This window comes from Nelumbo lutea, chromosome 1, assembly GCF_056320005.1.
Source record: "Nelumbo lutea isolate HS-2025 chromosome 1, American lotus-T2T, whole genome shotgun sequence".
Taxonomy (NCBI): Eukaryota; Viridiplantae; Streptophyta; class Magnoliopsida; order Proteales; family Nelumbonaceae; genus Nelumbo; species Nelumbo lutea.
In genome coordinates, this window is record NC_142684.1 from 40,843,467 (window position 1) to 40,915,555 (window position 72,089).

Sequence of the window (72,089 nt, forward strand, 5' to 3'; positions counted from 1 at the left end):
CAACTCATTACAGAACAAACTCACTACGGCGCGAGCTCAAACACGTCGGTATGACAAAGGGGACACTCCAAGCTAAGTCTATCCCAGCTCGTGAGCTAGGACAATCAACTCATTCCAATCCTTAGGCAAATGGGCCATCTCGAAGACCTCAGACGGAATCACCTTGGGACGCCTCTAGTAGCTTGCTACAAGGCAACTCGCTATGGGATAGCTCGCTACAAGGCAGCTCGCTATTAAGCAATGTGGCGTTTTCAGGAAGCTTCTTATCTAGCAAGACTGTACCTGCCAGACTGCACCCATGTCTCCTGACTGATGGCACAGTCTCTGCCAGCACCAGCGACCTGCACCCACGTCTCTCGACAGGTGGCAGCGTGTCTGTCCTTTCCGGGTCGTGCCTTTCACTTGATTGGGTAGTACCCTACAACGGTTACCTGTGCAGCCCTGGCGAATAACAGCTGTGACAGAGGGCTAGAGATGGTTACATCCGATTTGACAGGGCATCAGTATTAAAAGGACCCCGATCCCCAAGGAGCAAAGGTATTGAACTTGCGCCATCTGCACTCTTAGCTCTCTCTTTGCATTTTCTACAGTTCTCTCAGTTCTCTCAGAGTTCTAACTTAAGCATCGGAGTCTTCCCGCCGGGTGAGCTCCCCGGGAATTCTTCACTTCCCTCTTCTTCTTAGGTATTGTTCGTCGCCAGCTAGGAGCCAGGTCTCTATCAGTTAGGAGTGTCTGGATCACGCAGCATCAGCCATCACTGCTAGAAAACTTATGACCGAGAGAGTGAATGATCAATGAGAAAAATAGAGAGCACACGGAGCTTGAGCCTGAATAGTGGCGGTAGAGAGAACGAGAGGGAAGAAGGGGTTTTGGTAGGAGACAGATGGAGCTTCGCAGTTCGCACCTAAAGCAGATCTGCATTGTTTGAGAGCCTCCATCTTTGTATGAACATCCTCAATGAGTCCTGGGAAGTCGAGTGCAAGGATGCGCTTCGATGGTATGACGTCACTGTCTTTTCAAACAATGTTGAAGTAGGTCTACGTTGGTGGCTTTCTATGCATGTGGTGTTGAAGCAGACCGATGTTGTTTGAAATGCATATTGATGAGGGGTGATTTGGCCCAACCTCGTAGTACGGGTACACGTGGGCGTGACCTTGCTCAAACAGTGACTCAGCATGACAGCGCAATGGACGTGACCACAACTTGGAGGGAAGGTCCCACCGAGTTTAGCTTGGCAACTGGGCGGATAAACCACTCATCGGAGGCCGCCTCACTTGCACCTCCTCTCCTGAGTTAAGGGACTTCGGGGAGCCTCGAGTTCGGGGCATTCTGACCTCTCTTGAGGCCTGAGCTCCTCCCAATGGACCTCGGGCCACTCCCAGACGGGAATGCAACGATCCATCTCTAGACACCCCAAGGCATAGACACCTCGGGTTAGCTAGATCGGCATAACTTGCTACAGGCATCTCGTCACTCAAGAGACAGCCCGACTCAGGGTAATTTGCGGAAGGGTAGCTCGGCATACCATAGGAAGGCTTCCTGCTCGACCATCGTACCCGACAAGTTTGTGGACAGTAGACATGTCCCTTGTCAGATAGTGTCGCACCTGTCATCTTTAGAAAGGTGTCTCACACCTGACAGGCACGTACCCTACAACGACGGCCCCGCGCATGCCACCTCAGCCTTGCCTGTAATGGCTATGACAGACTGACAATGGCGGTTATACTTGCCCTGTTAGAAGCAGAGGGCTTGAAGCAATGAAATTCAGTTATAGGGGGCTTATTCTCAAGGAACAAGGTATCTTCGAATCATCTGCGCAATCTTCACTCTTAGCCTTCGTTTTCCCTTTGCTTCTCGCACAAGATACTGACTTAATCATCGGAGTGTTCCCACCGGGCAAACCCCCAGGAGTTCTTCTTCTTCCCTCTCATCCCAGGTACCTCTTAGGAGCCACGCGAGTGCCAACTAGGAGTGACCGGATCGCGCTACATCACATATCTTATATGAACCTCAAATGGTAGAGCATAAAAAGTCTTCTTGTACATGTGCAACTTCCACTCCTGAAACAACTAGTTCTAATATTGCAAAAGATGGAGTTTGGTTTTTAATAAGAGGTAGAAATCTACAGCCACATTATCAACAAGTTGATTTTTTATTGAACTTAATTTTTATTTACAAACAAATTTTTTAGTTTAAGTGATTCATTTGATTCGGAATGAATAAATAATTTTTATATTTTAGCTTGGTGGATTGGACATGAAAATAAATATCGATTTTTAGCCGCCATGGCACATGATCCACTAACCCTCTAGTGTCTATAGTTCTATCGGAGTCTTGTTTTTCAGGACAAAGGAGGACATGACACTACACTTGATGATTCACTTAATGCAAATGATCAAAATGGAACTTGAAAAAAAGATACAGACAATATATTTTTTTGTATACTCAATAATTTTCTAGCATTTTTTAAAATTATTGTAAATTTCGCTATTCAGATTTATTTAAATTATTTGTTATTTTTTTGAACAATGTAATTTTTTATTTTCAATTTGTAATTGTATTATATTTTTTTATATTTTGTTAAGTATTTTTTGACCATTGTATTGTTCAAATTTCAAATTTAAATAAAATAAAATTTATATTTTTTTCAATTCATTTTTCATTTTGTATTTTGTTAAATATTTTTTCATTTCTTATTAAAGTTTTTTTTCAATTTATTCTTAAAGGAGAATTAAATATTTTAATTTCACTTAGTGAAAAAAAAAAACAGTTTGGTCGATTTGGCCCAAACCCTGTCAGGTAGACCTAGTCTCACAGTTCGGTTTGGCTCTGCCCGCGTGCCGACACGTGCCTAAAAACGACCCATATCCCATCCTAACCGTGTATTGGGAATATCTTGGACGCTGAGATGCGCACGCATCGCTTCGATATCCTGAAACTTGCACCGAAGCCGACACGTCCAAAATCAACCCTGAAACCGACTTTGAGGTTCTGTACCATATCACAAAATGAGGCAGTTCTTATCGTCTCAACCGAGCTGCAGCCTTCAAACGGTCACAACGCCATCGTCTCCGTCGTCGTTTCCGGCGAATGTATGTTATCCTATCACTCTCTCTCTCTTTATTGTTCTCTTTTTCTTAATTATTTTACTCCCTTGAAATTGAAAACAACAGCTGACATGAATTTAAGAGATGCGAAAAAAGTAGCAGCGACTTTTTCAATATGTCTAAGTAATTTTATCGGATATGTTCGAAGAGACATATATCCTGAAGTAATTAACCCTTAGGTTTCTTTCTCTTTCCCTCGTCGATAAGGTGAAGCAGAGCGAAGAATCGGCCCTTGTCCACTCCAATAATTTCCTTCATAGAAGTCCATAAGAAGGTTTGTAAATCTTGCAAAAGCTTTGATTGCCTCTACACTTCATGGATTTTAATATTTGATTCTTCTTCTTTTAGGAACCTTCCAGATGGATGCGTTTATAGTTAAGTCTTGTGCCTTTCATTGCAATTTGTTTCTTTCATGATAGAATTAATGCGATCGAAGAAAACTTAGATGCTGTATTTCTGTCTTTCACCTGCAACCAATTGTTATTCTAAAGACAAATTGGGTTTTTTCTGGGAAATTTATTCTGGGCTCATGGATATTCTGATTTCATATTAGTTTATAGTTTTTTTTTTTTTTTTTTTTTGTGCAATTTGTAGCGTGAAAACTTAAAAGGGTGTGGCTCTTAAAAGGATGGAATGGGAGTTTCTTTATATATGTTCTGCCAATATATGTGAGAATTCTTAATCTTAATCACATCATTTCCTCTTCTTGGGTTATTGTTGATGTTTGTTTTTGGAATCTTATTATTTTAATTTTAAAGAACAATAGGCTGATAGGTGGGGAAGGATTTTAATATTTCACCGTACATAGCAATTCTTTTGTAACGTTGTTATTATCTTCCACTCGATTTTCTCTTGCATAGTTTGGCTACAGGGCCAAAAATAGATAAAAACGGTTGATCATTTGAATTTTTTTCACTATCAGTCCTTTGGTTGGATTCCAAAGATTCCTAGGGTTATTGGAATTCTAAAAGGAGTGTGATTTCTATTCTCATTATGTTAAGAGTATATACTGCATTTGTTTCGTATCCTTGCTCAACAAGAATGGCGTGAGGAAAGCTTGTTGATGTTGCAGTAAAATAACTAATCTTCTGAACAATTTGCAAATATATAGGGATTAGAGTTCTCCTTAAGTACTTATCTATTTCATTGTTTATCTGGTTTGCTTATCTAGAGAAATTATTATTTAATGTGATTACAATTTTAATGTGGAGAACTTGATATTTTTCAGGTTGCGATGTCTTCATTGACTTCATCTACAACAATAATTACTGCCTGGGCTATACCAGTCCAGAAGAATCTTTCTGCTTCAGATAATAGACCCCTAAGCACATGGATTTCTGTTTCCCTTTACTATTCATGTAAGGATATATTGGTAATACTTGTTTGGAAATGTGTTATTTTTCAAAAAGGGAAAATTACTCAAATGTCCCCTATACTGTTTGAAATCAAATGAAACTTCCTTGTTTTTCAAAAGCAGGGTTATACACTCCCTATCATAGAATTTCCACTAAATTACACATGAAAGTATGTAATGACTAGAAAACACCTTTTTCTTATAGGTTCTGAAAGGATCTATCGTCACATCTAGGATCCAAGTATCCGATTGCTGCCTATCTTCAAACAGAAACAAGGTCAAACCTCAGAGGATCAATTTTTCTTCATAGGAAATTGTCCTTTCCTTGTTAAAACTGATCTCTGACCCTTTCTCTACACTGATTTTTTTTGTTGAAATCGATACTCCTTTTATAGTTTGTATGGATTTTCTATATTTTCAGTAACAAAGGCTCAAATAGTTACTGCTTTTTACACATAGGCAAGATAAGGACATTTTGTCTCTTAAAACCTAAGTTTGCAAATACAAATTACTTTTTTATTTATCAAAATTTCTAAAACTAACATGATGGGATTCTTTTAGCCCATGTGATGGATGGCTAACAGAAGGAGGTTAATGCTAAACAAACATACATGATAGGGGATGTTTAAGCCTAGTTTTGAAGAGAAGGGAAGTTTCAATGTGTTTCAAAGGAAACAAATTTGTAATGGTCTATTACCTTTTAAATTTCCTTTTATTGGTTCTTGTGCACTAGTAATGGTCTATCAACTTTTAAAGGAAACAAAAACAAAGACCTTTTTTAAGTATGCGAGATAAGGTTAAATGAATGTTCCCTTTGGCTGCGTTTGGAAACGATGCAAATAAGTGTGAATGCAAATATGTAGTGTAAAACGGTTCATATAAATTGCAAAGTTGGGTTAGTTTTGTACTGGCAAATTTACCTTCTTACCGAACAGACTTTTAGCTGTAATGGATGCAAACACAAATTCCAATAAAGCATATGCCTTTTTTTGTCAAAAGCCCACTTGAATGCAAATTTACTTCTTTTTTATTAATGTACTTTTACATCTTATTATCAATGTAAATATGCATTGGAAAATGTGTTTTCTATTATTTGTCAATGCATAAATGTAATGTTGCCAAATACAGGCAAAAGTGAACCAGAGTGCAAATTTACCCTGAACCGGGATTTATACTCCATTTGCATTGCTCCAAATGCAGCCTTTGAAATAAATAGGTTTGTGTTTATGGTTAGCAATATTATTAACATATTTAATTTAACCTGATTTTAAATGCATATTTGTTTTCTGCATTACTTAACTGTTATGTCATACTCTTATGTTTATTGAATTTGGTCCTAAATAATCTGAGTTCTCTTCTATATTGTGATGGTTTCTGAATGCAGGCAAAATAAGAAATAAGTGCAATGGGAGGATTCAACTTATTGGATCTGATCAAATAATGTCGAGGGTATGTTCAAGACCATTTCAAATTAGAACTCCCATCACACGTACTAGTCAGAAGCAAAGTGCTGCAGTAGTTTGTTCTGCTGCTTTGGTAAGTTGTTTGTTCATTAATTTTGACTCATCTGCTTCATGCATTTCTGCATGCTAGATTTCTAGTTTTGGTCAATGCAAGGTTTTGAAGTCTGCTTTTATTGACTTTTGACTTTCCTGCATCTTTTTTCCCAAGCTTTCTTTTGATTTCCAAACGAGTATTGTAATGTAATAGACCTATAGTCTTCTGCCAAGGCTTTAGACCCTCTTCAAAATAGCTATCTTGGAACTATTTCTTTTGGGGTTCTTTCTCAAAAGAAATAACTTCTCTAGCAGCTTCTTCACCAATCTTTGTCCTAGCAAGTGCTGTGAAGGTGATGTTTCATCAGAAAACAACATCATGTATATCATCATCATCATCTAGGAAATCCATCACATGGACGCCCAAGATTGCGGAATAAAGGGGGGCGAATTTCAAAAATTTTTTCTTTCCCTTCAACTGGGAATCGAATTCCCTATTTAGAAAATCATATTTTCAAGGATCATTCTTGAACCATAAACTGAACCAGATCTGAATCAAAAGGAGGAGAGAGAGATAATACTTGATACAGAGAAATAATATCTCTCAATGGAGGTGTTCACGCCCAAGGTAAGATCCAAAATCTGCTCCCACTGAAGATGGCGCAGTGCAAGGTGGAGTAGAATAATCAGTAGTATCCTTCCTAAGAACTTGATTCTTCCAAAGAATCACCTGGGTGGCTTGTGAATACAACTCGTACCAATCTTTTCTCCAAAAGATTGGAATCAAGATCCAATCTTGATTTCTCCCAAACAATGGAGATCGAACTGCTATAGGCGGCGGCTGCAGGAAGGAGGCGGCAAGAGAGTATTTGCAGGGTGCAAAATTCTCTCTTCTGTGATCTCAGCTCTGAAGACAAGACAGTTGGTTGTCTGTTGTGATGTGTCTAAAGGCTGCCGCCCCCTCTTCCTTTTATAGACTTAAAGGGATCAACTCCTAATTCCATTAGGAGTTGCTAACCCAAATCATATATGGATTAGGAGTCCCTTTAAGATAAAAGATAATTCTTATCTTATTTGCAGATTAGATCAGCCAGCTTCTAATCTAATTAGGAAGTTTCCAAATCTAAATCTCATTTAGATCTTGGAATCTCTGAGTGGATAGGGTGTGGGCCCAATCCTATCAGCTGATCTTATCTCAAAATTCGCCCCTTAATGACTAATCAAGTTAGCATGATTCGAAATGGGCTTAAGGCCCATTTAGGGTTATGTATTCATTTAGCCTTCCAAACTGCTGCCCAGTTGGGCTTCCTTGTATGGTGTGGGACCCAAACATTGATCTACACATCAGCCACATGGGTTCAGTCCAGTCTTTGTTACAAGGCCTGGCCGAATGCACTGTTATGGACAGTGCACCCCTTGAAAACCCATCAGATGGGCTTTATGGGCCATACACTTACCCTAAGTGGTCATTGGGCCAAGCCACCTTGTAACACCTAGGGACTGTGAGCAGATGCAAGATTAGCCCATCAGGCATTATCCTCAATGGTCTTACACTTAACCTCTCAGCCCATAATGATCATACACTGCCCGACAAGAGAGGACCTCTCCCTCGGCTACAAGGAACAGTGTCACTCTCTCAAGTATGGATCCCGGAAATTAAAACCTTTTGCAAATCATTTCGAAACCATAATATATATACTTTTATATCTCATATAAAATACATTTGGCAAAACAAATTTCAACAATTGAAATCGGCTGCCGGCAGTCTTGGTTTCCATCAGTGAGAGTGCATCCCCGATCATTACCTTTGTTCGACAAAGGGGCTGATCCTGTCACTATGATCACTCACTCAGATGAATTCTCAGACTGCCCCAACATACACAGGTTTTGACCCCCGCTAAGGATCTCACTGATTGGTACATCAAAGACAACCCAATCCGACACCTAGTGCAGTATCATAATCGAGTTTAGGGGTCGGGTGTAACTTTTCAGTTTTGCCCATCAATCTCCAAGGTCCAGGGCAATACTGGAAATCTGGTCCAGTTCAAAGATTCAAATAATCCTATACTGTATGTGCCTAGGGTCTCATCCCGGTAGCTGAGACAAGCCACCCCAACCGACTTGGTGGCACCACAGTGTCAGCCTTGTCAGAATAGGTCTCCCCAGACCGACCCATTGGCTGTGAACATTCTAAACTAACACGAGTCTGATTAAGTGTCCAGTTTAAGGGTATTACACATAAACATACCAAGGGAACATGAATCAAATATGCACTTTTATTTATTTACAATAAATTCATAAAGTACATCATTTTGATTGAAGCTAAGGGCATACAAAACAGTCTAACAGTTTCATCAGAAAACAACATCATGTATATCATCATCATCTTCGAGGTTTTGTTTCAACTATATGGGATTGGCTACATCATTCATGTTTTGCATTCCATTCTGTTCTATGCCATATTTAATTGTAAATTATGAGGCCCATCTCACTTCTTACTACAACTCATGTCCGTTTTGGTCTGCCCTTAACTCTTCTAACCCCTTAAACTTGTCACAGATTACTTCTTTTTACAAGTTCTGTATTCTCTGTATCTGACAAAACCATTATAGTCTACTTTCCCTCATTTTATTACCTATTACCAATTAGGGATACAAATGAGCTCATTTCTAACCTTGTCTTTTCTGGTTTTCCCACTCATCCATCTCAACATTTACATTTCTATCACTCATATTTTTGGATATGTTGTTCTTACTGCCCAACACTCTACGCCAAACCATAGTTGTCAAGGCAACGCCATAGTTTTCAAGGCGTCGAGGCGAGGTGGGGCGTTAGGGCGCCTTGTCACCTAGCGCCTAGGCGGTAGATTTTTTTATATGGAAAACATAGATTCTAGGGTAGTTCCCTAGGTACCATAGTCATATTTTTTTAATAATTATTCATACTTTTCATAAGAAAAGTATAGAGTTCATGTTAAAGTATAGAAAATATGTTGATTAGACAAAATTTTAAGTTCTTCCTTACTTATTGGTTCAGGTTTTAAAGTCTTTGAGGGTTTATTACAACATTTAGCAATATTTATATTGATTAAATCCTAACAAATAAGAAAATAATAAAAACAAATTACTATACAAACACATAAAATGAATATTTTAATTTAATAGTGCCTAATTTATAATTATAATGTCAAAAAATAAAGAGTAAAAAAGTATTTTACAATACATAGTAAAAAACTGCTTGGCGATTAGGCGAGGCGAGGCGAGCCTCAAAGGGCGCCTTGTCGCCTAGGCGTCGCCTTGACACTATGGGCAACGCCTAGGTGACAAGGCACCCTTGGAGGCTCGCCTCGCCCAATCGCCAAGCAGTTCTGTGCACTGGGTTATAAAATACTTTTATATTTTAAAAATTTTGACATTATAATTATAAAATAGACATTATTAAACTAAAATATTCATTTTGTGCGTTTATATACTAATTTCTTTTTATTATTTTCTTATTTTGTTAGGGTTTAATCAACGCAAACATTGCTAACTGCTGTATTGAACCCATGGTTCAAAGTATCGATACACCTCTGTGTATTGGCAGAGGTGTATGGGTACTTATAATGATACTCCCCCTATTTTTTTTGTTTCTTTGGTTTTCAATTTCATTTTTAAATATATATGTATATATATATTATTTTAAAAAATTGGTCCCCGAAAACACCTGTAAACAGGTATCGGGACCCCAAAGATTACAATACAATACACTCGATACGGGCGTATCATATCAAAATTTTGATCCTTGATTGAACCCTCAAAAATTTCAAAACCTGAACCAATAAGCAAGGGAGGAACTTAAAATTTTGTCTAATCAACAAATTTTCTTCTTCTTCCACCTTTTCTTTTCTTCTTTCCTATAAGAAAAGTAGGGGTTCAGCCCCTATTTATTTTTTGAATTTTCTTTCCTTTATTCTTTTTCTTCACATAAAATGTTGATTTTTTAGACTTAAACATGAAATTTATACTTCTCTTATGAAAATTATGAATAAGGGTGCCTAGGCGACTAGGCCTCGCCTTGGCGCCTTGAAAACTATGCTCCAAATGATATTACTGCCATTACAACTGTTTTATAAAATTTTCCTTTTAGTCTAAGTGGTATTTACCTACCTCATAGGACTCCATATGCCCCATTCATTTTTCCCATGCTGCTGTAATTCTATAGGTGATATCTGCCTAAATCTCTCCCTTGTTATGAATTTTCAAATCAAGGTAATGTAAGATATCACATTTAATAACCCCCCAAAAAAATTTACATTCAAAAACAGGATTGAAACATGTGAGAGTAGAAAGCAATGCTCTCAACATGTCAACTGCAGAATAGATAACCACCTCCTCCGGATTTGATTTTTGCTAAAATATTCTCATATTCCTTTCAGACCAGATTGCCCACAACACTGCTAGGGGAACCACATCGCAGCAAGCTCTCCCTTTCCTGGACATTCCTTGCACCCTCCACCCGGTTAATAGGGCCTTCAGAGAGTCCAGAAAGCACCCAACAGATGGAACAGAACTGCTGAAATGATTCCAGATTTTAGAAGAAAAACTACAGAATAGGAAAAGGTGCTTCACAGATTCCCTGTGTGCATTGCAGAAGGAGCTATCCACGTTTGCTAGATTGGCTCCTTTTGTGACCAGAAAATCCTTTTTTGAGGGAGCTGCATTTGCCCAAATTGCTTTATAAGGAAATGAACTATTTTGCTCACCCAACAAACCAGAATAAAAGGATCTGACTGAGAAAACCCCTGACTTGGACAATCTCCCTGACTTGCTGGGTTTCACAATAGTGACATGAAATCAACTTCTGTTTGCACTTCTCAGTCAAAAAAGTTTCTTCTAAGAGTAAGATTCCAAATACCCCAAGTTCCATTAACTTGAAGGCATTCTGTCACAGTAGCTTCTTTGTTGCCAGCCAAAAATAAACAGATAAATGAACTTTTCCTTCCAAGTCAGATCATCACACCAAGGGTCCGAGTTCGACCAGAATTGTATTCTAGACCCATTGCCCAAAATGAACTTTATTCCTCTTGAGAAGGCAGATAAAGCCTTAGTTTTCAAGGTGCCAAGATGAGGCTAGGCGACAGGGGGGTGCCTTGTCGCCTAGTCGCTTATGCACCGATGATGGATTTTTTTATGTAAAAAACATGGATCCTAGGGTAGTTCTCTGGGTACCATACCCATATTTCCTTAATAATTATGCATGATTTTCATAAGAAGAGTATAAAGTTCATGTTAAAGTATAGGAAATCAACATATTTATGAGAAGAAAAAGAAGGAAAAGAAAATTCAAAAAAATATAGGGGCTGAGCCCTATTTTTGTTATAGGAAACAAAGAAAAGAAAAAATAGTAGTAGCAGAAGAAGAAGAATATATGGAAGAAGAAAATGTGTTGATTAGACAAAATTTTAAGTTCTTTACTTACTGGTTCAGGTTTTGAAGTCTTTGAGGGTTCAATACAGCATTTAGCAATGTTTGTGTTGATTAAACCCTAACAAATAAGAAAATAATAAAAAGAAATTAGTATATAAACACACAAAATGAACATTTTAGTTTAGTAATGTCTATTTTTTAATTATAATCTCAAAAAATCAAGGTTTAAAAAAGTAATTTTTAATAGAAAGTATAAAACTGCTTGGTGATTTGGCGAGGCGAGCCTCAAAGTGTGCCTTGTTGCCTAGTCGTCGCCTTGACAACTATGAAAGCTTTACAGATTCCCCTCCACACTTCACAACCATAAGACATATTGGAATCCCTTGTTCCCATCCATTATCACTTGAGCTATATTTCTCCGCTATTAGCTCCCTCCACAACTCATTGGGATTTGAGCAAAATCTCCAAAACCATCTGCCAAAAGAGCATAGTTGAAACTCTTGACTTTTCTTATTCCAAGCCCACCACTAGTGATTGGCCTGCAAATGTGATCCCATCTCAACAAATGATATTTCTCTGTCTTTATTGTTTTGAAGGATAGAAGAAAAAATTTATTAAAAAGAAAAAAGATTACAAGGCATTGGATGTCAAGGAGACATCCCAGATTGAGTTACAGCTAGACAATCTGAAAATTTTCTTCATTACATGGTTGTAATATACCCCAAAAAAAATCTCTATCAAACCCTCCCTTCTAACTTGATCAAACTCCAGCAGAACCAGCACCCAGTCTGAAACCAATGAACCCACAGCAGAAACTATTAGTTCCAAACTTTTTGCTTTGTTTTCGAATGCTCTTCTATCCCTTTCAGCCACATTGACCAGCAAACTGCAAAAGGAATACAGCTCCACATAATTCTGGCTTTCTTGCTACCACTAATTTTTGGCCATCTAGAGAAAATCTCATCTGGAGATTATGGCTGGAAGACAGACTTTCCAAAATGGCAGGAGTAGAAATTCCAGATGAAATTTTCCACTTGCAAGAATAGAACAGATGGAACACTGTCTCTTCATCATTTTGCACAAATAGCAGAAATTTGGAAGGAAAAAGCCTCTTTTCTTCAAGTGATCTGTGGTTAGAATGCTGTCGAGGGAAACCAACCAAACAAATGCCTCCACTCTTGGCGGCACTGGGATCCCCACACTCATTTCAAGCTAGCAGAAACCTGATTGTCTCTTACCAAAGCTGAGTAAAAAGGATTTCACAGAAAACCTGCCATCCTTACAGTCTTTCCACTAAAGACCATCCTCTGAAGTTGGAGAGACATTGAACTGTTCTAGTTTGTTCAACAGTTGAATGCACTCTTCTACTTCTTGTTCGTGCAGGGGTCTTCTGAACCTTGGGCTCCATACTAGTTGCTCCCCCCTCAATTCATAGCACTGATCAATAATGACGTGATGTTCAGTCAGTCTATAATCTTGGACAGATTTCACAAAGTTCCCCCACTCCAGTCCATTCGTCCTCCCAGAATCTTATCCTTGAACCTTTTCCAACTTTGAACTTTGTCAGATCCCTGAAATTCTGGTTGAATCTCATAATACCCTTCCATACACTAACCCCACATGTCCTTGAAACTTCTCTCGTCTCCCACCCAAACCTCACCACCCCATATTTCCCAACCACCACCCTCCTCCACAGTGCTTCCTTATCTCTTTCCTGCCCAAACCTCCACAGCCATTTTTCCTAATAAAGCTTTATTAAAAGTTCTAATTCTTCTTATCCCCAAACCTCTCCTTTCCTTATGCCTACACACTTTATCCCAGCTTACCAGATGGAACTTCTTGGCCCTTCCCACCCCTTGCCACAGAAAATCCCTTTGGATCTTCTCTAATTTGTCAGCCACTTCCTCTGGACCTCATAGCTTTCTTTAACTTTTCTGCCACCACCCTTGGAATTGGAAAGATAGATAGATAATAAGCTGGAAGTCAGGACACTCTGAATTAGAGTTAATTTACCCCCCTTTGAAAGGTAGTGAGTCTTCCAGGTTGCTAGCTTTTTATTGACCCTCTCCACCACTGGATCCCAAATGCTCTTGGAGAAGCATCTAGTGCCTAGGGGTAAACCCAAATACTTAGTTGTGACTTTTCCCACTTGACACCCAAGGACCTCTGTCAAAACAATCTCAAACCAGCTAAGGAGATATCTTAAATTGAAAGCTTGTTCTAACTTAGCATCCAAAAAGAACAGTGTCGTTTGCGAACTGCAGCAAAGCAATCCTGGAACCATTACTTTTCACTTCAAACCCTTCTAATAGACCTCCTTCAATATCTTTCTCAGCCATTTGGCTTAAACTCTCCAGAACTCAAAGGAATAAGAGGGGAGAGAGAGGATCCCCTTGTCTTAACCCTCTTGAGCTTTTGAAATTACCTCTTTGGAGCAATTGATTAAAATAGAAAATTTGGGAGTTGACATGCAAACTTTGATCCAATTCCTCCATTTCTGCAACTATTGTGAACCATCCTTTCCTATTCCATCATAGTGTACTCTCATATCTTTTTCTGGAAGCATTCATAGAGCTTTTCCAGCCTTGCTTTTTGACAGAATGAAGGGTGCCGTTGACGAAGCCTTTCATCCACAACACTGCTTTCCAACCAGAAAGACAATAGCTTTCCTCTCCTCCCTGATCTTCAGAGACTGCTTTCCTTGACTCCTGGCCTCTTCGAACAAGAACCTCTTGGTTTCAATCTGTTGTTCCCTTCTCCACTTCGCTACACCTATGAACCTTCTATCCGCTATGTCTTGTCCGACATCCAGTCATCTTGTGCCTCAATCATTCCATACAATTTGAGATAATACTGTAGAAGTTGGGAGAGATGCTCCTAAGCTCCAACACTTCAAGGACAAATGCCCATTCCATACAATCATAAGCTTTGGAGAGATCCACTTTTAAAACAAAATCCCCATATCTGCCCTTTTTCTTCTTAAGGGAATGAAATATTTCAGTTGCAATTACTTTATTGTCTAATCCTCATGTTTTCACGATTTAAATTGAATCATAGTTTGCAGAAAGTGATACTCACCTACTTTGTGGAGCCTAGAAGTATCTAACTACCTGAAACCTGTAAACTACCAGCGAACAACAATTGGTCACTTTTGATCCACAACATCAAAATATCATCCTCTCAAAGGACTTTAATCCCTCATTGTGACACCGGGAAAACAGAAACCCTCATCTTCCATAGCATAACTAATTCTAGCATTCCTCATCAAGCAAATTTACTTCATCTCCCAACCCATGAAAAACCATTCTACAAATCCATATAATTTAAGGTTATGTTTGGTACCATTGCTGCTTCTACTTGCAACGTTTGAGGTTGGTCAATATACAATTTTTATGGCTTAAACCCTCAAGTTGGTAATGTTGTTCATTCATGCATCCTAATAAGATATCATCTTAAAAATCAATTAAAATTATAAAATCATTATTTTTTGTGTGAGAACTAAGAATTTAAGACTCTAACATGGACTTGTTTGGGCTTGCCTTGAGGGGCATGACACAAAGGTGGCTCGTAGAATTAGGGATGTAATATGTTTTACATCACATTAGCTACTTGAAGTAATAATACAATCGAGGAAAAAAAGAGGTTGTGGGTTTTACATGCTTGAAAATGTTTTATATGTTTGATTTTATTTTAAAATTATCATTTGAATATGCTTTACATGTTATGTTTATGTATTTTCATTTTAGATAATAGGTTTTTTTATTTTTTAAAATGTTTATTTTAAAAATTAAGTTTATATTTTTATTAATATTGTTTAACATTTGTTTGTTTTTTGATTTTTGGCATTTTTTTGAACTTTTGGCATTTTTTTTGAATTTCTGACATTTAAAAAATTTTTTTAGCACTTCTTTTTTATTTATTTTTTGCGTCTTGCTTCAAAAAGGCACGTGCCTTGCCTTGTGCTTTGGGCGCAAATTGACCCCTGCCCCTTTTTTGCGCCTTGCGCTTTTAAAACACTGGCCCCATATAGTTGGGACAAGGCTTAGATGATGATGATGATGATGTTTTGTGCAACTTGTGCTTGTCAAATTCTTGCTTTTTGATTCTAATGTTATGAATTGGAACCTGGAAGCCAATTCCATGTTGCCTAGATACACTGGCTTATCAAAAAAAGGTACAGTAAGTTAGCAAGTGATAGCCATGAAGCATCTAGGTTTGTGTTGTAACTATTTATTGATTTACAGTGATACAATCTTCCAAATTATCAAGGTAAACTTAAACCTTATTAGAGTTGTTTTCCTTGCAGAATGCAAGATGTGGTGCAGAGCAAACTCAAACCATTACACGTCAATCACCAACAAGTACAATAACACCAATTCAAGGTAATACAGGATCCGTGAAGTTTGTTCAATGATCCCCATTTTGAACTATGTCTTAATTTGATTTAATTAAGATCAATGAGTTAAACCAAGTGATTAAAATCTAAATATCTTGTGGCTTTTAAGCTCCTTGACAGAATCTATCAAAGGCAAGTTACCAACTAGCTCAGTTGGTAAGGTCTTTGGTTGCTTGTAGCAGAGACTTGGGATCAATTCCTATCTTCACCCGGGTTGGGCTGTTATGGGTGTAGGGATGGGCTACCCCCATTGTGTAGCCCCAACGTAGTAGTATTAATTAAAAAAAAGATGGAATCCATAAAATGGCAGTCTGTCCTCTCATGCCGCATGCCTTCATTATTATTGGGGGTTTTCCCCTTTTACTCCTATATATTTTTTTTTATCAGCACAGCAGTTCATTTATTAATTTAAATATTTGAAATTAAGTTACAACGATGCCCAAAATAAGCATTAGGTTACAGCAATGCCCAAAATAAGGATGGTCTATCATCTCCCTGCTTGGCTAACACATCCACCAACTCTCTTGCTCCTAATTGTTCAACAAGTTTTAATCCTTCCAACAGTGCTTTTGATTCAGCCTGAATTGAGTCACCAAAACCAATTGGTCCTGAGAACAAGGTTATCACTACTACTTGATGGTTTCGTAAAACTCCCCCTATTCCTTCTCTTCCTAGGTTGCCAAATGAACTACCTTCAAAGTTAGCTTTAGTTTATTTAAACTTGGTGGTTTCCACTCCATTCTTATAATTTCTCTATGTGGTTTTGAGAGAGTGCTACCGCTCTCTAATTTCTTAAGAAGTCATCTGTGGGAATACCCTTGAACAGTTCCAAGGCCTTAACCCAATGTACTGATATGATTTTAGTGGCTTCAATCACCACCTCTAAGAATTTACTTTTTTTTCATTGAAGATCCTCTGATTTCTCTCTTCCCAATAGAACAAACCACGGCTGCACGTACTGCCTTCCACATACATCTTTCCCTTTCTTTTGTCACCTCAGGAAAGTTGGGTTGAAAAGGCTAACCATGTCTTGTGGGGGAGCCAATTTGCAACCAAAGAGAGAACATAAATAGTCCCAAATACAAGAAATAAATGAGCAGGAGAGAAGTGAGAAAGGGATTCACTACAAGCCTTGCAAAGAACACACACATGAGGAGAAAGGCACGTGTTTAGCCTTTTTGTAGCATGTCACAGGTGTTTACCTTCCCTAGGAACAGTTCCCAACTAAGAGCTTGTATTTGAGGAGAATTGGTTTGCACCATATTTCTCTTACAGGAAAGTTTACCCCCACACCATCTGACTGGGCTAGTATGTTGAAGAAAGAAGATCAGGAAAACAAGCCATTTGAAGCTGGATGCCAAATTCTATTATCAAGGCCATTTTGGTCCAGGTAAACTATTTCCAACTTTGACAAAAGGACAAGGAGAGAATCACACTCATTGTCTCTCAAACCCCTTCTAAACTCAAGTCCCAATTTAACCCAGTTTCTAGGGGTATAGCTACTCTTGCTATAGTTAACCTTTAGGTTTGATAAAGAATAAAGGTTAGGGAATTGCAAGCTAAGTGGTTTGTCTCCAAGCCAAAGGTCTTCCAGAATAAGATCTTGTTCCCACATCCAACATCAAGACGAATGAGGTTAGTAAATAAAGGCAACATTTCAAAGATCGCTTTCCAAGGGGAATTTGAAGCTGCATTAGCTGCTACTTTTGCACCCCAGCAATTGTCGGCTACACCATGAATCCTCCACAACCATTTTCCTAGTAGAGCTGTATTCCTCTTCACCAAGTTCCCAACCCCTAGCCTTCTTTTCTCCTTGGGTTTACAAACCTGTTCCCATTTTATTAAATGGTCCCTTTTCTCCTCTCTTGGCTCGCATAAAAAATCCCTCATTATCTTCTCTTGTCTAGCTAATTTTTCCAGGATCCTAAAGGTGGAAAGTAAGTAAGTGGGCAAGATTGCTAAGGTGAACTTAATCAATTTAATCCTTCCCCCCAACGAGATGTAATTTCTCTTCCACATGGCTAACTTCTTATTCAATCTCTCTATGACTGGTTTCCAAAAGCCTTCATGTTTTGGATTACCACCCAATGGCAGACCGAGGTACTCTAGTGGCCAACTTTTTACCTCACAGCCAAGTAATTGTGCCATTGATTAGATTTCAGCCTTTTCCATATTAACTCTTGCCACACAACTCTTTCCCCAATTTACCTTTAGTTTAGAGGTCCTTTGAAACTCTTCCACTAAAATTTGCAAATTCCTCAGACTGTAATTTCCGACCTCCTCACAAAAAAAAATGATAATATCATCTGCAAATTGCAAGTGAGTTACCACCACCTCAGATCTTCCAATCTTCCAACCCTTGGTAAGACCTTCTTGATCATCCTTCATGATTTGTCTACTTAGAACCTCAGCCACAAATGTAAACAAGGAGAGAGGATATCTTTGCCCTCCTTGTTTCATCTTTGTTGCCACACACTCATTTGCAATTAGGATTTAGTCTACTATTTGTCTTCCTGCAACAAAGGCCCCTTGGTTTTGGGAAACTATCAAGGGTAGAGCAGTCTTTAGCCTTCCTGCTAGGACTTTTGCAATGATTTTATAAAGGCTACCAATAAGTCATAGGTCTGTAATCCTTAGGGGTTCTAGCATCTTTCTTCTTGGGTATTTGGGCTAAGAAGGTTGCATTTGCTCTCGGTGAGGTTTTTCCCTTTTGATAAAATTCTGCAAATACAGTCATAAGTCATCCTTTACGATTTCCCGGCTATCCTGATAGAAAGCCATCGAGAAACCATCATGTCCAAGGGCTTTTGACCTTTCCATAGAAGACTGCTTCATGGACCTCATCCTCACTGGAGTCTCTAGGAAAGCAGCTCTATGAACCGGCACCTTGTCCTAATTCAAGTCCTCTAAATTCAGTCCTTTCTTCTAGGGTGGCAAAAATTGATATAAAATAATCCACAAAGCACTTTTCAATTTCCTCCTTTGAAGTTATTATCTGATCTTCACTCATAACGCTAGAGTTTATATTCTTCCTTCTTCCATTTGCCAAAGAATGAAAGAATTTTGAGTTTCCATCTCCATCCAGTAACCACTTACATCTTGATTTTTACACCCAAGAAATTTCTTCCTTGGAATTTCCTCTAGCTGCACTTTCAAATTCCATCTTTCTTTTTGGTCTTCCAAACCATACTCTCTTTGGGCCTCTTTTTGGTCTATTTCCTCTATCCTTTTAGCAGTTTCCTCCTTTTTCTCTTCAAATATCCCAAGTTCTTCTCTTTTTTGGTGTATTTCCCTTTTACTCCTATATTCCTCGTTAACAAAGTTTCATTCTGATGGGTTGGTTACACATTTTTGTTTCAGCATTCCGCTTTATAACTCAATTAAAAAAAAGATGATTTAGGGATTCTTGAAGTTGATTTTCAGATAAGTCAATATTGGGTGGGTAAAAATTTGATTTTCAGGGATTCATGCAGCTTCATATATGTTTAAGTACCCAATAAAGGCTTTGGCCTTAATCTTGAAGTTTTACCCATTAAATGTGATTAGTTGATAATTCTATTTTTACCATGACTTGTTAATCTTTCCATCCTTCTCATGGTCTAATTTGTTGCTGAATTTCAGGCAAGGAAAAGGCACCTGAGCTTGATGATGGTGGGACTGGATTTCCACCTCGTGATGATGGAGATGGTGGTGGGGGTGGTGGCGGTGGAGGAGGAGGTTGGTCGGGAGGATTCTTCTTTTTTGGTTTTTTGGCATTTCTAGGGTTTTTGAAGGACCAAGAAAGCGAGGGGCCTTACAGGGACGATAGGAGAAAATGAGCGGATAATTTGATGCTTCTTTCCCTGTTGTATCGACATAAACTATTAGATTGTGTTATTGGACCCAAAGAACCTATATGAATTTTCCTACACTTTTTTTTTTTTTTTTTTGTTTTTGGGTAAAGATATGAAATTTTCCTACTATTCCCTCAAGTATGGTAAATCTAATCATTCCACCATATCCATTGGTTTGCATATATATATATATATATATATATATATATATATATATATATATATATATATATATATCATGATATGTATTTTTAAAATTGATATTACATCGAGTTCAATGGTTAAAAACTTAAAATGTCTCCTTGTCTATTATTCATTGATTCACATTTTACAAGGCATGGCATGTTATTCCTAAAATGTAGGCAACCATTGGTATTTGACTAATACATACAAAAACAACAGAATTGTAGGAGATTCTGAACTGGTGATATATTGGCTGCAAAATGAGAATAGTAAACTATGGAAATTTGCCAATGAAAAAAGAGTTTGATTGGGTAACTTGGGAAATAGATATTCAATTTCATTGGGTGAAGAAATCTGCTAACTCCTTTGCATATACTCAAGCTAAACAAGGGGTGGGAAGGGAACATTTGTTTTGGGTAAGTGGTGTAACTGTTTTTTGACTTTCTTGGGGAGGGTTAAGAGCTTTTATCCATGGTTTTCAAAACTTGGCCAGACCGAATGGTTAAACCAGAAAAATTGGGAACTGGTTATGTGATTGGTTTCGTTTTATCCCAAAATCATTATTTCCCCCAAAGCTGTTGGTTTAGTCAGCAAACTGTTGACCCAGGTGGTCGAACCGTTCAATGGTTTGGTCGGTTTCTATTTTTTTGTTAGAACGGGCTGTCTTGAATGGTTTGAATGGTCGGACCATTCAGCCCGGGAACTAGACCCTTGACTGGTTCATTTGTTTTGGGTAGAGCTGTAAATGTTTTTTGACTTTCTTGGGGAGGGTTAAGAGCTTTTATCCATGGTTTTCAAAACTGGACCAGACCGAATGGTTAAACCGGAAAAACTAGGAACTGGTCACGTGATCGATTTTGTTTTACCCCAAAACCATTATTTTCCCCAAAATCATTGATTTAGTCAGCAAACCGCTGACCTGGGTGGTCGAACCGTTCAATGGTTTGGCCGGTTTCTATTTTTTTGTTAGAATGGGCTGTCCTGAATGGTTTGAATGATCGGACCATTCGGCCCGGGAACTAGACCCTTGACCGGTTGATTGTCCGGGTCGGTTTTAAAAACCTTACCTTTATCTCTCCCATTGTTTCCTTTGTAATCTATATTTATATCTTTAATAAAATATTTTGTTATTTATAAAAGAATGCCCCTTCTAGCACACTAAACCCATGGGTAAAAGTGATACAAGAGGAAAAAGTGGATAGTGCAAAAAAACTTTTTTTTGATAAATGAACTATATTTACCTAGATAAACATGTTCATTGCAAAAGAATGAGGGCTAAATTTAGGAATCCAATTGTTTGGGTTATGGTTGAGCTGGCCCCGGATGTCATCTTATCTCTTTGGCCACGTTGGCACCACGTCAGATGGATAAGTGTGATCATGGCAGGAGAACGTTGTACGGATAAGGAGGACAGCTCCAGAAGCCTCATGAGAGCATGATACGGATCTGAAGGGATGAGAGATCCATCATATGGATGGCCAAACCCTATAGGAAGGTTGGACAAAATTTCAAAAATTTTTCTCTCTCCCATTTGGGAATCACATTTCCTATTTTAAAAAATTGCATTTTCAAAGATCAACCTTGAACCATACCGGACCATATCTGAAACTAAAAAGGGAGGAGAATGATATACCTGATACAAAGTAGCAGTAACTCCCAATGAAGGTGTTCACGCCCAAGGAAGATGACACAGTGTGTGGTGAAGCATGATCAACAGGACGACTCTTCAACAAGAACTGAATTCTTCAGCAAGAACTGAATTCTTCAGCAAGAATGGAGTAAAGGGCTGGTGAGCACAACTTCAGATTGCTTTTTCTACCAAGAAGCAATATCAAGAACAATTCTTGATCACTCCCAAAAGTGGAGATCAAATTGGGTAGGGGCGATAAGCACCGGGAAGAACTCTGCAGATTGCTGTCTTGTATCTGGTGTATTTTTCATGTCTGCCCTGCTCTCTTACTTATAGCCTTAAAGAGACAACCTCCTAATCTGATTAGGAGTTTCCTGATCCAAATTTGTATTTGGATATGGACTCTTTAAGTGATAAGGATAATCCCTACTTATCTACAGTTCAAGATCAGCTTAATCCTAATCAAATTAGGAGTTTCCTAATCCAAATCTTTATTTGGATATGGACTCTTTAAGTGGATAAGACTTATCCTCTTATCCTTATCTACTGATCCAAACCCATATCTACCCCCTATTTAATTAATCTAATTAACCCAGTTTGAAATTGGGCTTTAGTCCCAATTAAATTTATGTGCTCACTTAACCTCTTAACCTGCTGCCTAGTTGGCTCTCTTTGTATGGCATGGGACCCAAACATTGATCTACACATCAGCCACATGGGTTCAGCCCAACCTTTGTTACAATGCCTGGCCAAATTCACTGTAGGAGACAGTGAACCCCTGAGTCCATTACTATGGGCTCTTAATGGGCCCAACATTTACACTAAATGGTCATTGGGTCCAGCCACCTTATGAAAACCCAAGGACTGTGGGTAGATGCAAGATTAGCCCATCATGTATTACTCTCAATGGTTTTACACTTAACCTCTCAGCCCATAATGATCAAACACTGCCCGACAAGAGAGGACCTCTCCCTCAGCTGCAAGGAACAGTGTTAAACTCTTATATATATATATATATATGTGTCTGTGTGTAAATATATTTTGCAAAAACAAATTTCAATGGTTGAAATCAATTGCCAACAGTTTATGTTTCCATCAAAGAGAGTGCATCCCCGATCATTCACTTTGTCCGACAAAGGGACTGATCCTGTCACTATGATCACCCACTTACATGAATTCTCGGACTGCCCCAACATACCCAGGTTTTGACCCCCTCTAAGGATCTCACTGATTGGCATATCAAAGACAACTCGATCCGACACCTAGTGCAGTACCATAATCGAGTCTAGGGTGCAAGTGTAACATTCTAGTTTTACCCATCTATCTCCAAGGTCCAGGGTAATACTGGACTTTTGGTTTGGTTCAGGGTTTCAAGAAAACCCACACTGCATGTACTTCAGGTCTCACCTTGGCAGTTGAGACAAGCTACCCCAACCAACTTGGCGATACATCAGTGTCAACCTGGCAGGATAAATCTCCCCCGATCTATTCAATGGCTGTAAAGATTCTAAACTAACATGAGTCTCATAAGTGTCCAGTTTAAGGGTATTACACAGAAACACACCACAATGACATGAATCAATTATGTACTTTATTCATTTACAATAAATGTCAAAAGATACATCAATCTGATTGGAACTAAGGGCATGACTGTCTAACAACTCTAATTTGCTACTTTTCTAGCTAACAACACATGATCCTATCGTGAAGATTTTCCCCTCTTCGGAAGTCCATGGCCGACCACCCACATCGGGGACCCTAAGGTCATAAGACCGGGGTATGTGGAACCTCCTCACCAAGGATTTGACCTGGCCCACGTCCAAGGAGCCATCAAACTCCGAGTGCAGAACACCAGCGTCAGCCACCCTTCGGGCAGCACTCCCTCCCACCGGTCTGGCGAGGACCTCCACGACATCCTCCTCGGAGAGAGGAGACCCTCCGGGCTCCCTTAGCGACGTCGACGTGGCGCTTTCATGAGGAGAGTTGTTACCCCGTGTGGCAATAGCCTCAGCACCCCCTGAGGCTAACCTTTCCCTCAATACGGTCACCTCCTGCCGAAGGGGGCTATGACTAAAAAACCTAGGGAAGATAGAGGAGAAGGGGTTTCAGGGGAGCTCCCTCCCGAGGTGTTCAGGAGTTCTTGGCATTCAGGGCTAGAGTCCGAGAACGACATAGTTGATTACCTAAGGAGGTGAAGACGAGATGTCTTGAAGGATGGAGAAGCTGGGAGAGTCCTGAAGGATCGAGAGCTAGGAAGCTGAGTTCACTCGATAGCAAGGGCGTCTAAGTTCAAATGAAGAGGAAAGTCGCCACCAGGGCCCTTATTTAAAGGAGAATGGATGGCCTAGATCTCACTGAATCCGATAGCTGAGGCACTTCCGCTTCCACCATCCAACTACAATGCACCACCTGGTGCTCATCCTCGGAAGGTGAAACGATGCCTAAGCAACGGTTCGGATCACCACAGATCCAGCAGTTATGGGAACCCTTTGCCACCGCACATTTTAGCGCATGCCCTTGGAAGACAAAATGACACCGGGTGAACTGCGAGGCTCGCCTACCGTAACCTGTTGGGAAAATTGCATGGCCCACCCATCGTAACCATCGAGCGGATCACTAAACCCGACAAACGCGTGCCTACCGGAGTGACCGTCTTTCGCACGATCGGCCCTTGACGAGACTTGCCCGTGCATGATACGGAACATCTCCGCTAAACCGAGGCATCCGCACCACACGCGTCTCAGAATTGATGAGGGATGACACACACAAAGTTAAAGCAATGCCACTACAGGATACCCCTCGGCTGACGAATCTGAAGGCATAGTGACTACTACTCCCAATGTACGAAGCCGAAGCCTTACCCTGACTATTACCTTCATTACTAGCTGAAGCCAAGGCCTCGCCTCGGTCTTGGGAGTGGGGGGCAAATGATGTTAGATATCCAGGCCCAGCCCATTACGGCTGGGAGGCCCAACCGACTAATGCTTGATAGCGCCAGCCACAGCAGGGGGAAGCCCTGCTACCTTCTTACGGAGCCAACCATGGGGCTGTCAGACGTACCCGCTAGGGCCTACCACCTAACCTCGTTCGACCTTCATCTGGTAAGTTCATCTTTACCTACCTCCAGCCTGCTCAAGTATAAATAAGAGGTTACTCTCCCTTGACAGGGGGGCTAGAACCCATGATTCTGACACAACTCTCTCATTTACTTTCTGCACCTACCTTGCTTCCTTAGCATTTACTCTTGGGGACTCGGTGCATTCGAGGACTATCACCAAGACCTCGTCTGCACCTCCTCCTACCTTACACCTCATACTAACTTGAGCGTCAGAGCCTCCGCCTTGGGTCTTCATCCGAAGCCTCTAACCCTTCTTGTTTTCCAGTACCTCGGATCTCCAGGAACCTCGCCACCAAGATGACGACCTACAATCCTCGGCTCCTACGATACTCGAAAGGAACACCTCACCTCGGCTTATAGTCTTCAGCCTCGGCTTACCTCTTCCGAGACCTCGAAGCTTTCATCCTTCCTTCGGAACTTGGAGACAAATTTACTTTGTTGCCCTCGGCTAATTCGTGCGGCCGCAGTTTTCGTTGGCTTCAGGAGATAGACACTCCTCCTTATTTTAAGAAACAAAATTAACCTTTGAAGATTTTGGGTGTTAAGAAACTTAGACTCAGTTTGAAAGGAGTAAAAATGCAAATATGTACAATACAAAATCTTATATTTTGTATTATTTTATATGCATTTACATGTATATATTTGTATTTGTATTTGTACTCCTTCCAAATACAAATACAAGCCTTAGCGCCAAACTCAGAAAGTCCGGCTGGTTTCTCTTGTGCCTTCGTAGATGGGTTACTTTAAACTTCATACAGACGGCGCGTCTAAAGGAAACCCGGGGCGAAGTGGAGGGGGTGGTGTAATTAGAGATGGGAGAAATAGGATGCTCGCAGCCTTCTCTTCTTTTTATGGAGTTGAAACTAATTTAATGGCTGAAGCTAAGGCTCTTCTGGTGGGCGTTCAGCTAGCTTTTACTTTGGGGATTCAGACATTTGATGTGATTTTAGACTCTCAGATTCTATATATAAGATATTATGCTTGATCAGGCTGGGCTTCCCTGGAGTCTTTGGTATTGGCGGCAAAAGATGAGAACTTTTCTGAACTGGATGGATTTAAATTTCGAAACTCTCTTAGAGAAGGTAATAAGGTGGCTGATAACTTGGCAAATCTGGCATGTACAGCCCAGATGGATTAGATTTTTGACAATGTGGGTCAGTTACCTCAGGAAACTCAGCTTTGTCTTCGTTATGATGAGATGGGTTTACCTTATATTCCGTTGGGATCATTTTTCTTTTAGGCTCAGTTTGAAAGTATTTCAAATACAAATATGTACAATAGAAGATTTTGCACCCTACATATTTGCCTTTGTACTCGTTTCATAGGGATTTTAGATATCTGCCCTTTATCCTTTTTGAGTTTTTTCAATTGTTTATAGTATATATGGGTTGGACCTCTCTCTCAAAACCTAATCCCATTTCATTTTACTTAATTAGGTTCTTTACTGCTCAAATACACATGGCTAATCACAAACATGGAAACAAGTGCAAAACATAAAAAGAATAAAAAAGCAAAATTAAGCCCCACATCCTCTTTTCTCTTTTACTCCTGTTCCCTCTCCCCCATTCTCCCCTCCTGTCCTCTCTCTCCACACACCCCTTCTCTCCTCTTTTTTCTTTCTTCTCTCCGCTTTTCACCATCCTTCTCACCAAAATCTGGCCCAAAAAGATGTAAAATCAACCCTGGATTTAAAAGCAGAAATCTTGACATATATAAAATCAGCCCCCACGGCTATCCTCTTTTCCGTACTCTTGAAAGTAATAAAGGTTGCTTCTCCCAAGATCATCTACACACAATGAAACAAAACTTTTGATTGATCCATCGCTAAACCAAAGTTCTGTTTGGCACATATTTCCGTGTGATTTATTGGTTATTTAGATATTCGATATATTATGTTGTAGTCTTTTTCCATTTGGTTTAAAGAAAATTAAGACATTACATCGAAAAAATATACAAAACTTGTTTGAGATTATTTTTGAGAAATTCTAAATGGAGTGTTTTAGTTTTTTTCTTTATTCAAATTGTCTTCGTATAGAAAGACACACCTTAACCAAACAGTTTTCGAACTGTCAAGATCTTGTTACAAAAACTCATTACGTCTTTTGATCATCAGAACTTCTAAAAAATATTTCAAAATAGATTTACCAAATGACCCCCAATTTATTCTCACGAAAGGGCAATTAACTACCGTGACCTATTCAGGCGGGCTCTTTTATTAGTCTTTTAGAAGAAAAGAAAGAAAGTCAGATTTGTTCAAATTGAAAAATTGATAATTACTAATTTATCATGAGAATGGATAAATTAGTAATTACTTAACAGCCTATTGGGCCCCAACGGCCAAAGTTAACCCGTTCAATTTATAATGGCCTCAACTAACAAAGTAATGAGAAAAAGACTTGACACGTACCCATTTGAGACGGCTGAGCTGAATATTCAGCTAAGCTGGTTCAGCTGTTTTGAGGCACTTCGGATAAGGCTAAAGTAAACAGCTCAAAAAAACAGCGTCAAACTTTAGACCATTTCCCTCTACATTATTTTAATAATAATGTAAACGATAAACCTTATCCTTTGATTGTCAGATATACCTGGCGATTCTTCCAACAGAAATAATTTCTTATTGCATTTACAAAGTTGACTGACAAGGATTTTCAATCCATGGCCCTTCGATATATTTAATGGTTATTCTGGTTAATCGGGAACAAACTACCATTTTTATATTTTGTATTGATTCCATTTCCAATGTCTCTTTAATAATATAAAGGGTAGATTGCTGAAACTTCTCCTTGACCATTGTTGAAATCTCCGCAGAAGTTTTGTAATTGCAATCATTGACATTTCTTTTACAATTTTTTATTAAGCGGCGTAAAAATGTTCAAAATAATGAAATACAGTTATTATTAAAGTTGATTTTTACATAAAAAACAATACAAATTTTATAAACAATGACAAGTAATTTAGCATGTAAGATCACAACTTAGCAAATAGAGCCTAGTCAGCGGTTTGTGGAGCTTGGCATAAGGTCACTTTGGCATAAAGTTATTTTGGCAACAAGTCACCTTGGTGTAATACCACCTCAGCATCTAATTGAGTTTTAAGCCTAGGAACCAAAGTGATACGTAATAAATCCCAGTAGCTTCCTAGCAGATTTCGTATATTACGGGATCATACCGCATAACAACAAGCTTTATCTTCTTCCTGTCCGTATTGAGTAGCGATAATGAAGTTCATTGATTGATACGTTACTCCCCGACTAAAGCGGAAACAGATCTTGTCTATTCAGGTTACAGATCTCGGAACTGTTCTGGGAAACCCAGAATAACTTAGCTATATAAAGGCATTAACCCCTCCATGGTTCGGGTACGCACGATTACTTGCATCCAAACTCTCTAGCACTTAGGTTCTAACTCACAATCACGATACAATATTGACTTAAGCATCGGAGCGACCTCGCCAGGTTAACCACCTCGAGTGGTCTAATCCTCTGCCTTGCAGCTTGGTCCAGCTCGCTACACAACTAAGTTCCAAATCATCCTTCAGCTAGGAGCTTCCAAATCATGCATCATCAATTGGCGCTGTCTGTGGGAATACGATCGAAAGTTCATCCCAATTTCTTTATAGTTTCAAAATCAGTCTCAACCTCAATGGCATCTTCCAGCCACAATGGTAAGGGTAACATGAACATTACTGGGAGGCAAGAGCAGTAGATAGTCGCTCCCCAAGGACCCTCGATGACAATCGGCTGGCTCACCATTCCTTTGACCATATCTGGAGTCCCATCATTGTCTGCATCCCACACTGTCCAACAGGTGAGTGTCTTGATCCCCCAGGTGAGCACCACATTCTCGGAGCCTTCCATGATTCCCCTAGGATTGGACACTCCCAGTTCAGTGACTTTGTCCAAAGTGTCCGAACGATGTAGATTCAGATGCATTAGATCCATTGGTTCTAGCAATATTATTTTTATCAGCAGTATCAGCAGTAGTTCCCATCACTGCAACCAAACCAGCCGGCAAACAACCAACACCAGTCCTCGCCTCCCAGGGAGAGAACTTCACAAGTACTAGCCCCCAATTTGGGGCGAACCCCGCCTCGGGGTGTTATAGGTGACCGATGTACTCCCCCTACCTCTCGAAGAGAAAGCCCGAGGAATAGACCCGAACCAAGCCAGCCCGAGAGGCGCAACATGCAAATTTCCCATGTAGAGCACCAATCCGAGGTCCAAGGTGTGGGCTCCAGGAAAGACCCCTCGGTTCCTCGCAGTAGCCAACATCGAACACATGATGAAGAGGAGGCAGCGGGAAGAATCTATGAACCAGCTCGCCCTACTATTCGAAGTAAGATCGAAGTGCCTAACAACACGAAGATCGGTAGTACAAATGTTGCTCCACCGAAAAAGCAGTAGTCGCGACGTCGCAAGACTCGCCATTTATCAACAAGAAATGATCCAACAGCAAAGCTCATCCATTTGATTGACCAAGGTCAGGAAAGAGAGGAGGTGAGCTCGGAGGCCACAGGACAACGTCTCCTCTTTTGAGCCGGCCTTCTCCCCTGACACCCGAGCTCCTAGCAACCCCGATGCCGAAAGATTTCAAGGTCCCACCACTAGACAAGTACAATGGGTCATTTGATCCTAATGATTATGTGGACATATTCCAGTCCCAAATGCACCTCGCCGAGGCCGATGAGGCTTGTATGTGTGTGGCTTCTCTACCACGTTCAAAGGAGTAGCTTGGACCTAGTACAGAAACCTGGCATCAGGTTCCATCGGAAGTTGGGCACAGTTCGAAGATAAGTTCATGGCCCCCTTCATCACTAGTAAGAAGTGCTCGAAGTCATAGGAGAACCTTCTGAACGTGCTGCAGAGGGAGGGAGAGTCAATTCACAGCTATATCAAATGCTTCAATGAGACATGCCTATAGATACCAGACCTTGACCCAGCAGTATGTCTCACTGCAGAATGCAAAGGCATCACCCATAAAGAGTTCAAGTGGCACATTGTAGCCAACAAACCAAAAAAATCACCGAGTTCCTCTAGTTGGTAGACCAGTTTATCAGTGCTGAAGAGAAAATAAACCAGAAAACTAACAACCAACCAGGAGAAAAAAAGGAAGAGGGAGGAAGAGGGGACGAACAACAAGAAAATAAAGAAAAGTATGTCCCCCAAGCGAATAAACAAATGCCCGAGCTCGAGAAGCAAATCCCCCTCGCGAAGGTACATGTCGGGTCGGCGTTTTTGGACCCGTCCAGTCGAGAAGACTAACTACACCCCTTTGAACACAAAGTGAAGAGAGATCTTAATGGCAATAAAGGATTCCCCTATCGTTAGATGGCCACCTAGACTCTGTGGAGATCCAATGACCAGGAACCCGGACGTCTATTGTCACTTTCATTGGGACCATGGTCACAACACAGAAAACTATAGAAACTTCTACGACGAAATTGAAGAGTTGATCCGTCGTGAGTACTTGAAAAAGTACATTCTACACGAAGAAAAGGAACAAGGGAACCGGCAGGGAGATTAGAAAAAAGACGCCCTAGAGAGTAGCAGACAGAACAAACAACCACCTCGCCCATTACCAGAGTGATTAATATGATCACCGGGGGATCTGTTGTAGTGGGGTGCACAATGGCAGAATGGAGGACATCATTCCGAGAGCTAAAGCACGAAGCAGAGAACCCACCCAAATGACCTCGGATTGAAGAACCAATCTACTTTACCAAAGGACAACGCCCGCGGGATCCAGTATCCTCATGATGACGTCATGGTCGTGAAGATGGTCATCAATGACTTTGAAGTAAGGTGGATCTTGGTGGACTCCAGTAGTTCAGATGATATCCTCTTCAAGGAAACCTTTGACAAGCTACAATTACAACAGAGCGACCTAACGTCGGCAGACGCCCCACTAGTAGGGTTCAGCGGAAAAGAAATCAGGCCTATAGGTCGTGTCATAGTACCGGTGGAGGCGGGCACATGGCTGAATATTGTCCGGTTCGAGCACACATTCCTGGTGGTCACTACCCCATCCCTGTACAACGCAATCATAGGTCGGCCTATTATGTATGTTTTACGCACAGTAGTGTCGACCTACTACCTCGCAATGAAGTTCCCAATAGATTGCAGAGTGAGAGTAGTACAAGGCGACTAGCTCGAGTCCCAGAGGTGTTATGTGGCTGCTCTTAAGAGAAAAGCAAAGATAGCAAAGGACATCGAACTAGAACGACTGACAGACTATAGCGAGGAGCGAGCTGCCCTGATGGAAGAGATGGTCCACATACCAGGGTCCAAAACCGAACCGAATAAGACTCATAAGATTAGAGCACTCGTAAGCGAACTGCTACGAAATAAACTAGTAAGTTTTCTACTTAACAATTTAGATGTTTTTGCCTGGTTTGTGACTGAAATGCCCAAAATTGGACCTTGTGTCATAACTCACAAACTGAATGTGGACCCTTTAGTTAGGCTAGTCTGACAAAGAAAACGTAACCTCGCCCCGGAACGGTGGAGGGTAGTCGATGAGGAGGTCGGAAAGCTCCTCGCTGCAGACTTCATTAGGGAGGTCCATTACCCGAGCTGGGTCGCAAATCCGATGCTCGTCAAGAAAGCCAATGGCAAGTGGCGCATGTGCGTCGACTACACCGACTTGAATACAGCCTGCCCAAAGGATTGCTCCCCCCTACCTAGAATTGACCGCATGGTAGATGCGACCTTAGGGCACGAGTTGCTGAGTTTCATGGACAACTACTCTGGTTATAATCAGATTAGGATGGACACGGTTGACAAAGACAAAATTGCCTTTGAAACCAAACTAGGGCTATATTGCTATAAAGTTATTCCCTTTGGTTTGAAAAACACTGGAGCAACCTTCTAGCAACTTGTAAATAAAATTTTTGAGCCTTTGATTGGAAATAAAGTGGAGTATTATGTTGATGACATAGTTGTAAAGACCCATTTCTCTGAATCTTTAATTAATGAACTAAACATTGTTCTCCAAATTTTAAGAAAATATAATATGAAATTAAATCCAAATAAGTGTGTCTTTGGAATCACTTCGGGAAAATTTTTAGGCTACATAGTCAACTGGCATGGTATCGAAGCCAACCCAGAAAAGATAAAAGTAATTATGGACATGAGTCCACCTCGAAAAATAAAAGAAGTCCAGAGGTTGACTGGCCGAGTAGCAACCCTAAGCCGGTTCATGTCCAAGTCGGAAGGTTGATGCCTCCCCTTCTTTAAAGCCATTAAAAAGAATGAGACTTTCGAATGGAGTGAAGAATGCCAGTTCGCATTTGATGATCTCAAAAGGTATCTAAGTACCACCCCAGTTTTAACCCGACCTGAGGAAGGTGATGTTTTGATGTTGTACCTCTCCGCGAGTGATGAGGTAGTCAGCTCGATACTAATTAGGGAGGTAGACCGGGTTCAATGGCCCATCTACTATGTAAGTAAGGTACTGCAGGACGCAGAGACCAGTTACCCTGACATCGAGAAGCTGGCGTACGCACTAGTGGTATCAACTCAAAAATTACGCCCCTACTTCCAAGCCCATACCATTGTTGTCCTTATGGATAGACCTCTGAGGCACATTCTTCTTAAATCCGAGGTGTCCGGGAGGTTAACGAAGTGGTCCATTGAGCTCAATGAATACGACCTCCGGTTCGAGCCATGACCAGCGATCAAAGCCCAAGTCTTGGTAGAATTCGTAGTAGAATGCACGTTTAGCGCACTGACCCTTGAACTGATTGAGTCTGCTCTCACGTCGGAGGCATCAACCAATGCGACACCGGTCCCAGTCATAGCAGTACCGAATTAGGATGAGGAGCCCTAGATCCTCCATGTCAATGGCTCGTCTAACCAATGAGGAAGTGGAGCGGGACTGATACTTTATGGCTCAAGCGAGGTGAAGCTGGAGTATGCTCTCCGATTCGGATTCAGGGCATTGAACGACGAGGTGGAGTATGAGGCACTAATTTCCGGGCTCAACTTAGCAAAGGAGATGGGAATGAAGCACCTCATCGTCTACAATGACTCTCAACTAGTAGTTAACCAAGTCAATGGTGACTACAAAGCTTGTGACTCGACCATGGCAGCCTACTTAACCAGAGCCAGAGAGATCTTGTCGAGCTTCTGTTCCTACTTCATTAGACAAATCTCGAGGTTCGAGAATGTCGAGACCGATGCCCTATCATGACTAGCAAGTATGAGCGACAACATTATGCGGACTGTGTACATAGAGGACCTACCTCGGCTCAACATTCTCAGGGGGCAAAAGAGGTCATTCCAGTGTTGCAAGCGGAACTGAGCCGGATAGACCCGCTCATTGATTATCTATTCCATGGAACGCTACCTGCAGAACGCAATGCATCTCAGAGGGTAGAGTGACAATCGGCCAAGTACGTCCTCATAGACGGATGGCTGTATAGGAGATCATTCACGCTCCCCTACCTACATTGCTCGCGACCCACAAAAGATGAATTGTACTTTGCGATATCCATGAAGGTCTATGCGAAGGACACCTAGGGGTAGGGCCCTTGCCCAAAAGGCATTAAGGCAGGGCTACTATTGGCCCACAATAAAAGCAGACACATTCGAACTCGTCAAGAAATGTGATAGGTGTCAGAGTCATGCCAACATCATCCATCAACCTGCTACTGATTTAAAGTATCTTACCAACCCGCGACCCTTTGCATAGTGGGGAATTGACATCCTCGATCCATTTCCGCTGGCAACCAGACAAAGGAAGTTTTTAGTCATGGCGGTAGACTACTTCACGAAGTGGGTGGAAGTCGAACCGCTAGTAAGCATTATAGCCTGGAACGTACAAAATTTCTTTTAGAAAAACATCGTATGCCATTTTGGACTCCCCAAAATCTTGATTTCGGATAACGGGAAGCAATTTGAAGATAATAAATTCTAGAACTAGTGCACTGAGATGGGGATTCAACAGAACTTCACTTCGGTAGCACATCCACAAGCAAACAGGCAGGTCGAAGTAACAAACATAGCCATCCTTCGCGGGCTAAAAGCTCATCTTGCACGGGCTAAAGGGTTGTGGGTGGACGAGCTACCCAACGTTCTTTGAGCCTACTAGACTACCATCAAGACAACAACAGGTGACACATCCTTTAACCTCACATATGGTACAGAAGCGGTGATCCCGGTAGAAATCAAAGTGCCCACGTTGTGACTTGAGGCTTATGATGAGGAAGCAAATAATTACGAGCTTCGTACCAACCTTGACCTTGTAGAGGAGGTACAGAACCTGGCCTACATTCAGACTATGGCATACTAACAGAAAGTTGCTCGGTACTATAACGCTAGGGTCAAGAAGCGGCAATTTTGTGTTGGCGATCTAATCCTACGAAAAGTTATGGTACCTGAGCCCAGCATGGGTAAGCTCAGACCGAACTGGGAAAGTCCGTACTGTATAAGACGAGTGTACGGGGAAGGCACGTATGAGCTCGAGACTTTGGAAGGGAAGATAGTACCTCGAGCATGGAACATCGACAACTTAAGAAGATACTATGTATGAATCCACAACTCCAAGTATAAGTCACTCATGAAATCACCAAACTGGTCAAATAGACAACGAGCTGGAGAGAAGACCATAAGTCACTCCCAGAAGCCTAAGGGCTATGGTGCCGAGCTGATAACAGACATCGACACGATAAAAGTCCTAATCGCCTCTTCGGCATAGGCAGCTTAGAACCCAGTTGCTTTGGCATGGGAAAACCAAAGTGACCCAGGCACAAACAGATCGAGTATGTACCCTACAGTGTCAGTTCACCCTAGCATACAATGACGATTAGATTATTCCTACTAGTGTCGAGCTCGCCAGCTCAGGAGTAATCTATACTTAGAAATAAGTTCACTCCTATTTGGTTTAGCTCATCAGGTCGGGAGTAATCTACACTTAGAAAAATTTGCACACAAAGATTGCAAAACACTTGAATTTCATTGGTAAAGAACTTCAAGTACAAAAAAAAGGAGAAGAGAAAGATTACAATTAACCGAGCTCAGAGGCTCGGAACATTGAACATTACAAAAGGGGGGGGGGGTCCTAGAAAAGAGGCTTCAGTTAGTTTGGGGCTCTTCATCTTTATTGGAGACTTTGGCAAGAGGATCTATCTCCATATGGTCCTCGGCAGCACCGGTCTCCTCTTCTTCATCATCAAGCAGGTCGTCATCATTCTCCACTTCGGAGTCCGGATCCTTGGCAGCTTCGATGGCCTTCTCCTTGGTGATTTTTGATGTGGTTTTGGCGTTGAGGTCGAGGTGGGGAAATTCACACCGGGACAACAACTTGCTGAGCTTGAACCCCTTGTGGTAACCTGTTTTCCCTGCCTCGTCCAACCTTTCTCGAAGCTCCACTAAGGACTTGTACTCCTCAACTACCTTAACCTTGGCTTCCTCCATCGCCTGAAGAAGTAGTTCAGTTTGTTCATTCACGTGGGCCTCAAGGTTCTTGACCTCCCTCTTCAATGTCGTTTCACGCTCTTTGAGCTCCTTCTTCTCTAACATCAGCAGAGTTCGCAACTCCTTAGCTTGTGCGTCATTCTTTAGTTGGTTGATTTCATTGCAAGCTAAGTTCAGTTCGGCGTGGGAATTTTGGAAAGACTCCTCGGCTTCGAGAGCCCACTTTAGGTTCACCTTGGACTGATAAGCCAAGGCATGGATGGAGGAGTTCACTTGACATGAGAGGAAAATGAGTATTGGTATATGAAAAATATAAGTACAAGACAGTTTGAAAGACAAGTTCAAGAACATACCACCATACAGTGTGTGGCCACTTGGGTCCCGAGTTGAGCTACTAGCAAGTCGGCCCAACGAGCGGTCTCCTCAGTGAACACCGCATTCTTGCTCTTGAGAAGGCCAAACTTCGGAGTCAAAATGCTCTAAACTGGAGAATCACTACCCCAAAGAAGTGGCGGTTGCTGGGACGGGCTCTGAAGACGTAGCCTCCTCGAGCATGCGAGGTGGGGTGGTCTTGCCCGAGTCTTCCTCGACCAGATCGATTACGGGAGGCTGCTCGACAACTGGTGGGTGCTTGGGCTCAAGAACGACAACCTCAATTGTGGTTGCTTCAATCTCGACATGAGCCTTTTGGAGGCTCTCTTCTTCTTCCCCTTCTTTATGCTTCCGAAGAGCTCATCGACAGGGATGTCGTCCATGGCAACTACGATAAAAAAATGAGCTAAGTCAGATATAGTACCAAAGTAAAGCGAATAGAAAGAGTACAAAAAATAGTGACCTACCAGGAGGACTTAGGCCGGCCTGCACGAGCTTCTCCTCGATCACGAAGTTTTTGGAACATCAGGCCAAGCTCCGCCCAAGATCGGACCTCCTCCCTTGCCTTCAGGTCCAGTCTAACACCGGGGTCCTGGATGGATACCCTCCAGTGAGTCGGGAAGGGCTACCCCTCGGTGTCGCGGAACACAAAGTAACACCTCTTCTAGGCCGGGACCTTATTAGGGAGCTCGTGCAATAGTTTGTTCCCGAGATGAGGAGACAAGTAATAAGTTCGCCTATGCTCGGGCAGCACGCAGGATGAGTTTTTCTTAATGGAAAGGATTGAAGAGAAGACATCGAGGTTAAGGGGACGATTGTAATCATGGAAAAGAGAAATTGTCCCTACGATATTATGGATAGAGTTCGGGTGTAGCTGGTCTATGGTAATGTTAAAGAATTTAACGATCTCGATTATAAGAGGGTGAAGTGGAAGACGCAGACCGGCTACGAGCTACTCCTCAAAGATCACGATCTCGTTGTGATCATAATCACAAGGAAAGTTACCTAAGGGGATGCTATATACAAGGTCGTTAGGGAGTCTGTACCGGGCTACTAAGGCTAGGAGTCTGTGTTCACCGTCATTATCGACGGGCCAAAGTTGTATGGCAACCGGCCTCGGAGTGAGATGGCAGCTAATTTACCAAAAGCCTCTCGCTCTCGCCGAGGTGAGTCCACCTCGAGCGGATTGAGGACCACGTCCTATCCTGAAGTGACCACCTTGGTAGGACGAGGATCCACAGTTTGAGCTGAGGTACCCACCTCGGCCCCAATGGACTTGCCTCTCCCATCTAGAAGACTATCTAAGCTAAGGCTAGAAACATTAAAGGAAATGACAACAGAATCAAAAGGAAAAAGCAAAGGAAGGTGAACTCACCAGAAGGAAGACTGGAGAAAAGGAGGCGACCTCGGACCCAAAAAAGGTTGATACCGAACTGGAAGACTTGAGCGCGACCTCAAAGATTGTGGATTTGCAGACTTGTGGTGAAGAAAATGGGCCCTTTGGCCCCTATTTATAGCCAATATATCCAAGAATCAATAGTCAAGATCAGCACGGTCGGACGGCTCCTAGGAAAACTGGTTGCATGCTCCCCAAGGTTGAAATCGATTTAGTGTGTATTTTGAGGTCCGTGAAGTCTATAAACGGCTTAACATCCGCGTGTACCAGGTACTCGATTTGGGTTACTTCTTGGTTGAACCGAACGGTCGAACGGGTCTGACTAGCGGCTCCCCCTCCACATCACCTAGATTTTGTGCCAAATCCACCTAAGCTTGTCGTGAACTCCCCACGCCGGGTTAGGACCCCTGCCACGAGGAGTGGGGGGCAATTGATGAGGAGTAATTTGGCAAGACCTAGTAAATAAAAGTCACGTGGACATGATCTGCACGTAGGGTGACAACTCAGCAAGGGGAGCCTAGCCAGTAGTATGCGGAGCTTGGCGTAAAGTCACTTCGGTATAATACTACCTCGACAACTAATCGAGTTCGGAGCCCAGGAACCAAAGTGACACGTAATAAATCCCAGTAGCTTCCCAATAAACTTCGGATATTGCGGGATCATACCGCATAACGACAAGCCTTATCTTCTCCCTGTCCAAATCGGGTGGCGATTATCGAAGTTCATTGACTGATAAGTTACTCCCCAACTAAAGTGGAAACAGATCTCGTCCATTTAGGCTAGCAAATCCCGGATCTGTTCCAAGAAATCCACAATAACTTAGCTATATAAAGGCATAAATCCCTCCATGGCTCGGGTATGCACGATTACTTGCATCCAAGCTCTCTAGCACTCAGATTCTAGCTCACAATCACGACACAATACTGACTTAAGCATCGGAGTGACCTCGCCGGGTTAACCGCCCCAGGTGCTCTAATCCTCTGTCTTGCAGCTTGGTCCAGCTCGCTACACGACTAAGGTCCAGATCATCCTCCAGCTAGGAGCTTCTAGATCGCACATCATCCCAACAAAAAAGTGAATTTAAAATTGCACCTTTATCTTTGAGTGATTGATATGAAGGGTAGATTTGGAAATTAAATCAATTTCAAAAAAGAGATAAGAAGGGTTTGATCTAACAATTCATATGAAACAAAAATATAAAAAATAAACATTTTAATTAAAAGTAATTACATGGGTATTTTGAACATTTTAATGCCTCTTTTTAAATGATTCTAACAAAGGGTATCTATTTGCAAATATATTAGAAAGTTCAGGGAAGAAGATTGCAATTACCAAACTTGAGAGGAGGTTTTAACAACAACCAGAAACTCAAAGGGAGGTTTCCATAATTTACCCTAATATAAACACTAAAACCTGGACAAGGATCAACAATCTCTAGATTATTGTTCAAATCCTATCAACGGGTCTCGGGTAGATCCGACAACCCGGACAAATTCAATCCAATTATATAGGGGTATGGATCTACAATTTGCATTAGGTGGCTTGAATATAATCGGGCTGGGATTGGTTTTGGTTGTTCCGAATTGATTCAGCCCAGAGTACATATGATGATGTATTAAAAGAGACCTGTGTGTTGCATAGGAGTTGTGTTGTTCCGAATTAACATTTTACACTGCTTTGGGCTCAGACCCTCAATTGGGTCCATTGAAATTTTACACCCTTAGTACCGATGCATGAGCCAAACCGGATTTTCTTTCCATTACTCTCTACCCACACTCTATTTGCTTTGAACTGCAGCCACACATTGCCATTTTGTACATTCAGATGTGCGGCTGCAATGTACTATGGGTAGAAAAAGCGAGTAGGAAATTTGGGTTCCGCATGAGCTGCTGCTAAAAGATACCTACATTCTATGGGAGAGTGATTGCATTTAGGGTTGAGCATGGGTCGATTCGGTTTGATTCCAAGGTAGGATCTGGAATGGAACTGAAGCCTATCCTATTAAGGTCGGTTCTAGTCTTGAACTATAATATATAATTCAAAATTAATCATTATAATTTAAATTTTGTATATATTACATTTTATATTACTTATTATACACATTCAAATATTAAAATGAAAAATGATCAAATCAGTGTAGTGACTCAATAGTCAAATAAGATCATGAATTTTGTAACCATGAGTGCTTAAGTTTAAATCTTCACTTTTTCAAATATTTTGGGATTTGTTTCAAGGCAAATTTAGTTCTAAGGCTAATTGCACTAAGGCCAACCAAGATTGGTTATCGAGGTCGATTTGGGTAGAATAAATTTCTAGACCCTAGAACTGATCTAGATGAAAATCAGTTTTAAGAATTTGGAACCAAACTCTATGAAAATTAGTTTTAAGAATTTGGAACCAAACTCTACCTTATAACAGATTGACCGGATAAGATAAGTTCAAAATTGATACAAAAATCATAATTTTTTGAAGGGATTAAACAGCAATGTGAAGAGAGAGAACGAATAAGCGATTTATTAATATATTACAAAGCTCAATTGACTCCAATTTTATAATAATATAATAATAATGTTATCATGTTGAAATGTGTAAATTTATTAAATAAGAAGATTTATTGTCATATTACAAGTAAAAAATTTAAATGTGTCTGATTCGAATTCAGAACCGGTTCCACACATATATTTATCAGTTTGGGTTCGGTTCTATTCTGACCTGAACAAGACCAGACCCATTGACAGCACTATCAAATCCTCCAGAGGTTCAGTTTGGAAAGAATACAAATAGTAAAGTGCAAAACCTTATACTTGTACTCCTTCCAAATTGAGCCAGATTGACACAAATGTGTTGAGCGAGCAGGTTTGTAACCCTAAAAACATTATCGCAAGGGTTAATCAGAACAAGCATAATCGGATGGTTATGATCATTTTATGGAGTCAAACAAGATGCTCCATGAATCATCAAATGGTGATTGGGGAATGGTTATCCCTCAATAGTCAATCCCTGCAACTAATGAGTATATGGCTGGAGAAAAGGCAAGAAAACAAAGGAGTTGTCGCAGTCTAACTTTAGGGGATGGATGGATGGATGGGGCCGAGAACACACGAGGAAGTGGGCCCAATGTCCACATGACTATGTCAGGGCTTGCCGCAAATTAAACGCCCACATGCCCACCACTTCGCTGCCTTGTCACGCTTATTCCAAGACTAGATGTAAGATACAAAACAAAGCTAGTCAAAGATGACTGACCAGTTTGCTCTTTCCCCTTTCTTTTCTTCTCTGTGGGGGCCCAGCAACAAATGCAGTCCTGACCCATAGGATTGGAATCTCAGTTCTAAGATGGGCTATTCTTGTTTACTTTTTTTTTTCCCTGTGAAAACCATCCACATTGAAGATTATTCATTCACCCACCTGGGGCTGGTCTTTTGACGTTAAAAGGTATGAAAAGGTATCCCACAGAAACGTTTCACCCTCTAAATCCAGACAAAAGAGAATCAGAAATGGTGTTTCTCTGGTTCAGACAATGAGAGATCATTTCTACTGTCACATTAATTGTGACAAGATGACAAGCCAGAGACAACACAAATGGCTGGGGCTCCAAGTTATTGAAAGAGGCATTGAGGTTAAGTGGGTGGAATTGGATGGACCAAATTCAGTTTAAAACCTAAGACTAAAGGAAACAGGAATGGAAAATGGCTCACAGGACTCGTGGGTCCTATCTTCAGAATTTGGAAACCAACAGAGACATTAGATGGATTCAATCTAGGATATATAAAATGAACCAAAAACCAACATTATTCTGAATTAACAAACTTTATGATTTCCACATAGTGATCAAGATGAACCAATTTGTCGTTTAGTCTTAGCAGGTAATGCACTTAGGGGAGGCGTGCCCAGATTCTTCAATTGTACCTCTTTTTTGTTTTTTTTTGGTAGCTTTGGCGTGAGTTGCTGCTGGTCCCATCTCCCAACTCCGCAAAGAGACCCAGGCTCCGTTTGGTTCACAGGAATAGGGGTTCAAAACTGGAATCGCTATTTTGATTCTGTTCTTTTCTTAAAAATGAAATCTCATTTCTATCGATTTTAATTCTTATTTTTATTTCTGTTTAAACCAAACAAACTATGGAGATAGACCAGTTTGGGTTATAGTTGAGCTGGCCCCAGGTACTATGTATCATCTCCGTGGCCGTCTTATTTCTTTGGCCATGTCGGCAACCCGTAAAATGGAAAAATGCGACCAAGAAAGGAGAATCCTGTACGGATAAGGGGGACAGTTCCGCTGGGGATTACGTCTTATCCTGAAGGCCTCGACGGACAATCTCATCCCAACAACCCCAGATGTCTCATTTGAATCAGACACGGATTTTCAACTATAAGTAGGTAACCTTCGTTCAAGGTAAAGGACTTTTGACTCTTCAGCACTCATATCATTATTCTGCTTGGACCAGCATTGTTCTCAACTGTTCAGCCCAACCACTCACTGTTCTTGATTAATTTGAGCATTGGAGTGCCTATCCGAGAAATAACTCTTCGGGCCTTTGATCTCTCTCTTGATTGTAGATTTTGCTATGTGACTTCATCCTTTCACCTTGGTCTTATGAATTAATAGGACTATCTAACTGCGACCTTAATTCAAAACACCTTGAATCGAATAACATCAAACCATTTCGATTTTAATTCTAAAAGATTTCAATTCGAATAGAAACCAAACTGACTCCAAAGTTGAACAAAGACCGACAATATAATTTGCCGGTTTGTGTAAAACTCTACTAAACTCATATAATGTTGAATTCGATTCACATTGCTACAAAGTTGTGTGCGTTCAATAATTTGGTTGCATGGGGCTAGGCAGTAAAGTTATGCATGTGCTCATCAAGTCTGTCGGCCCCACCTATGTCAACATTCCACAAGTGGCTAATAATACGACGAAGTTAAATGCAAATATCTTTGGGCCATTCTAGCAAAAAGACTGCTTCCCAAGAGTTCATCTTTTTAATTTTCGAATTACGATGGAATTAAATGCAAATGTTAGTCAAACAACATTTGCTATGACACATGTTTTAAAAACCATCCCGTTACAGAAACCGTTTTCGCCTGATTCAAGGTAATAGATTATTGATTAATTTATTGATTTTTGGTTAGAAATCGGGTTTAGGATAAAATGAAATCAGTTGCCTGTATGATTTCTGCTCCAAATGATTCGATCATCCAGGTAAATGACGATTCGAAAATATTGGCTATGACAATGTTTTAATGCTAAGTTGACTCGGATGAACAGACGATTAGATCATCAGTTATCTTTGATTCTTGCCCTTTTTTTTGCCAAAATTTATTATCTTAGTTAATAATCTTTGACCCAAACAGTCAAATCATCAACCCACTTGTCTCAGACAATGATTTTTTTACTGTTTTTTATTTTAGTTATTTTTTATGTATTGCCATTGCCCCACCTTAAATTAAATTAAATGAAGTGATTTTCTGATGGGGCCAGTGTATTAAAACCATGATTTTTTGTTTTAGTGCTGCAGTGTTGTAGCAAAAGTGATCATGATTACACTCAACACTTAGACAACGATTTTTTTTTTATTTCTTTTAAAGGGTTACACGATTACACTCAACATTTGAGACCGTGATTTTTTTTTTTTAATTCTTTTGAAGGGTTATACAACGGGGATAATCTATCTCTCAACTTAGGTACAAGGAATTCAATCTCAAGACTGGGCTATGACTAGGAGACCTTACCAATTAGCTGATTGGCACTTTGCAAACCATGATTTAAAGTATGGAAACGGCCAATTCATAAGAGTTCATGAATAAATGTTTCGATCACACACTTCATTTATTTTTCAAAATTTTATAGGGGGCGAGTCTTAGCAAGGCTATGCTTAAAATAATGAGCTTTCATAAATAGATTTAAAAAAAAAAAAGATCAAAAGACCCTTTGATTACAATTTTTCTCATATATCTTTTCAAAAGTTAAAAACACCTAAAGACTGTTTGATAACCGTATATAGTACAAAACAAGTTTTGAGCAAGGTTTTTAAAATTGATTTGGACAATGAACCGGTCAGGTGTCCGATTCTTAAGTCAAATAGTTCGACTGTTTAAACCGAATGGATGACCCGTTCTGACAAAAAATAAATAAAAACGGTCAAAACCATTGAATGATTCAATTGCCTAAGTCAACAGTTTATTAACCAAATCATCATTTTTTTTTGGTAAAAAATTGGTTTTAGAGAAAACCAAAACCGGTCCGACTGTCCAATCCGGTCCGCTTTTGAAAACCATGGTTTGAGTATCTAAATTGAAAAGCATCTATGACATGGGACTCATTTGACACGATCAAAAGGACATTAAGCACTTCTTGGCCCCACATACACATTCTGTTATGCATATAGCATTCGGGGGCCCCACCTATACATCAGCTTGCACAAATAGCAATTGTGGCTCATTACAATCCCAAAGCTCCCTAGCTTGTCTTTGTGGACCCTAGACCATAGCAGTCCAAAACACCCATTAAACCTCTCATCCTTTTGACTGCAAATTGCAGTTTTTGGTAGCTCTAAAACGGTGATATCTTAACTGCAGCCATTTGTAGCTTAAAATCTCAATTTTTTATTAGATAGTGTATGATCTTATTTCCAATTAGTTTGATGTACAAAAACATTTATTGTAAATGAATAAAAATATATTGTTATTTCATGTTGATTATTGGTATGTTTTTATGAAATTTATCCCTTAAACTAGATACTTATGAGACTCATGCTAGTTTAAAATATTCTCAGTCGTTGGATAGACTTGGTGAATTTATCCTGCTAAGGTTAATACTGATGTGTTTCCAAAGAAGTTGTGGTAGATTGTCTCAGTTGCTAGGGTTAGACCCGAAGCACATGTAGTGTGTGTTTGATTGAAATATTTGACCCAGACCATTTTCTAGTTATGCCCTGGACCTTGGAGACTGAAGGACAAAACTGGAAAGTTACACATAACCTCTAGACTTGATTATGGTACTACACTAGGTGTCAAATTGGGTTATCTTTGATATGCCAATCAGTGAGATCCTTTGGGAGTCAAAATCTGGGTATGTTGGAGCAGTTTAAGAATTCACTTAAATGGACGATCATAGTGATAGGATCGTCCCCTTTGTCGGACAAAGTGAATGATCAGGACTGCACTATGTCTGATGGAAACCTAGGTTTTAATTCCCGGGGTCCATCCGAATAGAGAGTGTAACACTGCACCTTAAAGTCAAGGGAGAAGTCATTTCCTATCGTGTGGTATTTGATCATTGTGGGCTGAGAGGTTAAGTGTAGGAGACCATTAAGGGTCGATTACCTGATGGACTACATCTTATATAAGCCCATTATCCTTGAGTCTTTATAGAATGACTAGATTCAATGATCATTTAATAGTAAATGTTGGGCCCATTTGAGTCCATAGTGATGAGCTCAGGGGCTCACTGCATTTGGCAGTGAAATTGGCTAAGCCTTTTTCACAGAGATTAGGCCGAACCCACATGGGCTTATGTGAGGTCATTGTTGGGGTCCCACACCATACAAGTTAAACCTAAATAGGTCAACAACACTCTTGGGTTGTGGGATACTTAATTAATGAGCCTAAAGTCAATGATTAATATGATTAATCAAGTTGTCACATGACTGCTCAAGTTGTCATGTGACATGGGTGAATATGGTTTTGGAACACTCATTCTCATAAAAGGATAAGACCTATCTACTGATAGAGTCCATATCCAAATAAAGATTTGAATTAAAACTCCCAATTCGATTGGGAGAGGTGCTACATAAAGGATAAAAGAAAAGAAGAGTTTGAACTGCTCATAGGCTCTCTGCAATTCAGCCTTCTCTCTTCTCCTCTTGCTGCCCAAGAAACCCTAGTTCAACATCCACTTTTGGGACTAATCTTTATCAGTTCTCTCTCTGATTTTTTCAAAAAAAATACAAAGAAAAATCATGATCACCTCCCCATTTCGATCTAAGGTGTTGGATTGTAGTTTTGCTGAAAACTCGTTGCTGAACCGGCTTCAACTTCAAGCTACGTCATGTTCAGTGGAAGCTGGTTTTGGGATTTGATTTGGGCGTTAACTACCACTTTGGAAGCTACATTTGTGGAATCCGTATCAAGTATACATTTCCCTCTTGTTTGGTTTTAAAACTGATCCGGTTTTAATGTAAGATTGATCCTAGAAAATTACAGTTTTTCTAAAATTGGGAATACGATTCCCAAAAGGTGGTAGGAAAATTTTGAAATTTCGCCCAACCATCTAGCATGGTTTGGCCATCCATATAATGGATTATCACCTTCCTTCAGTGGTATCAGAGCCAAATGCTTAATCTTGAACCGAAATAGATCAAATTTGAACCAAGACTCAAATTGACAAGAACCGCTCTAGCCGATTTGAGCAATTTGCAATTTTTCTGAGAATCAGTTATTAGATTAGAGCGAGTTTATCTGAAATTTTTATGATTATATACTGATATAATTTAGAATGCTGTGATTTCTTGATTTCTTGGGCTGATTGTGTAATGGAGATCATATTCTTTTGTGGCGCCAAGATCTATGCATTCGAAAAATTATTATTTGATTATTTGGTCTGCAATTTTTTTTTTCTTTTTAGAAAAATTGTATTAGGATTTTTCCTAATGTAAGTAATAAAAATTAGGGTTTTTCTATTTTTTTTAGATCGGAAGAATTACTAGAGCATGCGGAGAAGAGAGTTTTTGCAAATAGAAAGATGAAGGATAATGTGAAAATGAAACCCTAAGGGGTTATTAGCTTTTTGGATTTTGAGAGGGGGAAAGTTGTATCCATGTTTTTTTTCCCAGATTTATGTGGGGTTTATGGAAAATATATTTTCCCTAGGTATTCCCATCTCCAAGGTGGGTAAATAATTTTTCCATCTATGGGGAAAGTTGCCAATACTTGGATGAGATAAAATTGCCCCTTTTAATAATGGTTTTTTATGAATAAAATTGTCATTGTCTTATTTATTTGGAAAATAAAAGAACATGGGAAAATACAATTATCCAAGAAATACTTAGCCAGATAAGTGCATTTACCCAGTTAAAAAACTTCCCAAAAATCAATAAATCCTATTGTTTGATCGGGTCATGAGTGGGAGTTTGGCACACTTATTGATCAATAAATCAATGACCGGGCTTTCTTAGTAGACAAGGGGAATTCACGTCATCTGTCCCCTATTTTTCTGTATGAGACTAATAGCATTCTCACACATCAGCTTGTTTTTTCCATTTCAAAATTAAAGTGATTGTTTTAAATGATATAGTAAATTGCTATCGATCTGATTTCAGAAAATTTTCTATACCAAGGGGACAGATGATGTGAACGCCAGGGGGCTTGAAAAGCTCAAAAGCTTCCTGAAATTTGGCCTTTTTTGGTCTTTTTCTAAAGTGGTCTTTGAGCTGTGAATTATTGGAAACCAAACGGGAAAAGTCCAATTTTTTATACCAAAGGTCTTTATTAAAACCCAAAGATTCGCATGAAAGACTAACCAAACGGGGTCATAATTTTTCAAAGGCGTAGCCAAAAAGATGCAATACAACAAATACACCTGGATGCATTGCGATTTTTTGAACCTCGTAAGACAGGAATTTAAAATTAGGGTGCAAATGGATCCGATCCAAAGATTCAATCTTATTTGGTCGAATTCAAATCACCCCTTTTTGGATCATTGAAACGGATTCGGATCACCCCTATCTAACATATATTTATTTATAGAGAAAAGTACGGATAAACCCATTTCCCATGGCATTTAAATTTAACTTTTTCAATCTTAGGACATATTCCCACGCCAATTCAGAAACCCCAGAATATCGCTTAAACCAATTTGTAATCGACTGTGAAGAAGGGCGGCCAAGTATACGAGCTTAGTGCGGAAACACGTAGACCTCAAACTGGCGCAGAGTCAGCTGGAAGAAGGGCAGTACAACAGTTGCAGCAGCAAGTTCTTCCTTGATCTGCTACCTCTGTTCAATAACGCCAATGTCTTCTTCGCCAATAACTCCCCAGAATCTGTCGCTGCTATTGCATTAAGAGAGCTCGCCACTAAAGAGATGGTGAGTAGAAACACTAGAAAACCGGATAGATCAGCTGATGAACCAAAGGAGTTGAAGAGTTCAGTGTAAATGGTTCAAACGATAACAACAATAAAAAAAGTGATGGATGGAAAGATCAGGCTACCCAACAAGGTCTGGCGGAAAACATGCTACAGAAAAGAGGAATCCGGCTAAAAGAAATGTTGGACGTCCAACTAAAAGGGTAATGAGGCAAACATCTCTGCCTCCTCCCGTATCATCAAAGAGGGTGAGAGAAATGGTAGAAACAGAAGCGGTTACAGCAAAGGGAGAGCGGGAGAGCGAAAGCGAAAGAGGAGCTCTGGGTTTGGGAGGAAGAAAGTTAAAGGAAGAGGAGAGTTGAGAGTGGGAGAGACAACGAAAGAGGAGGGGGAGCAGGAGAGATCTAAACAGTGGGCCCCATCAGGATCATTTTAGTCTTCACAAGTTTATTAATAACTTTGAAATTAAAAAAATAAGGGAAATCTAAGTTGGCGTGGGAATTTGTCTTAAGATTGAAAAACTTGAATTTAAATGCCTCTGTATGGACTGGCCTGGATTTCAGAATTCTGAAATGGGTTTATCCGTACTTTTCCCTTATTTACATAATATATATTGTAATACATATATATGTTGTTTATTTATTTAGAAATATATTATCTATATTGTATTTTTATAAATTTGTCATGTTATTTATTTTTTATAAAAAACATGTATATATACTAAAAATAATTAAAAAAATATTTGCATTTTTTATTTTTTTTCTTTACTTAAATTGGTATTTTTTAAATTTCTTTTAATAATTTAGTTTTTAAAAAACAAATTAGATCGAATCAGATCCAAAGATCCACTTTACCAATAGGATTCAAATTCAGATTGAGGCCTATCAAATTCGATCAAATCTTTATTTATCAAAAAAAAAAAAATCGGATCAAATCTTCGAATCAAATAAAACCGCCATAAGCAAAATGGGATCGGATTCGAATATACTCTGTTCGAAACCGATCCGATCCATTTGCATCCCAGCATACAAGATCAAGGCATATGAGCATCATTTATTTTTTATCAGCATCTCATGATTTAGCTTTCTAGTCTATAGCTTATAAACTAATATTTCCCTTGCTTATAAACTAACACAAAGGGTCCCTTTCAGGAACAGGCATCAAAGCTACGCATGTGCTCATCAACTCTACTGCCCCACCCATGTCCAATCCAAGTGGCTAATTATGCGACATAAAAAAAAAGACTTTTGGAAGGTCATCCAAAGTTCTATTGGGATCCAATGCATTAACGTTAATATGATTACAAATCTGTACAATTTTGACTAACATTTTAGCAGTTTATAAAACTCAAAAGCCCTCTGCCCTCCTTTCAGGCTGGCATGGCACGAGGCGCGCCTTAACTTCGGTAGATTCTGAACTTGGGCCAGCGTTGTTGGTCCCAGTGTCCAGCAAAGGGGGTGTTGAGTGAAGCTGGCACCCAGCAAACAGCATAAAACTGTTGTTCAGAGTAGTACAACTCAAGCCAGGAAATTGCCCATGGTCCAACACAGCAAACCCACCCATGCAAGGAAACTGAAGCATCAGATTTTAGTTGAGCATAATTAATGCTTTTTACATTTTACATCACATTCACACCTGTTAAAGTATACCACATAATTATTTTATTTCAAGAAATACTAAATCTAGACGTTACAGTAAAACCTAACCAATAAACATAAACGCCCATGTGATACTGATGTAATGGCATTTTTTTTAATTAACACCAAGAAACCAAATATTCCTTAGTTCACAATATGCAACCAAAAGCTACATTTAGTTGCAGCTCAATTTTATTAGATTCAATACAATACAAATGCATGGGAATGCAAATGAAAAAAATGCAAATTAAGTATAATTTTATTGTGCAGAATTTGCATCCAAATCATTTGCACTACCATAGTTTGGCATAGTGCAAATTGAACTACAACCAAACGCAACCAAAGGAACAATGGACAGGATTATTATTTGTTTAAGGTGGTGGACCAAATGATTAGGAACCTAATTAATGAGCAGAAGAAGAAAAGAAAACAGTTTGCCCAGACAGCTAAGAAAAGAAAACAGTTTGCCCATTACCCCAATGATATACGAAGAATTCTTTCTGTACTTCTTGAATTTAGATTATAAAGAAAAACAAAGAGGGATCTGGGTTGAAGTAAAGAATGATTCAATCAAATTTTATTGCAGAAATGATCAAGAAACATAATAGACATCCATTAGAATTTAAAACCATAAATTTACATAGAAATTTTACAGGAACATTAGTAATAGAATCCATTTCTTTCCCACACTTTCACTCTTACCAGTTCTCACAAACCAACATCAAACTCAATTATCATAAAAAGAAAGCAAGAAAGAAATCCCCAAAAAAAATGAAATTCAAATTTAAAAATTTAAATTAAATAGGACAAGAAAAAATAGAAAAAGAAACTTTGCTTTCTAAACAAAAAGGACCCAACCCAGACCCTCAATCTCTGGCAATGCTGCTGATGCTGTTCTTGTTTTCCTTTATTTTGCATTTTGGGTTTAAACTATTAATTGCAGATTAGCACTTGATAATGGTCCATACAGATTTGTGGAGTCGAATTAATCCGAGGAGGGCTTGGTCTTGGACCTGTAGAGGAGCTTCTTCTTCTTAGAGCTTTGATTGTCAATGGTGAGGACGATCTTGCCTGGTTCTCCGATTTTGAAGCTATTGCACAACACTGGTTCTTCGCTTGAGGTGATCTTCCTCGATTTCTGAACGATCACGGTGTATCCATCTTCAGCGCTTGGCACAAATTCAGCGCCATAGCTGACATCCCAACCCACAACTCTTACCTCCCAGACAAGGTGGCATGCCTGCAAATCAATAATCTCAATCAGGATTCAAAACTTCAAACTACCCAAATATAGAGAAGATCATCAATTGAAGAAGAAGAATTAAGAAGATCAAACCCCACCTCAGATGCAGGGAATTCCACAGTTTGCTTGGTTGCAGCTTTTATGGTAATCTCGTTAGCAGCATCAGAATCGGTGAATTCACCTTCACCATCTCTGCTCAAGCCTCCAAATTGAACTGGTACAAGCTCAGGAGCTATGTATCTGCAACACAATCAGACACAAGATCAGAAACAAAGCCAAGCCCACCAAACAAAATTAAATCAGAAAGCACCAAAAGCATGGAGACAGAATCCCTATTAAATCAAGGAAAAGAATAAACCAAAATCTTGACTAACTTGAAGAGAGTCTCAGTGGATTTCGATGGCCCAGCATAGACAAACTTGCTCCTGGTCCTCTGGGTCATGAAAGGACTAATCATCCGATTGATCGCTAGGTACCACCATGGAACATTGATCAATATCTAAAAACAGAAAGAAAATCTCCAAATCAAAACCAACCAACCAGAACCAAAATCAAGCTAAACTCAATCGGGTTTCAGAAAGGGATTGACCTGTTTGGCGAGGAATTCTGGGTAGTTGTCTTGGAGCAAATAAAGGGCTTGACGGAGTTCCAGAATTCCGGGTACGACCAAGTTCTTGAGGTCGGTAACCTGTACGATGGTATTGATGCCGTTGGGGCTGAAATCGAGCTTTCTGATGCTCTTCTCATGGAACTGAATCCTCCATCGTAGGAACTTCTTGCGCTTCTCTTCATCAGAGAAGGTTTTTTGATAGACGTTGTAGCAGACAGGGTGTCCATCTTTGCCGTCTCCGTGCATGAAGACCACCTTGTCGAGATCGTTACCTAGGTCTTCCTCAAGAAGGGATTCGACGCCGAAGTCCTTCCTCCAACGGACGGCGTTTTTTATCATGGCGAAGGCATCCTTAACCTTGAAATCCCTGGCTCGGAGGAATTTCAAGAGGATCACATCGCTCCGCTCGTCCTTGAGTAGGGGAATCCCCCAGATAGAGACCTCCTCCGGAGGTGGGGGTGGCACAGCTGCCACTTCTTCTTCTTTCTTCTCTGGTTCAGCCGGAGCAGCGGGAGCCTCCGCCACAGCAGCAGTAGAAGAGGAAACAGCCACGATGGTCTCCTCGATGGCCTCAACAGTCTTAGCACCATCGTCGTCGACGGTAGTGGTAACTGTCTCGACCACCTCAGCGACCACCACGGTTTCAATCTTCTCTTCCACTTTCACTTCCTTAGCCGGTTCCGGTTCGGGTTCTGCTTCTGGCTTCGAGGGTTCGGCAGTTTCAGTTCGCTTCTCCTCCACCGGTGCTGCCGGAGCCACATCCTCAGCACAAGCAGCCTTCTCCTCCGCCGGTTTCTCTTGCTCCTTAACTTCTTCCTTCTTTTCCTCTTCCTTCATCGACGCCGATGGCGGCGAAGTGAACTCGTGCTTTTGAAGGGCTTGCTGGATGAGTTGCTTGAACTCCTCAAGAGCCTTCTTTTCATTCTCAGGAAGATCAGCAACCACGTTTGTCTCCTCCTTGAATGAAACAGACAGAGAAAGCGTTCCCTCCTCAGCGGGCTTCGCTTTCTCCACCTCCACAACCTCTTCGACCGCCGCAGCAGCCTTCACCGGCTCCTCTACCTCCGGCGCCGGTGGCGCCTCCTTCTCCGTCGTTGTTTTTTCCGCCACCACTTGCGCCTTCGTCGCAGCCACCTCAGCCATCGCCTCTGCTTCTTACAATAATCTTGACGAGAGAGAGAGAGAGAACAGAGAGGCGGAAGGAAGTGGAGAGGCTTAAAAACGAGTAGACCCAGACTGTCAGCCAGCTAGTACCGTTGCTTCAAGTGGGACCCACATCTAAACATCACCGTCCAATCCATTTCTGTAACGTCCCACTCTCGGATGCTGCTGCATCGTGCCGTTGCTGGCGGCAGCTTAAATATTTCTCCGCCTCTTGGTGAGTCCCACTTGTTGCTTTTTTTTGTGTTTCGTTTTATTCGTGCGTGGGTCCCGCGTGCCAAAGCTGTTGGCTGGTTTTTTCTCTCCTTTTTATTCCTTTTCCATTTAAATATTTCAATAAAATGCTAATTTTTTAATTTATTAAATTAATTAAGCAGCTTTTGTCGGGGATGGTTCGAAAGTTCGGAACTTCGGATTCGGGCGGAAAAGCACGTCTTCGACGTTCGATTTCAGTGACCACGCTTACGAGCCTTACGACTCCGATACTTTACTTCGCGAACTACTGTATTACATCAGTCCCCCAATCTGGCGGCTGAGATTCTACATAAATGCAAAGATGATGTAGCCAACAGAACCTTGAACCAAGTACACAACAGGTTGGATTTCTCAAGAAATAACATCTTGAAGTCACCAAAAAACTATTAATATAATAATTAAATTCCTGTCAATAATTTAAATTATAATTTTTCTTGAATAAATTGTTGAAACCTCACGTGAACGGTGATCGAAACTATTTTTAAGGGATAATTAGTTATATACCTCATGCTTTTAAGAAATTATAGGGTATGAATGACCCTTCAGCCGAGGGTAGGCCAAAATACAGTTGGAATAGTTGCCGGTTTCGAATTGTTGTTAATACAAAATATAGGGTGTGGGCTTTTAAACTTTTGAGTGTTTATAGATTTACAAAAATCAGAATTATGTATTAAGTCTGTCGTCTGATTATTGCCATCCTTATAAGATGGTTTCACATATAACAAATAGTTCATCTATTTTAGAAACGTTTAGGGTTATTGTCTATTAAATTGTTTTATAATTCCATTTTTACCCTTACTTTTTCTCTCCCTCCTCTCTTCTTCGACTCTAATAATTTCTCTCGAAATAATTACTCCTTTTTAGACCTGGCAATTGAGTTGGGTGGGTGGGGTTCGGGTTGGGTAAACACACTTCAGTTTGATTTTGGGTCGGATTGAATTTGGATCGGGCTGCCAAATGCTAGATCATATCCTTAAATGTTTGGGTTAGGGGTATTTAACAATTAAAATTTAAAAAATAAAATAATAAATACATGAAAAATTCCAAAATTAAAGGAATTAATCTTAAAATTTCAAATATAAAATGAAAAAATTGAATATTTAACAATTTAAAGAGTAAACGATAAAGAGTAAAAATTAAAGAGTGAAAACTTCTAACAATGCATAAATAGTCCCAATTAGACCTAATAGTCGGATCAACGAGTTGACCCATGACCCAACTCAACCCAACCCAACTTTTTTTGGATTGGGTCGGGTTGGGTCATTTTCAAATTCAAGTAACTCAATATGAGACCCTAACCCTATTTTTTCGGGTTGGGTTAGGTCAGGTTCACAGGTTGGGTCAGCTTTTTGCCATGTCTACTCTTTTTTCATTATCTTCTTGAGGGAGTACCATACTTGTATGGATGGAGTTCACATGGCACCCCACAAGATGTGCCCCATAGTCACCCCACAACACAATTGAACCGTATATTGGGAATATCTCTACAAGTACGGTAGATGTTCTCAATGCAAGCTGAGATATGAAAAGCTTGGATATGAACAACTTGTATGATGATAACAAATTGACACATGTCTATATATACAACAAGAATCTTTTGGCATGTTTGGGGAATTAACAATTTGAGTGTTAAGCCTCTCCCTTATCTCCCCAAAAAGTTGCAATTTGGGTGGGGCCAATCCCCTCAACCTCCCTCATCACAATCTCCAAGTCATGTTTAGCTATGGAGACAAAAGCAAGGTTCAAGTGAGGAGTTGTAGGTGGACTTGGGTGGTTGTCTCTATTATACCAATTGTCCTAGGGTTTTGAGTAGGTTTGGGCCATGTTTGGCTCACTGTTCTCGGGCTCATTCTCTTAATTACTGCTCATTTTAAGCAAAAATGAATAACATTAGAGTGTTTGGTTACAAAATTCTTACCAAGGGCCACACTTCTTTTAGAATGAAAAATCAGCCCCATAGTGCAAAAATTGACTAGCTTGTAGGTTGTAGCATGAAAAATAATCATGCCCCATTTTACTCATTTCATTCTTTGAAGAAACTCTATCTATAAAACTATTATCATAGAGGTCTATTTTTGCGAAAGCACTTTTACAAAAAGTAATTTTACGAAATCACTTTTATAAAAGTACTTTTACATGAAAGCACTTTTATGGAAGTAGTTTTATGGAAGCACTTTTACGAAGCTACTTTTATAAAATCACTTTTACGGAATGTACTTTATGAAAGTACTTTTATGGAAGTATTTTTACGAAAGCACTTTTATAGGAGCAATTTTATAAAAGTACATTACTAAAGCACTTTTATGAAAGTACTTTTATGAAAACACTTATGAAAGTACTTTATAAAAACACTTTTACAAAAGTACTTTATAAAAACAGTTTTACGGAAGTACTTTTACAAAAGCACTTTTATGTAAGCACTTTTATAAAAGCACTTTTACAAAAGTACTTTTATGAAAGTACTTTTACGAAAGCACTTTTACAAAAGTACTTTTATGAAAGTACTTTTACGAAAGCACTTTGTGAAAGTACTTTTACAAAAGTAAATTTATGAAAGTATAAAAGCACTTTTCGGAAAGCACTTTTATGAAAGTACTTTTATAAAAACACTTTTATGAAAGTACTTTTGTAAAAGTATTTTTACGAAAGTAATTTTATAAAATAATTTTTACGAAAGTACTTTTACAAAACATCTATGCTAATTAGTAAACATTGACTATTGGAGACCTAGGTTGGCAGTTTGTGAATACCGGTACATTTTTTTTTGAAGAATGAAAATGAGCAACATAAGGCACTTGTCAGTCTGAAAATAATTCATTTTTAAGAAATACGTGTTTGGTTTATAGCAATATTTTCTCATTCAGTCTAACTTTTCCCATTCTTTTTCATTTACAATTTCATCTTGAGTAAGAATGAAAAAGAATGAAAGTTGAGCCAAACATGGCCTTGTCCACCCAAGGACGGAGAGTGGAATGAGAAGTTCTGGTGGGTTGCTACTGCTACCGCTGCTTGAGGACCATCAAGTTGAAGAGACCCTTCATGGAGGTAATCCGTTTAGAGTCGCAACTATAAACAATGATGAGGGAGAACTGTGAAGACTTATTGGATCTTCGCTCTGCAATCAATCTAGCTCTGGATGGGATGGACTAATAACTTTGGTCATTTGGCATTGATGGAACTTCTTTTTTGAATGGTTAGTTTGATTCAGTTATACTAGACAAGATGGACCGCCAAATTCAAATCCACCACCATGACAATACAAGAAAAGGGATAGAGAGAGAATGGGGGGGCTTCTTCTTTGAATGGTTAATTTGACTTAGTTATATTGGATGGGATGGACTGCTATATTCAAATCCACTGTGGTGATGATACAAGAAAAGGGATAGAGAGAGAATCAGGGGGAGAGGAAAAATGGGATTGAGGGAAAGAGAGGGAGAGAAAGAAAAAAAGACAAACCAAAACGGGGAGGGGTTGTGGTTGAATTTAAATATGACATCGCAACGAGTTGTAGTGGTGGTGATGAAACAAGGGAAAGAAACGAGAGAATGAAGGGGAAAAAGGAGAGGGAGAGAGAGAAGGGGAAAAAAGGGACATTTCATCATTTTCATTATGATTTAACAACGATGACAATTGTTAGAAATAGTAGGGGTGATTTAAGATAATAATTAAAGAATAAGGATACAGTTTGTCAATTAACTAAAGGAGTAGTTTAAGAAATTTGCCTTTTAAAAAAATACATTTTCCTCTTCGACGTCTCCAATCACTCTTTCTTCTTTTCTCCCCCTTGAAATCCTAATCACTCTCACTTCTTTTCTCCCCCTTTCTTTAAATATTACCTTCTTTGTCTTTGAAACTTCTCTCTTCATCTCTAAACATTGCTTGCCATTTAAAATTGAGATGAACCATGACTGATGAATCGTGAATGCCCATTGCACAGATATGGAGATGGAATGGTAATATACATGATCCAGCTGTTTGGATCTCTGACCCCCTACCAACATGATTTCACATCACACATCTCATACATGGAATGTTGCACTTTTATGATGGGTTCTAGCCTCATGGTGAGATGTGCATTGTTAGATCAGGTTAGTAGAGGGTTGCGACATGTTTTGTTGACATAAGATCCTGACTCCCATTCGATAGCCTGCAATCATGCTTGTGGGCCACAAAAATATCGATACATGTCTGTGCATCGTATCAATAGAGATATATTGGTACTAAGATGCACATGGGAATATATTTTTTTTAGTTTTTTTCATATTTTGATTTTTGGGGAATTAAATGCATATATTTTTATTAAAAAGGAATGGGGTTGACCCAAAACGTACTATACGCCCCATATACCAAAATTTTGAACCTTAGGAATACCCCATCTGAGGACCTATGTGAATATGACCAATGTAATCAATTGGCCCTAGGCTATCATGCACATCTCTGTTATGGTCCAGACAAATGCATATGGATATTGATGGTGCCGATCTAGATACTTCCAATTGGAAGATGACCCGAACTCCAGTTGCGCGACGAGTTGGACCAATTTGCAAAATATTTGACCAGAGAACCCGGGGCAGCTAATCCGACGAGGTCGCTCCGATGCTTAAGTCAATACTATACTATGGATGCAAGTTGAATATTTGAGTGCTTGAATGCTAGTGAGTAAAATAATCACGCGTACCTCTGCCTTGGGGTTTTATGTCCTTATATAATGGAGTAGTCGTGAGCCTTACGAAAGAGCTTCAGGATCTCCGGATTGTATGAATAAGATCTGTTACATTTTTGAAGGAGAGCAATGTGTTGATAAGGTTTATCGTCTACCTCCGATTTAGGCAGAGCTAGGATGAGCCTCGTCGTGATCCGAGAAATTAGGGGTCCATTGGGGAGGCTTTTCGAGTCAATTATGTGGCGTTTCGACTCTTTAGCTCCGAATTGATACTTCGACTCTTTAGTCCCGAACTGGATTGGGTGTTGAGGTGTCTCTACGTTAGGTGGTTTTTGGGCCAAGGTGGCTAAACATCCGAGCTTCGAATGTTGTGGGCCGGGTTCATTTGGCTGAGTTGTCCCCGCTCTACATGTCCCCTTTTTATTAGGTCGTGCCAAATCACCCTTCATCAATTGCCCCCCAATCTTCGTGCCAGGGGTCCTGATCTGGTGCAGAGAGTTCATGACAAGTCCAAGTGGGTTTGGCATGAAGTCTAGGTGGCTGGAAGGGTGAGCCGCTGGTCGGGCCTGTTCAGTATTCTGGCTCGACCACGAAATGACCTATATTGCATCTCGGTCATGCGCGGACGTCACACTGTTTATAAATTCCACGGACGCCAAAGGGTGCGCTCAACCGATTTCGTCCTCGAGTAGCATGCAACTGGTTTTCATGGGAGCCGTCGGATCATACAGATCTCAACTGTTGATTGCCGAATGTGGTGGACTATAAATAGGGGGCCGAAGGGCCCATTACCTTCGCCATAAGTCGTGTAACTGAGCTCTCCGAAGATCGCGTCTTTAGCTCACCATTATTTCCCTTCTGTCTGAGGTCGTTATCGTCTTCTTTGTTGAGTTCGTCTTCTTTCACTAGTTGTTCCCTTTTCCTTTTCCTGTCCAATATGTCTAGTGCTAGCATAGATAGGTTACTTAGTGACTCTAGCGAGCCCGGGTGTGCCAAAGTGCGGTCCTCAGCTCCCGTCGGTGAGGCCAGCTCTTCGCTAGAGAGCTCCTCTTTAAACCTTTTAGGAGAAATGCCTTTACCTGACATCGGGCCATCTCGGCTTGAGGAACCCAAACCTCAGGTAGAGCGGCTGACCTCTGGAGAGGGGGTCTCGTCTTCTACTCACGGTCAGGATCCAGACAACTTCGACCCTTCCACGATGACCTCGGACAGGTTGTTGTCCTTGATAGCTCGTTACCGTCTCCCCAACACTCTTGTTTTCAACATTCCTTTGGGTCAGTAACCTTGGGTTCACGATCACTACGAACTCATAGTTTTTGAGGAGCAGCTCGTAGCTGGGTTGTGCTTCCCACTCCACCCCTTCTTCTTTAACGTCACCATTGACTAGCTAAACCCAAACTCCATCTGTACCATTGTAGGCATGATCTCACTTTACCACGAAGATAACCGACCTCTTACTTTAGACATCTTTAGCTCGATTTGTTCCATTAAAAAGAACTCTTCTTGCCTGCATGGGGACACCCGACAAAGCTACTATATCTCACCTTGGCCTAGGTTCAAGGTCCTATTCGATAACCCGAACAAGATATCGGCCTAGAAGATGAGGTACTTCTTTGTTCGGAACCCTGAAGGATGGCCATTCCTGACTTACTGGCGAGTGGCCATTAAGAACCCCGGAGTGAGGCTGGTTGCAAAGAATAGGGTGGTCATCCACTCTTGGAGGGACCTCAGCCTTGAGATGGAAGATTTCCTGGCCGAGGAGAAGCTTGCACGAGCTAGGTTGAGTCTTCCTGGTAGGCCTCCACCTTTGCACACACATTTCCTCTCCTTTTTCCTTCCCGCACTTACTTCAGTTCACAACTAACTCTTTTTCTTCTCTCTTGCAGAAGCTATGACAGGTGTGGATGCCGCTAACCTTTTGAGGAGTGTTCAAAGGGGAAAGAAGAGAAAATCTTCGAAGAGGTCCCGTCGAGAGGAGGCCACCGCTTCGGTTCTTGCCAATCTTGAGGCCGCAGCACCAGAGCCACCCTCTACCGAGCTCCCAGGGGAGGAGGTCAGTCCCTAGCCCCCGATTGTTGATTTGGACAAGGATCAGGATGAGGGAACCCCACCTTGCAAGCCCAAAGGTACTTTGTTGCCCGAGCCTCATCTCCCTTCAGCAAAGGAGAGCATAATGACTCTGAGGGAATGGGCTGACATGCCAACAAGTCAGCTCAGAGGGAGGGCAGCCTCCTAATGTATGGTGGTAAGTAACCTGCCCCTTCATTTACTTTCTTATTCTTCTGTCAATGACACTTATGCTTGCTTTCTATTTTTTTTTAGGTGAACTCTGCTATCTACTCGCTCATCTACCAATCTGAGATTTGCTTGAAGCAAGCTCGAGAGGCCGAAGAGAATGCTCAAAAAGCTTTACTGCAAGTTGGATTTAGCTCGGGGTGAATTTCTTAGAGCCAAGAATGAAGATCAAGGAGCGAACTAAGATCTTTGACACCGCTACTCAGGAGGCGAGGATTCAAGAAAGAGATCACGCCACCAAGGAGTTCAAGGAATCCCCTGAGTTTCACGACCTCCAGGTCGAGTATGGCTCTGGCTCGTACCGGTTGGGCTTCAAGCTCTACAAGTGGTTAATGCGGCAGAAGTTTCCCGAGCTCGACTTCGGATCTATCTCTATGTCCACCATTACCCTTGAGATGGCGAAGGAGGCTGGCGAGGAATTGACTCCTTCGAGGGAGAAAGCGATGACGAACTTCTCGAGGTGAGACCGTCAGGGAGGCAGGCCGAGATGACACGGAGGAGGACCATATGGAGACTGACCTACATGCTGGAAGAGATTTTGGCAAATCTGTTTTTTAAACATGCCTCTTTTCTTGGACCCCACCATATAGTGTATGTCCTAGGCCTCAGAGCCTGGTTATAGTAACCATGTACTCGAAACTTTTTGTTAATGAAATATAATGATTCAAAAAGTCTTGTGTGTGCAAAAATCTTTCTAAGTAAAATTTTTTCTAAGTGTTGGTTATCCTGAAGTGCCAGACTAGCGAGTTGGACTCCATATGGGATTAAACTTGTGTTGTTGTATGCCAAGGTGGATAGACACTGTAGGGTATATACCTGACCTGTCTATGCACGGGCTACTTACTTGCCCAAGCCGAAGAGGCAATTGGGAATCATTGCACCTATGCCTAGGAGGCGACTAGGACTTGTCTGTCTATACCAAATAGGCGACTAGGGTTTGTCTGTCTATGTCGAAGAGGCGACTAGGACTTATTGTAGTTGTTAGCTCGGTGCCATAGCCCTTAGGCTTCTGAGAGTAACTCACAGTCCTCACTCTAGTTAAACGTCTTTTTATATTAGTTCGATGATCGCATAGACTTAGAGAAAATTTTCCTTGGAGTCACAGGCTCATAAGTAGCACCTTCTTAGGTTATTTATATTCCATGCTCGAGGTACCTACTTCACTTCCAAAGTCTTGAGCTCGTATGTACCCTCCCCAAATACCTGCTTTACACGGTATGAACTTTCTTAATTTGGTCCGAGCTTACCTACGCCAAGCTCAGGTACCATAATTTTTCGAAGAACCAGGTCATCGTCATGGAACTATTGCTTTTTGACTTGGAAGTTATAGTACTGAGCTACTCTCTACTGGTAGGCTGCGGTCCGAATGTAGGTCAGGTCTCGTACCTCCTCTACTAGGTCCAAGTTGGTACGGAGCTCACCATCATTTGTTTCATCATCGTAAGCCTCTAATCGTAATGTGGGTACCTTGATCTCTACCGAGATCACCGCCTCTGTGTGATACGTGAGGTTGAAGGGGGTCTCACTCGTCATAGTCTTGATAGTAGTTCGATAGGCCCAAAGGACACTGGGCAGTTCGTCTACCCACAATACCTTGGTTCGAGTTAAGCGAGCTTTCAGTCCACAAAGTATCACCCTGTTAGTTACTTCTGCTTGTCCGTTTGCTTCGGGTGTGCCACTGAGGTAAAGTTTTGCTGAATTCCCATCTCGACACACCAGTTTTGAAACTTAACATCTTCGAACTGCTTCCCATTGTCGGATATCAGTACCCAGGGTAGTCTAAAAAGGCATACTATGCTTTTCTAGAAGAAATTCTGTATGTTACGGGTTGTGATCGTTACCAAGGGTTCGACTTCCACCCACTTTGTAAAATAATCTACTGCTACAACCAAGAACCTCCTCTGACCTGTTGTTGGTGGGAAAGGACCAAGGATGTTGATTCCCCACTATGCAAAGGGCCACGGGCTGGTGAGGTATTTCAAATCAACAACAAGTTGATGGTGGATGTTGGCATGCCTCCGACACTTGTCACACTTTTTGACAAGTGTCCACCGCGCAAGCCTTCATGAGTGTCGTGAAGTACATGCTCAACTTCTGAGGGTCACAAGCGGCGCAAGTAAGGGAGTGTGAAAGATCTTCTGTATAGTTGTCTGTCTATGAGGACATACTTAGCTGATTGGTGCTCTACCCTTTGAGCCACATTGTGTTCTATAGGTAGGGTCCCGTGGAGTAGATAACTCGCGAGTGGGTCGATCCAGCTCGGTTCCACTTACGACATGGAAGCGACCTCTTTTGCTCCCCCGAGAATGTTGGGTCGAGGTAAGTCCTCTATGTACACAGTTCGCATAGTGTTGCTGCTCGTGCTAGCTAGACGTGACAAGGCATCAGCCTCAACATTCTCGAACCTCGGAATTTGTCTGATAAAGTAGGAAACGAAGCTGCATGGGATTTCTCTAACTTTGGCTAAGTAAGTTGCCATAGTGGGGTCACGGGCTTCGTACTCACTAGTGACGGTTGACCACTAGTTGTGAGCCACTACATACGATGAGGTGCTTTGCTTTCATTTCCCTTGCTAAGGTTAGCCTGACAACCAACGCTTCATATTTTGCCTCGTTCGATGCCTCGAATCCAAATCGGAGAGCATATTCCAGCTTCACCTCGCTTGGGCCGTATAGTATCAGTCCTACGTTGCTTCTTTACTGGTTGGACGAGCCACCGATGTGGAGGATCCAGGGCTCCTCATCCCAGGTCGGTTCCACTCTAACTGGGACTAGCATCGCACTGGTTGATGCTCCCATCGTGTGAGCGAGCTCGGTCAACTAGAGGGTCGCTGTGCCAAACGTGCACTCTGCTACAAAATCTGCTAAGACCTGGGCTTTGACTGCTGGTCGAGGCTCACACCGGATATTGTATTTGCTCAGCTCGATGGACCACTTCGTTAATCTTCCAAACACCTCGGGCTTGAGTAGAGTCTACCTCAGGGGTTTGTTGGTGAGAACAACGATAGTATGGGCCTGGAAGTACGGACGAAGTTTTTGGGCTGCTATGATCAGTGTGTATGCTAGTTTCTCGATATCTGGATATCTAGTTTCTGCATCTTGCAAAATTTTGCTAACATAGTAGATGGGTCGTGGACCCGATCTATTTCTTTGATCAGTACCGAACTAACCACTTCATTGCTTGCAGAGAGGTATAGCTTTAATACATCCCCTTTTTCGAGTCGAGTTAAAACTGGGGCGGTACTTAAGTATCTTTTCAGCTCATCAAAAGAGAGCTAGAATTCTTTAGTCCATTTGAAGTCCTTGATCTTTTTTATATCTTTAAAGAAGGGTAGGCACCGGTTTGCCGATTTAGACATGAAGCGGCTCAGGATGGCTATCTGGCCAGTCAACCTCTAGACCTCTTTTATTTTCTAGGCTGGTCTCATATCTAAATTTGCTTTTATTTTGTCCGGGTTGGCCTTGATGTCGTGTCAGTTGACTATATAGCCTAGAAATTTACCCGAAGTAATTCCGAAGACGCATTTATTCGGATTCAACTTCATGTTATATCTTCGTAAAATTTGAAAAACATCTTTTAAATCATTCAACAAAGAATTTGAAAATTGGGTCTTCACGACCATGTTATCAACATAACATTCTACTTTATTATCAATTAACGACTCAAAAATTTTATTTAAAAGGTGCTAGAATGTTGCCCCAACATTTTCCAATCCGAAGGGCATGACCTTGTAATAATATAACTCGATCTTAGTTATGAAAGTGGTATTGTCTCCGTCAGCAGGATCCATCCTAATCTGGTTGTAACTGGAATAGGTGTCCAAGAAGCTCAGCAACTCATGCCCTGAGGTCATGTCCATTAAGCGGTCGATCTTAGGCAGTGGGAAATAGTCTTTAAAGAAGGTTCTGTTCAAGTCGGTGTAGTCGACACACATGCACCATTTTCCATTGGCATTTTTTACCATAACCGGGTTAGCCACCCAGTTCGGGTAATGGACTTTCCTGATGAATTCTGTTGCGAGGAGCTTTCCAACCTCTTCATCGACTACCCTCCAACATTCTGGGACTAGGTTGCGTTTCTTTTGCCTTATTGGCTTGACTAAAGGGTCGGCATTAAGTTTGTGAGTTATAACTTTTGGATCAATCCCGGGCATCTCTGTTGCAGACCAAGCAAAAATATCTAAATTTTCAAGTAAGAAACTTACTAGCTGAGTTCGAAGTGGTTTGTTGATCGAGGCACCAATCTGAAGAGTATTGGCTGGTTCGACAACAGAGACTAGTATGTGGATCGTCTCTTCTTTTGGGGCAGCTTGTTCATCGATATACTCCACTGGTCGCTCAAGCTCGACATCCTCTTCTAGCTTTGCTTTTCCTTTTAAGGTAGCCATGTAGCACTTGCGGGATTCGAGCTAGTCACCTCGCACGACTCCCACTCTGTAATCAGTTGGGAATTTCACCGCTAAGTAGTAAGTGGATACTATCGCACATAAAACATGCGTGATAAGCCGACCTACTATTGCATTGTAAGGGGAGGGAGTCATGACTACCAGGAACGTGTGCTCAAATCGCATAACATTTGGCGACGTGCTGGCTTCCACGGGTACTATGATTCGACCAGGAGGTTTGACCTCCTCGCCGATGAACCCTATCAAAGGCGTATCTACCTATTTCAGGTCACTCTGCTGCAACTGTAATTTGTCAAAGGTCTCCTTGAGAGTATGTCTGCTGAGCTGCCTGAGTCCACCAAGATACGTTTTACCTCGAAGTTGTTAATCCTTAGCTTCACCACTAAAGCATCACCGTGAGGGTACTGGATCCCGCACGCATCATCCTAAGTGAAGTAAATCGGTTCTTAGAGCCGAGGTCACTTTGGCGGGTTTTCATCTTCATTCTCTAATTCGCGGATAGAGGTCCTCCCAGCTGCTGATGTACATCCGGCGATGATGGACCCACCGGTGATCATGTTAATCACCCCGCAGACTAGTCTCCATTGGCAACTTCCGTGGTGGTTGCTCATTCTGCCTGTTGATCTTGGGGCCATTCCTCCTCTGGTCCCCTTGTCGATCTGCCTGTCGGCCTGCTTGCCCCCTCTCTTCTCGCAATATGTAATTCTTCAGGTACCCACGGCGGATAAGTTCCTCAATCTCGTTGTGGAGATTCCTGCAATTCTTTGTGTTGTGTCCACGATCTCGGTGGAAATGGTAGTAGACATTCGGGTTTCTTGTTGTCGGGTCTCCCCTTAATTTTGGAGGCCATTTGATGAAGGAGGAATCCTTAATAGCCATTAAGATCTCTCCTCACTTAGCATTCAAAGGTGTGTAGCCCGTTCTCTCCACAGGTGGGGTCCTAGAGCTCTGACCTGGTTTGTTGGTGCGTGAGGGGGACCGGCTTCTCGACTTGCTTCTTCTCCTGCTCGGGGACTTGCTTTTCTTTCTTTTTTGCCCACCATTGCTCGTTCCTTCATTCTCTCTCTTCCTCTTTTCTGGCGGTGGATTGTTGATCTTTTGGTTGATCTCCTCTTCGGTACCAGTGAACTGATCTGCCAACTTGAGGAATTCGGTGATATCTTTTAGTCTGTTAGCTACCATGTGCCACTTGAACTCTTTATGGGTGATTCTTTTTTTTTGCCGCAATGAGTCGCATCGCTGGATCAGGGTCTGGTATCTGCAAGTCAGTATCATTGAAGCACTTTATGTAGCTTCTGATAGATTATCCTTCACTTTGAACCATGTTCAGAAGGCTTTCTTGTGACTTTGGGCACTTCTTGCTAGTAATGAAGTGCGCAATAAACGGGTTGTCAAATTGGGATCAACTTTTGATGGAGCCCAGCATGAGGTTGCGATACCAAGTTCAAATTACCCCCCTAAACATAGTGGAGAAGGCTTCACACATGCAGGACTCGTCAGCCCCAGCTAGGTGCATCTGAGACTAGAAGGAATCCACATGATCGTTAGGGTCAAATAACCTGTCATACTTGTCTAACAGGGGCACCTTGAAATCTTTCAGCATCGGAGTTGCCAAGAGCTTGGGAGATAGAAGAGATGACCAGCAAAGTAATGGAGGCACAGTCTTCGTAGCCACCGAGCTCACTTCTTCCTTTTCTTTGGCTTGCTCTGCTTGCTGGCTTGACTTTGTTGGTGGATTGTTTTTGGCTGAGGAGTGGCGTGTCATGCGACGTCGCTGCTGATTCTTCTTCACCGGCTCAGCATTGGTATTGCTGATTTTGGTCTGGTCTGGTATTTCGGCATCACAACGGACATTATCGCGAGGTAGATCCTGGTTCCTTCTTGCTAGGTTCTCTTGGTTGTGGAGTTCGCACTGGCTATCGCGAGGGATAGAGGGGTCCTTCCTCGAGTTTGAACCTCAACTCTGGGCTGGTTATTATCTCCTTGCGAGTTGTCATTTTCCTGTTGTGAGTACTGAGGCAGATTGGCCCTGTTGAGTTGACTATCCCCGAATCTGTTTCTAAAATTTCCTTGCGAGACTGGAGGAGTGCGCTGACCATCTCTCCTCCCATGAGGTGAAACCTGACCCCTGGGAGGAATTGGCACTTACGAGGTCCCCTCACCCCGGTGGGGGGATCAGTTGACGTTATGGCTGGTTCCAGGCCAATTCGGGTTACTGGTTCAGCTATAGTGGTGGGAACTGCTGGTGATACTGTTGATATAGATAGTAATGCTAATACTGCTGAAATTGTTGAACCTACTACTTCTGGATCTATATCGTCCGGACGCCTGAATGAGATCATGAAATTGGGAGTGCCCGATTCTAGGAGGGACCACAGATGGCTTGGAGAAAATCATGCCAACTAGGGGAAGTTGGATGGTCACTTGCATAGTGCCCTGCGGTACGGGCAATGATGGGACTCTTAACACTATAAGAGGAATAATAAACTAGCCAATGCATACCGTAGGGCCTTGGGGGAAGGTTGATTGCTGATCTTTCCCCCCAGTAACGTTCATCTCGATACTTTTTCCACTGTTGCTGGAAGAGTCCATTGGGATAAACAAAATTGCAACTAAAGTTGGGATGACCTTTCGATCATATTCCCATTGATGGTGCCAATTGATGGTGCGCGATCTAGATACTCCTAGTTGGAAAATGATCCAAACTCCATTTACGCGGTGAGCTGAACCAATCTGCAAAATAGTAGATCAGAGAACCCGGGGCAGCTAACCCGACAAGGTCACTCCGATGCTTAAGTCAGTACTATACTATGGATGCGAGCTGAATATTTGAGTACTTGAATGCTAGTGAGTAAAATAATCACGTGTACTTTTGCCTTGGGGTTTTATGTCCTTATATAATGGAGTAGTTGTGGGCCTTACGAAAGAGCTTCGAGATCTCTGGACTGTGTGGATAAGATCTGTTCCATTTTTGAAGGAGAGCAATGTGTTGATAAGGTTTATTATCTACCTCCGATTCAGGTGAAGCTAAGATGAGCCTCGTCGTGATCCGAGAAATTTGGAATCCATTGGGGAGGCCTTTCGAGTCAATTACATGGCATTTTGAATCTTTAGCTCCGAATTGGTACTTCGGTTCTTTAGTCCCGAACTGGATTGGGTGTTGAGGAGGTTTGTTTGGCTGAGTCCCCCCTTGAGTAGATCGTGTCTACGTGTCCCCTTCTTACTAGGTCATGCCAAATCACCCTTCATCAGAAATATTTGATGCATGTTTCAATTTTAATAGGTAACTGTGAGTGGTGTGGTAAGGCTACATATGGAGGTCTCCTTGAAAGACAATGGAAAGATGAGGGCAAAGGGTAGGTTGCAGGCTATAGTGAATAGAATGTCTTCTCTTGTTATGACTCGGTCCTCTTTTTATAGTGAAGATCCCGAGGTCCCAAAAGGAAGGAGCTAAAAGTGTTGTTTGATTCCCTTTAGGGAAGGGGATCTTTGATTCAGTGTCAGTTGTCAAGGAACACCGCTAGGGTTTTTTCACGTGTTTTATGAGATATCTCAAGGACGAGGTTTTCTTTTGTTTGAGGATTCTCATAATACGCACATGCTAGTTCCTTTTGCAAGTATCTTAGAATGACATGGCATGAATGGCCACTAGGGAAGGGAATTTTTTATTCAGTGTTAGTTGTCAGGGAACACTTCTATGGTTTCGCCACATATCTTATGAGATATCTCAAGGATGAGGTTTTCTTTCATTTGAGGATTCTCATAATACACGTATGCTACTTGCTTTTGCGAGTCTCTTAGACTGACATGGTACGAATGACATCAATACTTATCTCACATTCGATAGCCTGCAATCATGCTTGTGAACCACTTGTTTCTTTACTCGTTTTTAACCTACGATGGATTTGAGCTCATCGCAAGTTTGTGAAGGCTCTGAGCTCATCGCAACTTTGCGGCGGCTCATGCTCATCGTGTATGTGCGGTGAATCTAAGCTCATCACAAGTTCATTTTAGGTTTTGAGTTCATCGCAAGCTTGTACAGACTCAGAGCTCATTGTAGGTTTGTACCGAGTCTTGAACTCATCACGAGTACCTTTGTGGCATTGGTTTAACACCCTCTGAGTTACTACGATCATGGTGATCAACATGTACCTACAGTAACATTTGAGAATATTGAGAAAATGTTGGCGGGCTTTGAGCTAGGTCATGTTTTAGACACCATTGATCAACACTTTGGAGGTCAACTACAAGGGTTCAAAGCACAACCGTTTAACTTCCCTGGTATATGAACTAGCAAATTCTTCTTGTTTTCACTATTTGGCTTACTTACACTCTCTTGCTCAGATTTGATGGTCGATTGTTCTTTATCACCTTGTCAACTCAGTAATCACTCAATCGTCAGAGTCCCTTCCTTAGGTTATTCCCCCGAGCCCTCTGGTAGTTTATTTGGTAGATTTAGTTGCCGATCTCACTCTCCAAGCTCTGACCCAACAAGGACTCAACACATTCTAAGCAATTGGATGATGATGAGGCAATGTATAGCATGTATATTCTTGTTGTCACAGGTTACGTGCCCTTTCATCAACATGGGCACTCTATTAATTAATATTAAATTAATAATCAAAGTTTGTTGTTAATTAATTAAAAGTATTCAAAGTTATTGTTAATATTTAAAATTTTAATAATTGTATTTTTTATTTAATGTTGATTTACAAAAAATAAGTATTATTAATTTAATATGAACAAATATTTTTTAATAAACTTAGTTTTATTAATAATTTGTAGTAATTTTAATAATTGTTATTCTTTTTAAATGAAATTTTGATTAAATTTAAATAAAAAAATAATTATAAATACTAACATTTTTATTAATTTCACTAATAATTAACAATTATTTAGGAATGATAATGGGGTGGATTCAGCAAGGCACCCCATCCCTATCCCTGCCCCATAGTCAAGACACTCTACCCCATCCCCATCCTATCCCCATGTCAGGCGGGTTCAGGGCAAAGCAACAACTTCTGAATGCCAGGCGAGTTTAGGGGCAAGGCACCCCATTCCTCATGAAGGATGGGGAGTCTTTGAATTTCCTCGCTCCATCCCCAGTATTGGGTGGGTTCAAGTAGAGGTATAAATTGGGTCGTGCTGGGCCGACACGACACAACCCGTATGTGGCCCGCAAAAAGTGCGGGTCATGTCGTGTTGGCCCACGAGGCATCCCGGGCCATGCCTCCCTCCCCTAGGATAATTTGGGGGGTCAGTTCAACACGACCCTTGGCTCGAGCCCACATGGGCCCATGCCATGCCATGGGCTGAGCTAGTTCATGGGTTAAGCCTTCGGCCAAGCCAGGCTGCGGGCCGTGCCAAGCTATGAGAGGTCCATTTAAAAAAAATGAAAAAGATGTTTAAATTTTTATTTCATATGATTTTTAATGTATACAATTGTTTATATATACAATTAGACCTATTCATGGGCCGAGTAGTCCGACGGCCCAGCCCGTGGGCTCGAGTTCGGGCTTTCTCAAATAAGCCAGAGCTGATACTATTAGATTTATAAAAAAGTAATTATGTCATATATATAATTACTAATAAATATCAATTTACTATTAGGAAATATAAAATAGTTTATTAATTTATTAAATTATTACTAAATTAACATAATGTTAGTTTATAAAAGTAGACTGAAAATAAGACATTTTGTGTACAGATCGGGCTTCGAGCTCAGGTTCAAGCTTCGGGCTTTATGTAAGGGTTGGGCTCAGGCTCAAGATCTAGGCCCGATGGTCAGGTCGGGCTTGGGCTCGGGCTTGCATATTTTTTATTGATAAAGAGTCTCGTGTTAATTATAAAAGGGTGAATCTCTTAAACTACCCCTACTGTTCACGAAATTGACAAATTGAAACACTTATTATTTACCTATTGTCTTAAACTACCCTTAAGTTTTCTGAAAATTGACATGTCGGTAAACACTAACGGAAAAAATGAAATATCAAATTTGCCCTTCACGATTAATCAAATTTTCAAAATAAAACCGAAATGATGAACAAATAAATCCAAATTCATATTGAGGGAAACAGAGGGACAAGAAGAAGAAAAAAACTCTGAAGGTCTCTCCACGATCTCTCAAGTATCAAGAATAGTAGGTTCACCACTGGTGCCACCGCTTTCACATCCTAAGAAGACACGGAGCTCGCAAACATGCTTTTTGCCTCCGGTACCATCGATGAAATTCACAAAGAATGAGGTTGGAGCAAAGTGATACCGCATCAGGCCTGAGCTCTTCTGTTGTTGAAGATGGAGATCTGAATCGGAGTCCTTAGCTAGGCACAGGCCTATGCTCCTTGACAAGGAACCAATATAGCACCTTGTTGTGATTTCTGATGACTATGCCCCTAATGTTGTTGGTTCCAATTCCCATTTGTTTCACATTCAGTTTTGGAAACCTGTGTCTGCCTAATATGCATTTCCTCTTTTATGCCCATCTTCCACCTGTAAAGAAATTTATCTCGATTTATTTAGAGACCTGATTGGGAAGGAACTGTTGAATCATGGTGTAAAAGTTCTGTGTTAGAGAGGGATCGGCTCCGACTATCTTTGCGCTATGGGAACTAGGGTTACTTGATTCTCTTGGTGTTGGTAAACACCCATTTTTCTCTCTAGAGAGGAAAACATTTGCTGAACATGAGCTTGAGTTCAAGGACAGTTCTTTCATTTTTGTTTTCCCCAAAGCTCTCATGGGTATTAGTAATTCTAATTCCGGTGACCTGATCAAGTCATCTACCTCGATTTCCAAGTGTCCAGTGTATTCAATTTTTTTTTAAATATCACTTAAATATTTAAAATGATTAAATATCAATAAATATATAAAATTAGGCTATAGTCATAATTAAATTAATCTATAGTTAACATTTTTACTCATTAACTAAATTAATCTAAGCCCAAATTCAAGGTTTAAGACTTTGGATTAGGCTTGGATTGATCCTCATCCTCACCCAATCGACTCAAGTTGCATGCATCATAACATTCGTAATTGGAGTGGATCAAAGTCACAAAACCAAGTGCACCCATGCATGCATTATTTTTAAGTTTTTCTAACTATTTTTAGATAACATTGAAGCCAAAGGAACTATGAGGGATGGGCAATCCACATTGTGTAGCCCGATGAACCAAAAAAATTAAAAATTTTAGGATAAGTTTTGATAGTGTGTAAGCAGTTTTTAAGATTGTTTGACCTAACCCATCCCACTCCTTAAGTGTAATAATATTTGTATAGGCTTACAGGATTGCCCGTGTTAATTATAAAGCTATGATTTTTTACAAATTAAAAAATTTATTTAATTCTAGTTTAATATAAGAATATATATAACATATATTAATATAAAATTTGTTATCTAAATATTATAATAGTTCAATATATATTATATAATAATATTTAACATATATGCATATAACTTCCAAATTGAGCTTATTAGGGGTTATTTAGCTTGGTCCCTATTTGTTAAAGCCATAATTGGACTCCAAAAGTTTGATACCCAATTAGCTTTCAAATCTGATTATCTCTAATAATGTGCGGGCTTGGTGCATACCTTAGTTACACCTAACTCAAAAGAAAATAGTTACTTGAGCTTGGAAATTTATAGATCTAGTCGGGTTTGGTTAAGTTATAAATGATTTGTTACTTTTTATTATTAATTTCAATTATCCTATCAATACTAATTTTTAATAGTTCCTAGATAAAACCTAGGGGTGATCATTCAGTTTATTCAGTTAAAAATCAAATCAAATAAACCAAAATATAATTTATTTATTTTAATTAAAATATATATTCATTAATTAAATGAAATACTGTAATTAATACCATTAATTAATAAATACAGTATTAATGAATTAATAAATTAAAATACTATATTTATTGAAAATTTGTATTTATTAAAAATACTATAATGAAAAACATTGTATTTATTAAAAATAATAATTGATATTAAATAATATAAATTAATAAATACCGTGATTATCGAAAATATTGTATTTATCAAAATATAGTATTTATTGATTAAATAAAATACTGTAATTAATACTATTAATTAATAAATACTGTATTTTTTTAAATATTGTTAACCATTAAAAATTAAGAAAAATACTGTAATTAATGTTGGTAGTTAATTAATACTGTATTTTCTAATACTGTTAATTAATTAGTAATGCTATTATTATTATTATTTTTTTTATGGAAATAAAATTGCAACAACAAATTGAAAATAGCAAAATAAAATTTAGTTACACATCAATCACATAAATTACATAAATAATCCAAACATTTTCAAATAGATGGCAACATAAAAAAACACAAAGTATCTAACAAAATTGCAACAACAAATTGGAAACACATCAATCACATAAATCACATAAATAAAGCAAACATTTTCAAATAGATGGCAACAACAAAAACACAAATAATCTACACCAATTTCAAATAAATAAACCAAGCATTTTAAACATAAAATGATAATAAATTAATGTTGTAATTAATAATGTTAATTAATTAATACTGTTAATTATTAAAAATACTGAAATTATGAAAAATACTATTAATTAATAATATTGCACTTATTAAATTACTGCATTTATTTAAAATGCATTAATTTCTGTAAATTATCATATTTACAGAAATATATTGGTAATTTCTTGGATAAAACTAATTAAATGTAATTTTCTGGTAATTAAATGTAATTTATGCTATTTATAGTTTAAATTATAATTATAGTTAATTACAATTCAAAAGTAATTTAATTACAGCTTAAAAATAAATACTGTGAATTATATTACTGTTAAAAATTATTTAGTTACAGTTTCAAAAATATATTATTTTAAAAAATAGTGTATTTTTTAATTACTATTAAATGTAATTAAGTGTAATTTTTTGCTAATTAGAAAATAATTACTATTAATTGTTTTATAATGCATTTTTAATTACAGTTATTTAATTAATAATTATATGATACTGTATGATGCACTGTTAATTA

The 72,089-nt window shown here is 40.4% G+C and overlaps 2 protein-coding genes across 2 annotated transcripts; one reads left to right on the forward strand and one right to left on the reverse strand.

Moving 5' to 3' along the window:
* Window positions 1-3,016: 3,016 nt before the first annotated feature.
* On the forward strand, window positions 3,017-19,684 carry LOC148874377 (uncharacterized). Its single transcript, XM_088966361.1, has 7 exons — window positions 3,017-3,092; window positions 3,324-3,381; window positions 3,467-3,481; window positions 4,336-4,465; window positions 5,846-5,997; window positions 15,672-15,747; window positions 19,383-19,684. Exons 3-7 carry the CDS (start codon window positions 3,467-3,469, stop codon window positions 19,577-19,579), a joined length of 570 nt encoding a protein of 189 aa, XP_088822487.1. The 5' UTR covers window positions 3,017-3,092; window positions 3,324-3,381; the 3' UTR covers window positions 19,580-19,684.
* Window positions 19,685-49,023: 29,339 nt separating this feature from the next.
* Window positions 49,024-51,620, reverse strand: LOC148874378 (patellin-3-like). The gene is made up of 4 exons (XM_088960477.1): window positions 50,267-51,620; window positions 50,052-50,176; window positions 49,776-49,917; window positions 49,024-49,674 (listed from the first exon to the last, which is right to left on the reverse strand). Exons 1-4 carry the CDS (start codon window positions 51,428-51,430, stop codon window positions 49,420-49,422), a joined length of 1,686 nt encoding a protein of 561 aa, XP_088816603.1. The 5' UTR covers window positions 51,431-51,620; the 3' UTR covers window positions 49,024-49,419.
* Window positions 51,621-72,089: the final 20,469 nt, after the last annotated feature.

Excerpts from the sequence above, each read along its gene's own strand:
- LOC148874377 (XM_088966361.1), top strand. Across the intron at positions 5,998-15,671 it reads TAGTTTGTTCTGCTGCTTTG|AATGCAAGATGTGGTGCAGA; the intron begins GTAAGTTGTTTG and ends TTTTCCTTGCAG. Across the intron at positions 15,748-19,382 it reads TACAATAACACCAATTCAAG|GCAAGGAAAAGGCACCTGAG; the intron begins GTAATACAGGAT and ends GCTGAATTTCAG.
- LOC148874378 (XM_088960477.1), bottom strand. The coding sequence starts at position 51,430 with ATGGCTGAGGTGGCTGCGACGAAGGCGCAAGTGGTGGCGGAAAAAACA. Across the intron at positions 50,177-50,266 it reads CAGAATTCCTCGCCAAACAG|ATATTGATCAATGTTCCATG; the intron begins GTCAATCCCTTT and ends TTCTGTTTTTAG. Across the intron at positions 49,675-49,775 it reads TGGAATTCCCTGCATCTGAG|GCATGCCACCTTGTCTGGGA; the intron begins GTGGGGTTTGAT and ends ATTGATTTGCAG.